The 72089-nt window shown below is 32.1% G+C and overlaps 2 protein-coding genes and 1 pseudogene across 2 annotated transcripts; 2 read left to right on the top strand and 1 right to left on the bottom strand.

Annotated features, from left to right (window-relative positions):
- Positions 1-2887: 2887 nt before the first annotated feature.
- On the top strand, positions 2888-3767 carry LOC125834586 (uncharacterized). The gene is made up of 2 exons (XM_049513726.1): positions 2888-2917; positions 2948-3767. The coding sequence occupies exon 2, from the start codon at positions 2957-2959 to the stop codon at positions 3590-3592; it is 636 nt and encodes a 211-aa protein (XP_049369683.1). The 5' UTR covers positions 2888-2917; positions 2948-2956; the 3' UTR covers positions 3593-3767.
- Positions 3768-31912: 28145 nt separating this feature from the next.
- LOC125834571 (protein DETOXIFICATION 40-like) lies at positions 31913-38907 on the top strand. Its single transcript, XM_049513712.1, has 7 exons — positions 31913-32257; positions 32990-33621; positions 34075-34131; positions 35827-36065; positions 36930-37048; positions 37190-37276; positions 38691-38907. The coding sequence occupies exons 1-7, from the start codon at positions 31949-31951 to the stop codon at positions 38757-38759; spliced, it is 1512 nt and encodes a 503-aa protein (XP_049369669.1). The 5' UTR covers positions 31913-31948; the 3' UTR covers positions 38760-38907.
- A 1880-nt stretch (positions 38908-40787) lies between these two features.
- Positions 40788-45769, bottom strand: LOC125834511 (disease resistance protein RPV1-like; annotated as a pseudogene).
- Positions 45770-72089: the final 26320 nt, after the last annotated feature.

Raw genomic sequence — 72089 nt, 5'->3', positions numbered from 1 at the left:
AAACTTTTCAATCCAATAACTACATTCTTAGATTCACAAGAAATCCAGTACATTTTTTCCTTGAAAATAAATTATGGTGTCAAACTTCTGATAGCTTTCAACTCAATAATTTTGATCGTTATATCTTCAATCTTCACTTTTGAATCTTCAATATTCCGTTTTGAAGCTCGAACCTTTTTATCCACAATATTGGAGCCTTCAAATTTAGTAGGCGTTTGGCCATGCGATATCATATCACGATATGATGTCGTGAGATGAAATCAGCGTTTGGACATGCGATTTTACACTGATTTCATCTCACGCTTTCATATCATGAGAGGTGATATCATATTCTCCAAAAACCATGATATGGAATCACCATGTGATTTCATATCATGATTTGAGATATTTTAATACAATAATTGATCCATGAGTTTATATTTTGTTAAAACAACCCCACATTTATATCTACTAACCATTTGTTTCATATGTAAATAAAATTTATAATGACATCATTACTTTTTAAAATTTATTATTCTCACCAATATAAAATTTATTATCACTTTAAATTTGGTGAATATAAATGATAAAGTAGAAATTCATTTGGTGAATATAAATGAGAACAAAGGGAGTAATACTTTTTTTATTTTTCATAATAATAAAAAACGTCTTAATCTTATGACTAAGCATAATATTGATAAAAGACAATTTTCATTGGCGGTGCCGCACTTTCTTAATCTTAGTATTTGCAAAATGTTCGTTCACATGATTGAAGGATATCAAGTCCAATTGATTGAGGACTTAGGAAAATTTGATCAATTAGTTATTAATATTTAGTCAAGTGGACTAGTTTTAATTTTTTTGATTAAATTTTATTAGAAGTGATTTTGACTCAAACTTGTGGTAACTATTTAAAATTTCGTTATTCAATAATATTTAACTATTGATTTTTCTTGTAAATAGTTAGAAGTTAGTGATGTTTGTTAATTTTTATCTTAGTGCATTTAACTTCTAAGTTAATATTTACTCACTAATGTATGTTTTTTTTCTACTTTATAGGTTATTTGTAAGAGTAGTTGAGAGATATGAACATATCAAGTACAATTTATGTTCAATTTTTTTTAATTAAATTAAAGTTAGATGAAACAATTATTTAACTGAAGAACAAATAACTTTGTAATCATTTATTATGCGATTTTATAATTTTTGTTTATTTGATAAGATTGAATAAACAATTGGGGTTATTTTAATAGTTTTACAACTTATGGGATTTTTATGTTTATGAGAAAATATACAACACAAAAATTCCATATCGCATGTCCAAACAAACCTTCAATTTCATCTCATGATTCCATATCATGATACCATATCATGATTTCATATCATGATATCATATCGCATGGCCAAACGGGCATAACATTAGAACTTTTAAGGGTTTTTTTTCCGGATACATTATCAAGCTCTTTTTTGTCTCTCTTTTTATTTCTTTAAAAATTATGCTTATAATATTATTGACAATTGAGAAAATTCTAAAGAAGTAATGCATATAGCAGAAAGAGTATTAGGCACTGAAATGGAAGGACATGTTTTAATAATAAATGTGATTGGCTATTTATTAGATGTTGAAATGAAAATCTAACTTTGACTTATAATTCCAAAGTGTTGGGAAATGAATTCAATAATCTGATTTAGTAAGGGTAAAATGGTAGAAATAGGTAAATTATCCATGAATTTCATAAAGTGGAAAAATATTATTGTTCATCTAAAATTTTAGATGGACAATAATATTTTTCCACTTTATGAAATCCATGGATAATTTACCCGTTTCTATCCATTTTACCCTTACTAAATCATATTTTTGAATTCATTTCCCAATACTTTGGAATTATAAATCAAAGTTAGGCTTTCAATATTTAATATATAGCCAAGCACATTTATTATTAAAATACGTCATTCCATTCCAATACCTAATACTCCTTCTGCTACTTGCATTACTTCTTTAAAATTCTCTCAATTGCCAATGATATTATAAACATAATTTTTTGAAGAAATAGAAAAGAGCTTGATAATGTATCAAAAAAAATCTTAAAAGTTCTAATATTGTTAAAGTTGAAGGTTCCAATATTGTGGATAAAAAAGTTCAAGCTTCAAAAATGAATATTGAAGATTCAAAAGTGAAGATTGAAGATATAAGGATCAAAGTTATTGAGTTTGAAAGCTATTAGAAGTTTGACATCATAATTTATTTTCAAGGGAAAACATACTTGATTTCTTGTGAATCTAAGAATATAGTTATTGGGTTGAAAAGTTCAAGAAGCTTTTATAGTTGACACAATTCTTTTAGTTAGATTTAATGAACTTTAATCATTTGGATGACTAATATTTAATAGGAATATTTGGTAAAATCACCCTTATCATTTACAATTTCTTAAATGGAGTGCCAAATTAATAATGAACAACTATTATTAGATAAAGAGAGTAAAATTATGTGTTAAAATGAGTTAGAGTTTAGCATTTAATTTATTTGAATTTGACAATCGCACCAAATATTATTTTAAAAAAATCATGATTTTAACATTTCTTTTTACATTGCGTGAAGCACGGCCATGTTTAGTAGTTTAAATATCTAACTAGTAATATGTTTACTAGTTTAGGATGATTTTGATTCACTACATCTACTTTAATATTTATGAAATTATGATGACGATTGCAAAATGACCTCCAAATTAAATTCACATGAAATGCAAATTAAGTTTTCCCCTCTCGCTATCACATCTTATATATACAACACCAGCCTTAGAAGCTGAGTCTACACTTTTGAGCTTTCTTTCAGAGAGCTAAAACTCATTTTTATTTATGATTTTTTTCTGGGATCGCCGGAAAATCAAGATTCTGGTAACTCAAGTAGTTAATTAAAGAAAATAAAGTATTTTCGTAATTCAATATATATATATATATATATATATAAGTTAATTAAATGGCGAAAGGTCGAAAGCTGACCATCAGTATGAGTGAAAGGTATTTAGGAAGTTACAGTTACAATCATGCAAATCAAACAGTCAACGAAACATCGGAATTTGGAGAAGATGATGTTTGGTCAACCGTTGATGATATGGTGGTCAACGGTGGCGACGATGATCATTTGATGAACGGCGCTTGTAATTCACGCGCGACCGCAGAGAGTGACGTCGGAAGTTTTAGGAGCAGCCGACGCCAAGCTGGAGGAGGAGGCGGCTTGTCATTGGCCTTTGATGATGATGCAGGTAAAGCCACGTCATCATCTCGGATCATTCATCAATTTCGTGGACAAGACAGCCTGGCAGCGCAGTCTCCACGTGGACACCACATGGCGTCCTCGGCTCCCGTGAATGTTCCTGATTGGTCAAAGATATATCGAGTTGACTCGGTTGAGTCATTTCATGACTCAGACGATGGTGTTGATGATCATGAGTTGGATATGGTTCCGCCACATGAGTATTTAGCTCGTGGATATGGTAGGTCACGAAAATCAACAACCGATTCGATGTTTGAAGGCGTGGGAAGGACATTAAAGGGTCGGGACATGAGTCGAGTTCGAGATGCAGTGTGGAGTCAGACCGGGTTCAATGGCTAAGTCGATTCATCAATAATCATATATATAGTTGTTTATCGTTAGTGTAATTTTTATTTTATTTTTTTGTTCTTTGGGCAATGATTCAAGCCGAATGAATATAGTTTCAGTGAGTCAACCAGGCTGTGATTGAGCCCAGTTATATGATTTGATGTTTTCCTTCTCTATATATTTTAATTTGTTTGATTTCCTTATTTTTAAAATTTTATTATAATAGTGTCTTTTTTTATTTTACAACTCTTTACAAAATATGTTTAGAATCACATGATTAAATGATATTTGATATGTTTCTAGTTTCAAATCACAAATTTTTTTTTTTTTTTTTTTTATCAAATAAAAATCAGACAAACAAAATAAAACAATATTTAGATAAAGAATTTATGGAGTCCATCTCTGCATCAAGTCACCAATGACTCCCACCTTCATATTGGTTTTTGGACAGTCATAGTGTTGTAGGAAAAGAAATGGAAAAGGAAATAAAGAATAGATTAAAGTACAAAAGATATATAATTGCATATTGGAAATACAGTCTGGTAATTGTAACATCATATTTATTAGGTGTGTGTAGGATTTCAATTATATCATAAAATCTTCTTTTATCTTTTTGGTTCACCCCATTAAAATTATTCGTCCTATTCCAATTTAGATGATATAATTTGATTAATTACGATTTTTACAAAAAAATAATTTTTTAAATTTATGAATTTAAAATAAGTTATAAATATTTATATAATTACAAATACTCTTATTAAGAATTAAATGTAAAATGTTAAATTTAAATCTATATTTAAAAATAACATTTTTTTAAGCTAATTCCGGAAAAAAATTGTACACCGTATAAATTGCAACAAAAGGAAATAGAAAAGGAGAAAAAAAGAAGATAGCTATCTATAAAATTGATTGATCGGCTATCACTTGTCAAATGTCAAATAATAACCCAATAGAAAAGCTAACATAAATGTATGAGTTATGACGTATGATATAGGAGTATATTGTTAAAATGTCCTAATCAAATGATTTTTATATTTATATTTATTATAGAAGATCCCAATTTCATATTGAGAAAATAACTTTAAAAAGCTTGCATTTGATGATATTTTGCTCCTTCCTATATTTTTAATTATCAAATATTAATTCCTTAATGTAAATTAGCTTAAACATGTCTTATCTTGAAATGGTTAGCTAGTATTATAATGACGTAGATTATTTTGTAATGAAGCTACTTAAATAGTTAGATGACAATTTCAAATAATTGCCACTAAAGTAAACAAGGTGTGTGGGACATGAATGCAATAATTAATACACAGAAGGTGGAGCTTAATTATTGTTAAGTAGTATGCGTTTTTTGGAAAAAGCCATTACGAATGATTTTTTTTCTTTCTAGGAAGATAATATTTTTAAAATGAGAAACATAATATTTTTATTGTAAATAAGAAAGTAAATTTCACAAGTGTCACTCTACATTAATGGTGTTCTCCACTCTCAAATGCACACCTCGTCTCTATATCCCACCACCTTAGGCTGATTTGTTTTGTCCAATGAATCACACGACCAACAAAATGTATGTGAGGCTCACCCTATTGTCACATCCTTTGTCTTTTTACTAAGTACACGTGTGACACTTGACAACTTGCTTAAGTTCTTGCACCTCTTGCTCAGATTTTGCTATGTCAAGTGTCATGTCCCGCTACTTCACAGTTCAAATTCGACACCGAAATAAGGGAGAAGAATCTAGAGTTGTGGGGAGGTTAGTAGAAGATTCTAGAACTCCCTTGAGAATTTCCAAGAAGGCTTAAGAATTCCCTAGAATATGTAGAGAATTCTAGAATGGGACCAAAGTATAATTATTAGAGGGACTTATAAAGTAAATATTATTTGCACTTTAATTCCTAGGTTGTAGTATAAATAAATGGGGCATTCATTTGTAAGGCATCCAAGCTTGAAGCAAGCAATCAAGCAAGTTGTAAGCAATCTTCCAAGCAATAAAAAATCTTCTTCCAAAAGCTCTCTAATCTTTCTAAGTCTTTCTTTCCATTCTCTTAGCGATCTAGCTTCAAAGGGCTTACTTGAGCTTACAAGATCGTGAGAGATTCGTGAGTAAGTTGTCAAGTGCCGCACGGAACATTAGTGAATCTCTAAGTCCATGACAACGTGGTATCAGAGCAAAGATTTGTCACTAAGAGAATGGCTAACGAAGGAGACGTAAACGCCGCTAGTACCACCAATAATACGTGATAGTTTAGGTATGAAACTCACACTCTCAATAGTTTATGTATGAAACTAAAAAAAAATAAAAAAAATAATTTAGGTGTGTTTTTCACAATTATCTCTTTTTAAAAATACAATTAAGTTCTTCACAACATACTAAAGTTGTCGGAGAATTTTTCTTTTTCTTTTCATTTATTTTACTCAAATACTTAACTTGAAATTCACTAATGAGGTTTTTTTTATATGCATATTTAAGGATTTAATTTAGGCAACAAAGGTACAATTTAAATTAGAATTTTTAAATAAATAAATAATTTAATTACCCTCTCCTCAATTATCCACATCATATCCTATTCTAACCCTACACCCACCCCCACCCCACTCGGCCCTCTGCTTTAGTTCTCCAACATTATGACTTCCACCCCTACCCCCAACCCCAACCCACTTCAGTTCTCCAACAGTTGTGGTTGTTTTGTTTTAATTTATTATTTATATTAGCATATGTATCCGCGCGTTGCGCAGATAATATTAAAGAAAGTAATTATGTTATACATCATGTGTTCAAATTTTTTAATGTAAATTAGTATATCAATGAGTGAAACCTATTAACGTATGAGTTATTATGAGATGATTTGCAAAGCAAGTTTTTCTGTACTTCTTGACACATCTTGAATACTTATAATTTATTAAAAAAGATCAAATATGATACAAATTTATCATAAAATTCTCAAGTTGCAAAGAATATACATCAACTTTAAAATCTAAAATTAATATTATAAAAATATTACATAAAAAAATTTAAGCATGATAGGAATTTAATTAAAAACATAGCATTTAAAAAATATTAAATTAAAAAATTTATATAATGAAAATAATAATAAAATATTAGTTGATCATTTTCTCAGCCTATTTATCACTCCACTTAAATAATCTTAGTCATGCATTTTTTTAAACAAAATTAAAACTAATAAATACGCTCAATCGATTTAGTAATTTAAAGTAAAATTTGAAATAATGAGGCACTTGACTACTCAAAATCATCAACAACTAACATTATCTCTTTTATTTTAATTTTATATTTTAATTTAATTTTTTTTAATTCAATGATAAATTATTTTTTGTGTGTAGTAAGTGATAGTTAAATTGTAGCGTTAAAACTTATTTTAAGACTAATAATTGTAATTAATTATTAGTAGGTTGAGGAAATACTCAAAATGAAAGTCAAGTAGTCTATTGATTTAGTTGCCTATAATTATTTCCTCTTAATATAATATACGCTATAAAAAGGGAGGCATGAACGTGTTTGCTATAAAGGAGGAGCAAAATTGAGCAAATATTTTGGATTAGTCTGACAATAAAATAATTTATTTCAATTAAAATTTTGGTTATATTGTGCATGCTTGACGGTATTTTGAATTATTATAAATCAGTTTTTTATGTTATTTTTTTGTTTTAGATTTTTTTCTGAAAAACATTTGATGGATAATTACTTTATATAGGAAAAATTGATTGAAATGTAGCTTTATCTAGTATAGAGTTAGTTTACAATCCAAATTTTAAAAAATCAATGGTAACTTCCCATTCAAATTCAAAATTCGAAAAATTAATTATATTTAGTAAAATTTATCGTTATCAGTAAGCTAATTTTAATAAACTTTATCTTTCAATTTTTTTTTATATTTTTATATTTAGAGAAATAAAAATATTTGATAGAAAATTAGTTTATATAGGAAAAAATAAATTGAAATTTGCTTTATCTTAGTATAGAGTTAGTTTTTGATTCAAATTTTAAAAATCAATTGTAACTTCCCATTCAAATTCAAAATTAAAAAAAGTAATTATATATAATAAAATTAATCTTTATCTGTAAACTAATTTTAATAAACTTTATCTTTCAATTTTTTGTATATATTTTTATATGTAGAGAATAAAATAAAATTTTTGATGAAAAATTAGTTTATATAGGAAAAAATAGATTGAAATTTGGCTTTATCTAGTATGGAGTTAGTTTTCGATTCAAATTTTAAAAGATTATTAGTAACTTCCCATTCAAATTCAAAATTTTAAAAATTAATCATATTTAGTAAAATTTATCTTTATTTCTACACTAATTTTAATAAACTTTATCTTTCAATTTTTTTTTAAATATTTTTATAGTTGCAATATAAAACTATACTAAAAAATAAGTATTAAAATTGGTTGACGTCCAAATTTGAAATTTTATCTTTGAATTTAAATAAATACTATATAAAGAACATAAAAATTTGCCAAATAATACTAATAATAATTTTTGGGAATTTTTCACATTTTTATTAATAAATAATAATAATAATTTTTTTATTACTAAAAATAATAAATAATTTATTATTAATTATTAATATAAATATGAAAACTCCCCCCCCCCCCCAAAAAAAAAAAAAAAAACAAAAAGAAATAACACACTCTATAACCTATCCTATTATACATATATATATATAGAGAGAGAGAGAGAAGATTTCAATTTTTTTTCGTAAAAATTATTTTTGTGGTGCTAACACATAGGCGCTATCACATTTCCTATAATATATATTATTATTATTATTATTATATTATTATTATTATTATTGTTATTATTATTATTATTTAAAAATTTATAAAGAATGATAATTAGCTGTGAAAAGTTAGTTTAAATATTTTATATAAAAAAATGATAATTACCCAAAAAATAGAGTCCGTACGTATTAAAAATGTATATAGCTTAAATATCTAATTGAGAAAATTTGCAAGATGGACAAATAAAATTTAACACCTTTATAATAAAATCTCGTTGCACAACCCACATATCTTAAATTTCATTTGAAATCAATAAAAACAATTATTAATATTGATTTTTTATAAATAAAAAATTGTGAATATTAAATTATTACTAATTATTAATTAATCTAATTATGTATTACTATTTGGATGAATGGCAAATGTTTCCATTATTTACAGTTTTCCGTTCTTTCCCTTTTAATAATTAATAATATTATGCTTTTCCTTTTTACATTTTACTGTAAAAAATAAAAGTATACTCATTATAATAACCAATTATGATTTTAAAAATAATAACTTTACGCATTATTAAAAATATTTGTATGAAAATGAAACAGTATTATTATTTTATTATATATAGAAGAGTGAGAAACAAAGACAATGAGTGCCTATACATTTACAAAATTTGAATTATTTTTTTCTATATTAATAAAATATTAGAAATGTGTTAAGAAAATGAATACCTTTACATATAGGAAAGTATATTCAAATGTATGACTTTCATCTCAACTTCGCCAAAAGTATATAAAATTTGGCCTCTCCATTCTCAAATTTTCTTCCTCAATAATTTTCTTCTTTATTGTAATTTGAATATGATTGATATTTCTTTATTCTAAGAAGTCCAACTACATGTTATTAGATTTTATTGCAACTCATCAATTATAAACAATATCAAAACAATACATGAATTAGAATCAAACTCTCTAAACTGAAACAAAGTACAATTCAAGTTATGAAATATGAATCAGTTTGTTATTCTTCCTTGAGAATTTTTTATCTGCATTTATTTTCTCCCCTTTTTTCTGTTTATCTTCTTTTCTATCATTCTTTCTTTAATTCTCTTCTATTTGTTTGTTAACTTGAAAAGAACAATTTTTTAACAAATGTTAGTAAGGATTTATATAAATAAATAAATTGCATGACGATGTAGATCAACTTTCAATTTATAATTCAAACTTTCAATTAATATTAAAATCAAATGAATAAAATTAGAATAAAGAAAATGAATTCAAGTTTGGATACAATAAGAAAAAAATATTAATCTATAATACGATCATCACTCATCTGCATATAAATTTCTCCTTCTTCAACTACATATATTCAACACCAAAATTGTTTGATCCCATCTTCATTAAACGATCTTCTTTCTTTGATTTTTTTTTTAAAAAAATCAACTGATCATCTTGATGATCTAGAGTTTTCAATATAAAGTACAGTTATTGTTAATGTAGCAACATAAAACAAAAGAAAAATAGAGGAACTATGCAAACACTTACCTTTCCATGAATGAATGATAAGGATTATTGTTGCTTTGACTCTCCTTTATTGAGATGCATTTTTTTTTTCACCAGAAAACTAAAGAAAATACTGACTGAATTATATTGTTAAGTTTACTGAATGATACAGTTGAATTTGTTGGGAATAGGAAGTTAAGCAAATGGGTGAGGAATTTTAGGGACAATTATTTGTAGTTGAAATTTTATTTTTTATTTTTAAAATATATTTTTTTAAAAATGAATAGATAATTAGATAGATTTAGAGATTGTGTAGAAGTGGGAGTGTAACTGTGTATTGAACAGTTTTTAAACCGCAAATTTAAATTTAAATATTAATTAGTAAAAATAATTTTATAAGAAAATACATCAAATTTTCTAATTGGTTACTTAAGTTTTTTGTATGTTGAATTTTTTTTTTAAAGAGTAGATGTTTATATAATAAAAATTAATTAAAGTTTTAAATTATTCCAGGAATGAAATGGTAACATAAAAATTCTTATAATTTTATGTTTGTATAATAATATATTTATTTACAATTTTGTGCATTGCATAAATATTGCTTTTAAAGTTAATAAACGGTAACTTTAAACTATTTTATATAACTGCTTTTTTTTATATAAAAAAAATGTTTTATATTTTTATTTTATTTTTTAAAATTGAATATATTATTTAAATTAACAAAAGATAATTAAGTTATTTAAATTGAATTTATTATTTAAATTAACTAAAGATAATAAAATTCAAGAAAAATTATAGTGCTAACACGTGTCATTCTTATAATTTTATGTTTGTATAATAATATATTTATTTACAATTTTGTGCATTGCATAAATATTGCTTTTAAAGTTAATAAACGGTAACTTTAAACTATTTTATATAACTGCTTTTTTTTATAAAAAAAAAAATGTTTTATATTTTTATTTTATTTTTTAAAATTGAATATATTATTTAAATTAACAAAAGATAATTAAGTTATTTAAATTGAATTTATTATTTAAATTAACTAAAGATAATAAAATTCAAGAAAAATTATAGTGCTGACACGTGTCATTTTTTCTTCTCCTATTATATATATATATATATATATATATATATATATTAACTAAACGTTTATTAAAGAAGATCATCAAACTTGGTGGGATTTTTTTTACCGTATTTAATAAATATTCATTAAACTAAATGTTCAGTTAAAATATCATCAAACTTTGTGGGAATTTTTTTTACCGTATTTAAGTTATAATTTTTTTTATAAAATAAAATTAAAAACAGTTTTCAGTTACATGGGACTAATTTTCAAAACTATTTTTAAATGATTTATATTTAATTATTTAAAAATACGATTTTTGTGGTCTTGACACGTAGGCGTTTTTTCCTCTCCTAATATAGATTTTTAAATTTTAAATTAATTAATTTTGATAATTCATAAACTATAACTTCTACTGTTATTAAATTTATTTTTTTTAAAATTAGATAGTTAGCATTTTATTAGGAACAAACATATTTAATTTATTAAAAAAAATAATCAATACAACAGTTTTAACGTAAACATTTTAAAAATGATTTCTAATTTATGTTTTTTTTAAAAAAAATTCTGGTTTTTAAATTGTTATTTATTATTTAATATTTCTACTAATTTTGTGGTACTGACACGTATGCGTTTTTTCTTCTCCTATTATATATAGATAGATCTTTTAAGTATATATTATAAAGACAAAAAAAATTAGTTAACTCTTTAAATTCTATCGGTGCCACATAAATAAGGTAGAGAAAGTAACATGTATTATTTGAAAACGGCCGTAACAAGGACTATAAATCTCGATAATTAGCAGTTTGAAATATTTTAAAACATATACAAAAATTGGTTGACTTCTGAAATTTTATTTGTACCACATAAATTGGGACAAATGAGTTATATATATATTATTTGAAAATTACATAAACATACTGTAAATTATAATAATTAACAACTTAAAATATTTAAAATACATGAAAAAAAGTTTGATTGACTCTCAAATTTCAATTAGTACAACATAAATTGAAAATGAGGAAGTAATATATATTATTGAAAATAATATAAAAGGTACTATAAATCACAATAATTAATAACCTAAAAGATAAAAAAAAATCATATAAAATACTTGGTTGACTCTTTAGTTCCCTGAGTACCGCATAAATTGGGATAGAGCAAGTAACATATATTATTTAAACATGACGTAAAAAATACTATAAATCATATTAATTAATAGCTTAAAATCTAAAAACCATATTAAACTTTAATTGACTTTTCAAATTTTATCTATATCACATAATTTAAGAAAAAAAAATAATATTCTCTCCATTTTAATTTTGTGATTCTAAATTAAAGTTACATCATATGTATCAAAATGTCAATTACCTATTTAGATTAATTGAATAGAGGCAAAATTCAGCTTGAAGCATCTTGTGCCAACGCTGTCACAGTTATTAGGATAGAGGCAAATCCAAGATTTGGAGGTTAGGGATGTCATATCATCTAAATAGGTAAATTAAAATTAAAATTATTTAGTTTTTTTTCCCTATAAAATAAATTGATTAAATATGCATATTTAGTATTTTGCTATTTTCTTTTAACTATTCTAATATTAAAAATATACACCTAATAGTTTATTTTTTGATATTCTTTTTTTTTTAGGGAATAAGAGACCTTATTCTCTGTAACTTTGAGAAAACAAGAGGTTTTTCACCTTAAAAAATCAAATTTGTATACATCATCTAATACCATATAGTTGAAAAAAATAAAAATTATAGCTTCAAGCGAGTTATCTCCACTTTAAATATTGAAAAGCCTTTAAATTCAGATGCTTTAACATAATAATATCCATCAATTTTAAAATTATTTTTTTCAAAAAATACTATTTAAACATATTTTTATTAATATCTATGTGACGTTCAAAATTTAATATTGACTCTCACGTACAAAATTAAGCCCTTTGCCTGTTGCACCATTCAACATATGGTTCACTGGTGGCAAGTATATGTTATACTTATATACACATATATATACAAAGTTTTAACCGAGGCAACCACCCATACACATAGATCCGCCCCTATTAGGATTCACGGTCTGTTTCTTTTTTTGAGCAAATGAATTTCTGAAAATTCGGATGGAGGAGTTTTGATAATGGAAAATTTGAGATATTTGCATTGAGGAGGAATTTGTAAATGAAATGGAAGATTTGTATGTAAATGAGGCCTTTGGGACTAGTATACTATAATGATCATCTGCCATGGTGTGTCCCATTCTCCCTCCAGAATACATTTTCTTTTTTTCCAGGGCCAATTTTTGCATACCTCGACTAATTCTATAGGATACCTATCATCTCAATCACTACGTCACGCCCTTGGGTGCCTTGCCTCCGGAATACATACTTTTTGTTGTACGTCTTGTATTCCTAAGATACTTAGAACAAAACTTTGAAGAACTTGTTAAGACACAATAAAGTTTAAGAACTAGTAGAGAAACTAGAATCAGAAACAAATTAGATAAAATATACGAAATATTTTTTTTCTTAAAGAAGAATTGTTGTCAATCTGTGTTTAAAGAATCTTACTGATTTCAACAAACTTTGCAGAAACACGAAGTTACCAAAGTTTAATGAACCAGTGAAGAACAGAAGAACATAAATTAATTCACAAATCTAAAATCTGTAACACATACCAGAATCTGGAAAAACAGAAAGAAGATCAAGCCCACTGAATGCACAGTGTCCCCTTAAGGAAATTATTCCCCTCTAGTATCCAAGGTTTGATTTGGAATATGTCATCCCAGGATAGAATGATCTCAATCACCAGTGTATTGATACCCAAAACGCTGGTGTCAGCGAGCCACTCAACGACAGTAAAGTACACTTAGAATACTAGATTTAGTAGTAGAAGAAGTCCAAAAAAATTATTTTAAAATGAGAGGAAATCCCTCAATTTATAGAAAACAGAGGGTAGTGTGAAAAGGTTCTTATTGTGCCTTACCGGAAAGGTCACAAACCTTTGAAAAGTCACAATCTTTCGAAAAGGTCACCACCTTTCATAAAAGTCACAACTTTTCATAAAAGTCACAACTTTTTCATAAAAGTCGCAATTTTTCATAAAAGTCACAACTCTTCGTAAAAGTCGCAACTTTTCATCAAAGTCACAACTCTTCATAAAAGTCGCAACTCTTCATTTTTCATTCACACCTTTTAAAACCCAACACTTTTAACCACTAATGTGATCTATTCCATGCATAATGTCCACATGATAATAGCAGAAAATATTGGCTTTAACATTCGTCTGCAGGGTGTTTTCCACCAACTAATGTTCATCTTGACAAGTTGATTTGAAGTATGAAGAAATTTGAAAAATTTACAGTCAAGATGCCTTTTTTAGTCTTGCTTTTGCTGGAGTTTGGTCAACGTGCGCGCAAACTATCCTTGACACCACATTTATAAATCAAAATGCACTCCCTAAGGAGAATTGTGTTTTATGTTGCAGTCTGGTGCAAAGGTAACCCGAGCTTCTCCAAAAAAAATATATCCTTCTTTTGGTTGGTTTATTCAGATTTAATTCCTTAAATGGTCACCCAAGATTTAAAAATTGCCTTCAAATATCATTTTTGTTTCATTTACGATCAAAATATCACTATTTTTTTCCAAAAATACTTGACACTTAAAAACCTCATTCTCCTTTTTTATATGATAACTGATACAATCTAGGCCTTTTATATAACTAACTAGGTGAACAATGATACTAATATTATTGGAACTATCTGTACAGATTCAATTACTTCTAACACCTTCTAAGGAGTACCAATAAACTGTTGGAGTGCTAGGTTCCAGTGCCACTTCTTCCTTGTTTGGCTTATTCTGGTATATATATATATATATATATACAAAACTCCCTCCGTATCCAACTTGCTTTTCCGAAATCTGATCTTATTTCTCTCACGCCAGATAATGTAGAAAAGCATAGCAAACACATAGTATAATCTTAGCTCTTCCTGCTTTCTTTAATTTCTGGTTAGCATACACACCTATTTCTATTCAGTTTGCCAATCCTGAATGCTCCTATTAATTCCCATCCAGTGAAACAACTTTATCCATAGAGTTGATCTATTAGTCAAAATATAGGTGATCAAATGATTCGACATTAGATCCACAATCTGGAGTAGGGCTGGCAAGGGGACGGGGACGGGGACTGGGGGACGGGAAAGGACGGGGGATGGCGCTGGTGGGATTTGGCCGGGACCGGGGTTGGGGGGACAAAAATAAGTCCCATCCGTCCCACTATATATACAGGATGGGACGGGTTTTGGGGGGATGGGGGATTTTTATTTTTTATATACTTATTTATTTGTATTGAAATTATATGTTATTGAATAACATTTTAGTTTATTTGATTTTTTTTCAATAACATTTTTAGCTAATAAATAGTGCTTAAGTTTTCAAATTTCAAAATTCAAAATTCAAATTTCAATTTCAAACTTCAAATTTCAAATTTCAAATTTCAAATTTCAAATTCAAATTTCAAATTTCAAACTTCAATTTTCAATTTTCAATTTTCAATTTTCAATTTTCAATTTTCAAATTTCAGAAGTTCAAATTTGTATTTTAAATATTTTAAAGTAATTTAAACTTGAAATTTTGATTTTTAAATTAAGTATTTTAAAGTTAGTTTAGTATATATGTAAATATATATGAATATATTAAAATTAAAATGCAAGACAATAGTTATATAAAAAAGACTTGAATAAAGCCTTCGAATTTATTCAATAAAATCTAATTGCAACTTAGAACTTAGAAGTTACAATTTACAAAGATTAGTGGAGTAACTAATCTACGCAGCCACCTTCTAGGAAGGGTTCTGTTTCAATAAGTTCTCATATGTAAAACTAATATTTGTTACAAATATTAGATGATTAACTAATTTACGCGGCCACCTTCTAGGAAGGGTTCTGTTTCAATTAGTTCTCGGATGTAATCTAATATTTGTATTGTCCTTTAAAATTCAATTCTAATTGTCGCATCATATCGACGGTGACATCCTCCGGTGTTGGCAAACTTGCTAGAAACTCTTGTGACTCTAATTCATCATCACTAGATCCAATTACCGCATTAATCCAAGCTTCTTGTTTGGAACTTAACTTTGGCAAATTAGAATTCCTCCTCTCGGCGTTGACCCAGTCTCTAAATAAAACTGATGTTTCCAAACTTTCTTCCGCCAATGAATGTCTATGATCGCCAAGTTGATATCTTGCCGCACTAAAAGCAGTCTCTGATGCAACTGATGAAGCTTGAATAGCTAGAACATCACGAACAATTTTTCTCAAAATTGGAAATGCAACGCTCCGCCTCCTCCACCATGCTAATAAGTCTTTATTGCCATCTCCGTCTTCCACTGTTTCTAAAGATTGATTAAGGTATTCTTTAAAATCATCACGGTTAGTAGAATTAAGACCAAGAAAACCTCGCATATAACTTGAAATTCGAGCTTTACTCTGAGGATTAGAAGTTTGACCAACTTCTCCTTGAGTATTTCCTGTAGTTCTATATTTTTCATACAAAACTTTTGCTTCTACTTTTATGCTAGACTTACACATTTCACAAGTTGGATTTATTTCCGGTAAAATTTCTAAAGTATCATAAAAAGTGTCAACAAGTCCCTGCACACCTCGTAATTTATAGTTAGGATGAAGTAAAGTAGTAGTTAAAAAAATTTGAGGAATAGGAAAAAAATATTTTTAAAATTTTTCAATCATAACTTCAATTGCAACTCTAAATTTTTCAATTTTTTTGTATTTAGAAAATTGAATTGAAATAGCACAAATATTTATTAATACTGATGAAATAGTAAGATAATAAATTCCAGAAAACATGGTTGTAGCATCATAAAAAAGTCTTAAAAATTCTAATAGTTCATTACTTTCTTCCCAATCTTCTTCACAAATTCTGTCTAACGGGTCAGCATTATGAGCATTAAACACCATTTGAATGGGTCCTTTATATTCGTAAGCAACTGAAAATATTTCGTAAATAGAATTCCACCTTGTTTTAATATGTCTTGGAATTTTTTTTGGTGGCAAATCACATAGTACACAACGCTCATTAAATTCCGTAATTCTAGCAAGTCTATGAGCATAAAAAATCCAGGCAACAACATATTCAATTTTTAGACAACCACATTTAAATAATGAAATACCATTTTGTACAACTAAATTTAATACATGTGCAACACATCTAACATGAAAAACATTAACATCAATTGGACATAATTTAACTTTTAACATACTAGCAACGTTTGTATTATTAGATGCATTATCTAATGCGACAGACATTACTTTATCTATAAGCATGTAATAATCTAGAACACTCAAAATATTTGAAGCTAAATATGCACCAGTTTTTTTCTCTACACATTCTTTATAACTTAAGATTCTTTTTTGCAAATTCTAGTTATTATCAATCCAATGTGCTGTAATAGTTAAATAATCACGTCCATTAACACTACGACCCATGTCCGAAGTTATAGACACTCTACAATCTAATATGCTAAATATACAACGAAGATATTGACAATGCTTACCTTGATATACAAAAACATCATATTTAACAGTATTTCTTGAAAGACCTCTATAATTAGGATTATAAGTTTGTTGAATATATTTAATAAAATCGGGATGTGAAGGAAAACTATAAGGTAAACCACAAACAGAAACCATTTTAGCTAAATTTTCGCGATCTCTTTCCTAATTATATTTACGTTGTGTTAGTGGACCACCAGGGTTAGAAGGATCTAATGTTCCTTGAACCTTGTTAGATGCCCCTACCGATTCATTAACATTAATATCAAAATCAACTGGAATTCCTTTTTTTCTATCAGCTAATGATTTAGCTTCTTTATATTGAATCGGCACACAAGATAACAAATGTCTATTTAAGCCCCCCGTCCCACCTTGACCTCCACCTTGTTTATGTTTAAAAGGTTGTTTACAGTTATTACAAATAGCAATAGAGTTTTCCTTATCTAAAGTCATAAATTGCCACACAACAGAAGTTTTAGGGTGTTGATACTTCACCTTATCCCTTGTAGGAGGTATAAGGGGTGGGCGTCCAGAATTTTGCTCCGTTGAATTTGTAGTTTCATTTGAAACTTTTGTCACTGGACTAGTAGGTGTATCTTCTAATTCATCTTCTCCCGAACTAACTTCTACTTCTTCACCTGAATTTTCATCAAGATAAGGATTAATATCACCATAAATTTGTTGTAAAAGTTCATGATCGAGTTGAGCATTTGAATCAATATCATAAGAAATATCATCAACATAAGTAGAATCATTTGTATTAAATCTAACTCTAGACATTGATTTAGAAGAAGTACCACCACATTTACTCTTATTTTTTTCCTTACTACTTTTTTTATTAAAATTAAATAATTTACTAATGCCACTTGGTTCTTTCTCTTTTCCTTTACCGGTATCTTTTTTGTTAGAACTCATATTTAATTATAGTAAAGTGTAATATAAAAAAAATAATAACACAAAAATTAATGACGAAAAATAAAATATAAATATTATGAAACGAATGTACCAAACGTCTGCGTTAATAGCAGACGTTATAACCGATTCTTGAAGCTTGTAGTTTGTTATAACTTGTAATTTGGAGCTCCAATAATTGATAGAAAATATGAGAATTATACATATTATGATATAATATGATAATTTAGAATTGAAATATATGTATTATGATATAATATGAGACTTAAATGGAATAAAAAATTGAGACTTAAGATTGAGAGGATATAAAAAATAGATGAAAGAATAGATGATTTTGTAAGAAATAATAAGGGATAGAGGGGTATTTATAATATTAAAAGTGGGTTAAAGTGTATTTATGATAACTTGAGGGTTTAAATTAAAGTATTAAAAGTAGGGATGGTAGGGGGTGTTGGGAAAGGGAACAAAAGGTGAATAAATCCGTTGGGGGGCCCCACTAGCCGTTTCCACAACGGATATATTTAAAAAAAATAAAATAATAAGGGGATCCCGTGAACTGGCCGGTTCAGCCGAGCCGGGACCGGGCCGGGTCGACCGAGCCCATAGGGTGAACCGGCCCCTAATTGGTCCCCTATCCTGAACCCCTCCCAACCCGCGAAAATGTACGGGACCGGGTCCGACGAGCCGGGGCAGGCCGACCCGGTCCCCCTACCAGGCCTAATCTGGAGGCACGTATGGATCCCATATTTTAATAACATTTCCACTGTTGCAAGTCTGTTTTGGACAGCTAACCACAATATAAATTTGAATCTAGGATGCACAAGAATGTAAAATACAACTCCTCCACTCCACCTTATAAGGATACTGAGGCAACAAGCAAGTATACATCTTTTTTGTGGAGTAAGTTTCACCCTTTTGAATTGTTCTGAAAGCTGTAAGTAGAGCACCTGGTCGATTATTCCCCTGCAATACTAGCTTCCTGATTCCAAGATCTTCCTCATAACCCAAGAAACATTCTTGGGAATATGGAATGTTTCTACAGGCCCGTTCTTTATAAAGATCTAGCTATGAATCCACAAACAATCCTTCTTTCTTGCCATATTCCACAACTGTTTCACGATAATTGTCTTATTCCACAAGCTCATATTTAGTATATTCAATCCTTCAGCAGCTTGGGGTTTGCAAATGTTATCCCAAGATACTAAAGCCTTTTTAGACATAGTAACAACTCCAATCCATAAAAATGTTCTACATATTTGCTCAATAGCTTTAATAACCTTCTTAGGAATAAGAAATATCTATGCCCAAAATGCTTGCACACCAAACGTACTGATTTAATCAACTGCACTCTTCCTGCATAAGATAGTAATTTAGCTGACTAACAAGTAACTTTTAATGTGATCTTCTCTATCAAAGGCAAATAGTAGTGTACACTCAGCTGCTTTGTATTTAAAGGCACCCCAAGATATTTGAATGGTAGTCTTCCTTCCTCAAATCCCAAATCCTCCAACATCTCTTTTTTAACATGTAGTGACACTCTAGCAATGTATAGTGCACTCTTAATAGCATTAGCATGTAGTCCAGATGCCACAAAAAATCTTTTGAAGGAAGCATATAAGAGTCTAACTAAAATAATGTCTGCTGTAACACCCCGAATTCAAGATAAAGAGCATAGCATGTTAGAACTTCAAGGTTCCATCTCACAAGGATCAACCACGACACGTGGGTGGGTCCACGCTCCGTAGGTGGCCCTGTAGATGTAGACCAAGAACACTGCCTACAACAGTAACCACGCCCCGTCGATGGGTCCACGACTCGTGGTTAGGGGTGCGTAGGTCCCCAAGAAACTCTCTGACAACCAACCACGATTGACCAGGACGGACCGTAGGTCCATCCACGACCCGTCAACGTGGTCTCATGGGTCAGCCTAGACGGTTATTTTTAGGGGAACAATGGGACTTTCTGATTTAAATTAGAATACAGTTTGTGTAGTTTTACCCTAGCCTAGACCACCTATATAAGTATGTTTAACCCCTAAATTAAGTCATTCTAGCCATTCTTTCAAACTGACCAAAAGAATTGGGTTCCTCTCCCAAATATTCTCTCTCTAGAAAGTTGAAGAAGAAGAAGAGAGTTCAAGCTAGGTCAAGTCAAGTCTCCAATCTTCAAGATTTTGTGGGCTTTGTAACCAAGGTATGATGACTTTTCATCCATGGGATCCTTTCTCCCATGAAGTCCCTTATATTCCTCAATTGTGAAGTCTAAATCCCCAATTCTAGTTAGAGTTTCTTCCAATGTTGTGGGTTATGATGAATGTTGCTCCAAATAGTTGAATTATGATTGTTTATAATTGAATTGATAGATTTACATGTTTTAGGATGAAATTACATGTACTCATGCCTATTATATGATTCTAGGGTAAAATTGATATGATTTAGGTTGATGCCATGAAGGAAAACTTTGTGGGATTGTTATGTCCTTATAGGTTGGATGATTGGTGATTTGAATTGCTTGAGATTGAAGCATATAGACATGAATGCTTAAGAGTAAAGCTTATAGACTATGAATTATTGATGGTTGATATTATGATGTGGAAGAGATACTTCCCACAATGAATTGCTAAACATGATTGTATGACAGTGAAAGACTTACTCACATGAATGATTCTAGGTTGAAATGATTTCTCACCTAAAATGAATCTAGACTAAAATGTTAAATGAATGATGAGGCTAGAGGCGACTACCCTTGACGATCCATATGTTAAGGTTATGAAGTGATTTCCCATACTCTTTGGAATTGAACAAGAGGTGATTCGCCACATTCTTATTGTGATGAATGGACATCGAGGCGAGTATTCATGATCCTTATAAAATGATGTGGAGGCGAGTACCCTTGTCATATGATATGATTTTGAAGGCGAGTACCCATGATCTTAACGTAAGTAAGGCAAGAGGCGAATACCCATTAGCCTTTATAACCTAGGCATATAGGCGAATCCCCACGTCTTTAAAAGTAAGTATGAATAATGTGATTATGTTATGAAGAATAAATAGTTTGGATTATTGCTTGAGTAGCCTTCCATAAGATGTTTGACTAGTGGTGAATCCCCATGTCTATAAAACGGTAAGCTAAAGATAAGAATGATAGATGATGAGCTTGGATGATGGCCTATTGTGGCCTACTTTGATGAGTAAGACTAGTGGGGGATATATTTTATATGTCTTGGTTAAGTATGTTGTGAGGTTACTTTATGAAGTATTCCTTTATGTTATGATGAATTATGTGCATTGCATATGCTTATGACTTATGTTGTTATCTCTTATGATTATGGTAGTTGTCTTATGTTGACTAATGTCTATGTTATACTTATGTTGATGTTTCTGTTAGTAATCATATTTAGTATGTCTTTGTACTAACGCGTACTCTTGCCTACATTTCTAATCCAAATGTAGGTTCCGGCGATATTGGCTTCCATTCTCGTGGCTAGGATCATAGTAGAGCAAGGAATGAAGATTTGGTGAGTCCTCATAACATTCGAGGATTTGACCACCAGTTTCCTTTATGTCTTTATTTTATGTTTGACCTATTGTATGGGATGTGTCCCAAGACTATTCATGTTTTAGATGGTTTGAGACAAGTGTTATAGACTTTTGCTTCGTTTTATATGGATTTTGATCGTATTGGAAAAATGTTTTAAATTTTCGCACCATTTTTCTATTATCTTATGTTATGATATGATAAATGGCTTGTATGAGGCCTCTCGGGATTTTGTACGCCATGTTACATCTAGGGTGTACCCCTGGGTCGTGACAAACTTAGTAATCAAAGCACAAGTTTTGGAATGGTTCTAGGATGTCTCAAAACCACGTCAAATAGAGTCTTGTTCATAAGTGAGAGGCGCGCCACATTTATGAATGAGAGGCTATGAGATTCTTAGGAAACTTCAATTCTTCATTTCTCTAAGTCGTGCCATATAGTTTAACTCTATAAGGTCTTTCTCTTAATCCTTACCCGATGGTCTACATGATATGACTACTACATGGGCAAATGATAGAATGAATGAGGAAGACAATATGGATCAAGAAGCTCCTCCCTAAGTTCCTCCACAAGCTCTGATTGACCCTATGGATGAGAATGTGACTAATGAGGAGTTTAGGCCCGTTTTTCAAGTATTGGCTCAAGCTGTGATGACCCAAGCCAATAGAGGGGTGGTAGCTCTCGTGAACCCAAATGTGGGTACGACGACTTCAAAAGTGAGGAATTTATGAGGATGAACCATCCGGAATTTTATGGTTCAAATCTTGAGGAAGACCCTCAAGAGTTCATAGATGAGGTCCATAAGGTGTTAGATATTATGTGAGTCATTCCGGCGGAGAAGGAGGAATTGGCCGCTTACCGACTCAAGGGGGTTACTCAAGTTTGGTTCAACTAATGGAAAGAAGCAAGACCGATAGAAATGGGTCCCATAGAGTGGGAAAGGTTCAAAACTACTTTTCTTGATAGGTTCTTCCCTCTTGAGATGAGAGAGGATTTGGTGCTTGAGTTTATTAACCTTCGGCAAGGTAATATGAGTGTTAAGGAATATGTTTTAAGGTTCACACAATTGTCGAAATATGCTCCATCTTTAGTGGCTGACTCTAGGTCAAGAATGAGAAAGTTTGTGTCGGGTGTGTCCGATTTAGTGGTGAAAGAATGTCATACGGCTATGTTTGTCCATGACATGAATATTGCTCGTCTTACGGCTCATGCCCAATAGAACGAAGATGAGAGACTAAAAAGGAGATCGAGGGAGAAAAAGAGGTCTAGAACTGATGATGGTAATTCCTCTCATGCAAGGTCCGAGGAACATGGTCATCCTAAGCATCGACAAAGTTTTTCCGAGCAATTTTCCTCCAATGCTCCTAAGTATAGTGAAGATAGGGTGTCTACCCCTAAACCCAAGGAATTAATAATGAATCCCTATGGCCTACTTGTGCTAGATGTAGAAAGAGACATGAGGGTAGGTGTTTAGCCGGCATTGAGGGTTGCTTTAGTTGTGGTGAAAATGGTCACAAAATAAGAAATTGTCCAAGGATGAAGGCTAAGGGAAGAGAGGGTAAGCAAGTTCCTCCTAGTGGTTCAAGTGCAAATATTCCAAAGCAGAATAGGTTATATGCTCTCCAAGCTAAAGGTGAACAAGAGTATCCTCTAGATGTGACTATCAGTATGTGTTTTGTGCTTTTTTAGATTTCGGTGTTGTTTTGTCTTTTGTCACTTGATAAGACTTGATATGCTAGACTTTGATGTTGTCCTTAGTATAGATTGACTGCATTATTGTTATGTTTTATTGATTGTAAAACCTGATTTGGTCATTATGAGTTTTGGGTATGTTGTTTGGTTTGACTAATTCCCCGGCGTCATGAAAAGATTTGATGAATAGGGTGTTTAGATAATACCTTGTTATGGCGAGTGAGTAGACTCCTCTAAAGGGTAGTAGTATAGTTCACCATGGTTTAGAATCATCTTGTGTGATGGATGTGAAAGCCTAGTAATGACTTGATCCAACCTTAGAATTTAAATAAACGGTGCTTAGAGAGTCTGTTTAGGCTTACTCCCACGGGGGAGATGGTGTGCTTAGATAACAAGGTCGTTGAGTGTTCCTAATGTTCATGATTTGGGTTTACTTGAAATTCTCACCCAAGAAAAGTGTAATAAGTTTATGAAGTTTAGTCCATGTCTTATAGGCCCATATGAGATATTGAGAGGTGTTGATAAGGGTGCTTATGAGCTAGAGTTTCCAAATAAGTTGACATCGGTACATCCAGTTTTCCATGTCTCTATGTTAAAGAAGTGTGTTGGAGATTCGACATTTATAGATCCCTTAGAAGGGTTGGGAGTTAATGAGAATCTCTCTTATGAATAAGTACCGGTTGAGATCTTAGACCGACAAGTTAAAAAATTGAGGAACAAGAAAGTTATTTTCGTGAAAGTGTTATGGATGGATCTTATAGTTAAGAAGTGTTAGATGAGGGTGTCACTTGGGAGGCGGAGGCCGATATGATGCCCCAATATCCTCTTCTTTGTCCTTCTACTCCTCATCTAACTTGAGATAATAAGTTCCTCATGGTTTGTTCTTTGTGTGAAGTCATGTGTGTTTTATATGTTCCCATGATTCCTTTATATTATGCATGTTCATGAAAATCTTGTGTTTTGAAAGAAAATGAGTTTATATGATTGATTTTTTCCTCATGTTGTAGTGCATTGAGTATGAGTTGCCTATAGACTTCAGGGGATGAATTGATGAACATGCCTTGGCTTAGAGTTGAGAGAATTCCTCCTTGAATGTATGTTATGAGTGTAAATTGCATATAGGCTCCATGAGATTGTGTTGAACATGCTTTTAGCTCAAAGATGATAGTTCCTCCTTGAACATGAGTTATGTTGAAAATTTCATGCATTTTGGGTTGTTAGATGCAATTCCTACCTTCCATGTGATGCATTGGGCATGTTTAGCTTGGAGTAGATGTTTCCTCCTTAGTTGTGTGCATTTAGATGTGTTGCATGCATGGTGGGTTGCTAGTCTTGAGTCGTTGCCTTTAAAAAATGCCTAGAATGCCATTTGAGGATAAATGTTCCCAAGGGGGAGATATTGTAACAACTCGAATTCGAGATAAAGGGAATATCATGTTAGAACATCAATGTGCCACCTCACAAGGACCAACCACAACTTGTGGGTGGGTCCATGCCCCATAGGTGGCCTCATATATGTACACCAAGAACACTGCCTAAGGCAGTAACCATGACAGGACCCACGCCTCGTCGATGGGTCCACGACCCGTGGTTAGGGGTGTCGTAGGTCCCTAAGAAACTCTCTGACAATCAACCACGATTGACCAGGACGGACCGTAGGTCCATTCACGGCCCGTCAACATGGTCTCATGGGTCAACTTGGACGATTATTTTTAAGGGCACAATGGGACTTTTCGGTTTTAATTAGAATAAAGTGGTATAGTTTTACCGTAGCCTAGACCACCTATTTAAGTATATTTAACCCCCTAAATTAAGTCAATCTAGTCATTCTCTCAAACTCACCAAAAGAATTGGGTTCTTCCTCTCCCAAGTATTATCTCTCTAGAAAGTTGAAAAAGTAGAAAAAGAAGATGAGAGTTCAAGCTAGGTAAAGTCAAGTCTCCAATCTTCAAGATTTTGTGGGCTTTGTAATCAAGGTATGATATCTTTTCATACATGGGATCCTTTCTCCCATGGAGTCCCTTAGATTCCCCAATTGTGAAGTCCAAATCCCCAATTCTAGTTAGGGTTTCTTCCAATGTTGCGGGTTATGATGAATGTTGATCCAAATGGTTGAATTATGATTGTTTATGATTGAATTGATAGATTTACATGTTTTTAAGATGAAATTACATGTACTTATGCCTATCCTATGATTCTAGGGTAGAATTGATATGATTTGGGTTGATGTCATGAAGGGAAACTTTGTGGGATTGTTATGTCCTTATATGATGGATGATTGGTGATTAGAATTGCTTGAGATTGAAGTATATAGACATGAATTGCTTAAGATTAAAGCTTATAGACTATGAATTGTTGATGGTTGATATTATGATGTGAAAGAGATACTTCCCACAATGAATTGCTAAGCATGATTTTATGAATGTGAAAGACGTACTCACATGAATGATTTTAGGTTGAAAGGATTTGTCACCTAAAATGAATCTAGACTAAAATGTTAAATGAATGATGAGGCTAAAGGCGACTACCCTTGACCTCCATATGTTAAGGATATGAGGTGATTTCCCATACTCCTTGGAATTGAACAAGAGGTGATTCCCCACGTTCTTATTGTAATGAATAGACATGGAGGCAAGTACCCATTATCCTTATAAAATGATGTAGAGGCGAGTACCCGTGTCATATGATGTGATTGTGGAGGTAAGTACCCATGATCTTAACGTACGTAAGGCAAGATACAAATACCTATTTGCCTTTATAACCTAGGCATATAGGCGAATCCCCATGTCTTTAAAAGTAAGTATGAATAATGTGATTATGTTATGAAGAATGAATAGTTTGGATTGTAGCTTGAGTAGCCTTCCATGAGATGTGTGACTAGAGGTGAATACCCATGTCTATAAAAAGGTAAGCTAAAGATAAGAATGATAGATGATGAGCTTGGATGATGGCCTAAGGTGGCCTACTTTGATGAGTAAGACTAGTGGATGATATATCTTGGTTAAGTATGTTGTGAGGTTACTTTATGAAGTATTCTATTATGTTATGATGACTTATGTGCATGGAATATGCTTGTGACCTATGTTGTTATCTCTTATGATTATGGTATATGTCTTATGTTGACTAATTCATATATTATGCTTATGTTAATGTTTATGTTAGTCATTATATTTAGTATATCTTTTTACTAACACATACTCTTGCCTACATTTCTAATCCAAATATAGGGTCCAGCGATATTGGCCTCCATCCTCGTGGCTAGGATCACAGTAGATCAAGGATTGGAAATTGGGTGAGTCCTCATAGTATTTGAGGATTTGACCACCAGTTTCCTTTGTCTTTCTTTTATGTTAGAACTATTGTATGGGATGTGTCCCAAGAATATTCATGTTTTAGATAGTTTGAGACAAGTGTTATAGACTTCCGCTTCGTTTTATATAGACTTTGATCGTATTGGAAAAATGTTTTAAATTTCCGCATCATTTTCTATTATCTTATGTTATGATATGCTAAGTGGCTTGTATGAGGAATATCAGGGTCTTGTACACCATGTTACATGACCCCTGTACAAGATTATATCTAAGGGCTTGACTAGAAGATTGAATACAATCATTGCTGACTTAGTGGGCCCAGCTTAATTTGCTTTTGTTTAGGAAAGAAGTATCATAGATAAAAATTTATTCAGCCATGAAATCTTTAAGTGCTACACTAGAAAGTGGGTCTCCCCAAGATGTGTTTTAAAAGTTGATCTAAGGAAGGCGTATGTCACCTTAGACTGGAGCTTTTTAAGAAAGCTACTAGTGGATATGGGATTTCCTGGTAAATGTATACATTTGATTATGACATGTGTGTCCACTGTGTCATACTCCTTGCTAATTAATGGGGGTTTGAATTCACCTTTTAAGGCTAAAAAAAGATTGAGACAAGGAGATACCATGTCTCCTTATCTCTTTGTCTTCGTAATGGAATACTTAAGAGGGGAGCTAAACATGCTTGCACATAATGGAGATTTCAACTTTCATCCCAGATGTAGTAAATTGGGTAGTGTGCACATATGCATTGCAGAACAACATGCTATAGACCTATAATCTTTGACATGGGTAGGGGTTGGCAACTTTGATATCAAAGTAATGACAATAGTGTTAATTGCATGGTGCATAACACCTATTTTGAAGAAATATTGCATACCCTCTACCACATCTTCCTTAACTATCTCCAGTTCCTAGTGAAAATTCAAAAGGAAACTCATCCACCCCTGGGATTGTTGACAGCTTTATAAATTTCTTCATAAGTTAATTATCTGATCATCTTGTGTTGTTGTTGTTGTAGGTTGAGACACTGACCTGTCTTAACCACTTCTGAGTTAACACATGGTAACTTTGTAGCACTATCCCTCATTAAGCTTGAAAACACCTTAATAAACTCTATTTCATGAATAGCTAGGGGGTCAGTTAATTTAGTATTGCACTTTGTATACACAGAAGTAATATCATTATGGCTAGATCTAATTTTCCATTATGTATGAAGGTATTTGGTATTATAATCACCACTCTTTATCCAAGTTGCTCTAGATTCTTGTCTAAACACCTGCTCCTCGATAGAGCTCCATTTCTCCACCTCGATAATTAGTTTTTTCTCCTGTTCAATCAACATGTTATAATCCAGTACTTGCCCTTTGATATTCCCTTGGACAAATTTGAAATTCTCCCTAGCTAGAGTCAGACTTTGTTTATAACAAGCCATATAATCATTTATCTTGCGCAACATGCTCTTCAATGTTTTCAATTTAGCTCATACTCTCTGCAAAGGCAACTCTATGTGAACACTTGTCTAGGCCTACTTCATGATTTGATGAAATTGAGAGTGCTTCATAACATTCATATAAAGTCTAAATGACCTAGGGTGCAAATTTAGTTAAGGACAACATCTAATGAGAATAGGTGAGTGATTTGATACTATAGGATTCAGAAAGTCAGCCTCCACATGTCCAAACTTTTGTATCCAGTTTTAGTTTCCAAGTGCCCAGTCTATCTTGTTATAAACTCTTCTCCCAAAACATTTGTTTCTTGCACCAGGTATAGTGCCAACCAATACTTTTTAAGGGGGACAATTGTATGGTATCTAACAAGCCTTTGAACTCCTTCACCTCAACAATTGTAACCATTAAGCCCACTCTATCTCATGTACTAAGACACTATTAAAGTCCCCTCTCAGTAACAAATAATAGTTCTATTGTAAGTCAATCTTAGTCAGTGCATTCCATAACCTGTCCTTATGTTGATTATCATTCATAGTATAAACAATAGTGAGATAGAGAATAGTTTGGTTTCTCGGATCCTCTACACTACAATGAATATACCGATCTTGGCAGTTAATGATAGTCATATTTATGTTGTTTCTCCACAATAACCAGATTCTATCATTTGGTGTGGCTGCATAATTAAAGTAAGATTTTCAACCCTTTGCCATGGTCTGCATAATTTTTTGAGCACGAGGTTCCTTTACTCTTGTTTCCAGACATCCAAAAATATCAATCTTCCTCCTGGCCAGAAGGAACTTAATCTTCTTCTGTTTATGGGATTAATTGAGGCCCATAATGTTCCAAGTTGCAATAATCATGGTGGGCTGAATGACATGAACTTTCTAGCACTATCATGTTCAATCATCTTTTATTTACCACTCCTTTGATTCAACACAATAAACTCTGTGTTAGCTTGTTCTCTTCTAGGTTCTAGAGTTGGCACTTCATCTACTTCTATGTTCAGTTGCTTCTTCCCAGAACCTGTGAGTTTCAGTTTCTCCACAGTTGTCTCAATGCTCATAGTATTGCTATTAGGTACTGGAATGAGTTTATTATCTTTTATTTCCCTTCATGTCTTCATTGTTGGTTTCGTGTACCTTACTGGATTTTTTCTGGCTTTAATCTCTGGTGCATTCCTTACAACTGCAACATCTGCCTTCTGCTCCTTTTGGTACCAATTCTCATCATCTGTATGCCCAAATTCGAGACATTCATAATAGTACTTTGGCCTCCAGTCATAGTCCATCGATGCTCCCATGGTCCAGAAAGAGTCTCCAACTACACCAACTCAATCAAGGGTTGAGAGAAATCAACCTCTATAAGAACTCGTGCATATGAGATTTTGTCAGCATTTGCAGTCACATTATCAGTGTGCAAAGGTATTTCTACTGCACTAGCTACTTTAGTCAAAGCCTTAGCTGGCCAATACCCAACAGGTGAGCCAGGAAACATCACCCATATTGGAATTAAGCTCAACTTCTTCTGAGCAAAGTCAAAATCAATCTCCCATTACTTAAGGATCACTGGTCTATTATTAAAGTAGTAAGGTCCATATTTGAGAACTTCCTCCTTATCCTTGTTTGTGTAGAACTTAAAAATAAAGTATCCTTCGTCATGAATTAGCCTCTTCGGAGTTTTGACAAAGCCCCATACCCTTTTAGCAATTTTTTTCATTAGTTGTTCTGTAGGGGAATCGCCCAACAAATATCCTATAAGAGTTGGATCCCAAGTTTTGGCATGTTCTCTGATACTTCTTACTCAATTTTGACGGTAGAAATGTCGTTTTTCAGATATGACGGTTTATAAGTCAGAGCCTTACCAATTCGACGATTCTCCTTTGCAGGGTTTACTAACGACGTGGGTTGATCATTTGAAGTGTCTGCATCTGAGAAGTGTAATCAACGCATCACCGGGTTTCGATTCTCCTCTTTCACTAACTGCAATTGTATCTCCTCTTCTCTGCTACTATTGTGTGATTCCTCCGATATCGAATGAAACCCTGGTGGTAAGTAGCTTCCAAAAGTTGTAGGTGGAAGTCTTCTTGGTATACCCGTCGCCGGGGGTAACATTGTTGGAAAGTAAGGCGGTTAATCGGTGCCGGCTCATGGTTAAATCCGGCCACAATCGCAACCTTGCTATAGTGCGCCGGGAGCAGTGGCGGATCTATGCAGAGGTTTGGGGGTGCCACGCCACCCCCGAACTTCTACGGAAACTCTATATATACATAGGTATATATATATATATATATATATAATATTTATATAAATATAAAGCGTGCCACCCACAGAACAAAATTGTCTTGTGGTGCCATGGTAGGAGGGCAACTTTAGAAAGCTGATGTTACGGGTTCAAATCCCATTTGTACCTATTTTTTTGAGAAATTTGATGCAGACGTTTTTTAAGAAAAAAAAAAAGGCTCCAAGCACTGGCACAATTTTTATTTTTATTTTTTTATAATTGTTATTGACTTAAATTAAATTAATTACATTATTACTCCTTTGACTTTTCTTTTATTTGATTAAATACTCAATAAAAGTGTAATATCTTATTATTTACATTTTATTGATTGATTTATGATATATATCGAAAAGACAAATAATTTAATCAAATATAAAATTAATTTAATCGATAAGTCTATTTGGCACCCACGGACTCTAAATCCGGGATCCGCCACTGGCCGGGAGAATGACGAATCCGACCTAACGTGCGCCTCCTCTTATTTGATTGGCTAAGCTTTTCTTCTACACTAATAAGACCATTTTTTTGTAGGATTAGGCATCTATATACTAGCCTCATCTCAATGATCATGTATATTATTCCATAAGTTAGTGTTGTAACTTCTTGCACATTAATATATAATCAATGATTAATGAAGGTGAAGATTAATTTTTTTTAAAAATGTATAAACACCTAATAATTCTCGTGTGTGTATATGGAGATTTAATTGAATTTAGTCCCAAAAGAAGGCTCTCAAGAGATACATGCATGTGTAATGTGTTGTTTCGACAAACAGACGGTCCAGGTGAATGTGCAAATTTATTACTTAAATTAATGTAGCTGTTATTCTCACTGCCTCTCTATGGTAAGTGCACACACACCATTAGGCCGCAAATTGACATGACATTGTTATAGTAGTTTTTTGGTAGTATCTATATGTTTGGAAGCTCCCTATTTAAATTCCCATTATAAAATATTCAACATAATAAGTAGGACATTAAAATAATTCTCCCTCCGTAAATACTTACTTTTATATGTTTTGTCTAGAAAATTAAAAGATAATTTATTATTATTATTATTATTTAAACTAATATTCAAAAAGGTAATATAATAAATCTTCATTTTATTTATTGTTTTTATTTATTATTTTTTAAAATGTTTGACAAGTCAATACTGAACAAGTAAAAATGAATCGACGGAGTAGCATCAATTCCACTCATGTGCTTACATCATGCTTTCACTTCAACTTGCTCTATAAAAATCAAAAACCAATTCTTTCTTCTTTCATAAAACCTATCTTAACATTTTTGACAAAAACTTCCTACTGAAACATGGAGCCAAATGAACCTTTGTTAGAATCAGAAGAACCACTATTGGCGGCGGCGGCGGAGCAAATTAGCTCTGAACTTGAAGAAATCCTATCAGACACAAGCTTATCACGTATTCAGCGTTTTAGAAGAGCTTCAGTAATAGAGTTGAGAAATCTGTTCCGTCTAGCAGCTCCTTCCATCATTGTTTACTTGCTTAACAATGTTACTTCCATGTCTACACAAATTTTCTGTGGCCATCTTGGAAATCTTGAACTTGCTGCTGCTTCCCTTGGTAATAGTGGCATTCAACTTTTGGCCTATGGTGTCATGGTAATTTTGTTTCACCTTTATATATTGTTTTACAACCTCAAGATTTATTAGTAATACTCCCTTTTATTCGCCCCTAATTTATCTGACATCGTTTAATTAGGCACGAAATATAAGAAAGGAAAAAACAACTTTTGAAGTTTGTGATCTGAACAAATCTTAGACATTTTTTCAGTTCACTTTTACTTGTCACTTATTTCTAAAATAGATTTTCATTTTTACTTATCACTTTTGACATATTAAGAAAAAATAATTATTTATTTCTATGTTTTACCCTTAGCATTAAATTTCTATTCTCCAAATCATTTTCCAAGACCTAATAGGGCTAGTTTGGTAAAATACTTATATCAATAATTGTTTTCTTAATGGGTGTGTCAAGTCAAACAGTGACCAAGTAAAAATAAACTACTGAGGAAGTATATAAAACAGAATTTTAAAGTTAAGTTATTTCAACTATAAGAATATGACATTCATTTTGCGATCTACTAAAAAAATGTGTCGCATACATTCAGGTGTGGAGCCAGTGTGTTGATTATAGGTTCAAATCCTGAATTTGTAGTAAGAAATTAAATGGAAAATTCAATAACTTTAGAAAATCAGAATTTCAAACTTATAAACTTCAAATTCTGACTCCGCTGCCTGCATATATTGGGATGAAAATGATTATAGTATAGATTACACCTTTATAAGTAATTGTATATATACTTACAACAAATTATATATATATTGGAGCAGCTAGGAATGGGAAGTGCAGTGGAGACATTATGTGGTCAAGCATATGGAGGTCACAAGTATGAAATGCTAGGAATATATCTCCAAAGATCAACCATACTTCTTATGTTAACAGGAATACCACTAATGGTGGCATACTTATTTTCTAAGCCAATCTTGATTTTACTAGGCCAATCCAAGAAAGTAGCATCAGCAGCAGCACTATTTGTCTATGGTTTAATTCCACAAATATTTGCTTATGCAGCCAATTTCCCTATCCAAAAATTCTTACAAGCTCAAAGTATTGTTAACCCTAGTGCATATATTGCTGCCGTTACATTAATTTTTCACCTTTCTTTAACGTGGCTAGTGCTTTACGTATTTAATTGGGGATTATTTGGTGGAGCTTTGGTTTTGAGTATTTCATGGTGGATAGTTGTGATTGCACAATTTGTGTATATTTTGTGGACTGATAGATGTAAGAAAACATGGAGTGGATTTAGCATGCAAGCATTTTATGGATTGTGGGATTTTTTCAAGTTGTCACTTGCTTCAGCTGTTATGTTATGTCTAGAGACTTGGTATTTTCAGATTTTGATTTTAATTGCTGGTTTGCTTCCAAATCCTGAAGTGGCATTGGACTCTCTTGCTGTTTGGTAAAATATGTCTACTTAGCAAATTCATTACTCTCTCTCGTCTATATTACGTGAATTGTTGAGACTGTTTTTCAGGAGACTAGTTTGAGAATAATCTAAAGGGTAATAGTGGAAACTAGTCTTAGCATTTTGAGACTGTTAATTCACCGTTCAAAATAAGTGAATTTTCAAAGTTTTAAAAAATTGTTTTTTCGATATTTACCCTTCATTTAATGAGGTCCTTTTTTTAATTAATTTACGTTTTTTAGGAGACTAGTTTGAAAATAATCAAAAAGTAATAGTGGAAACCAGTCTTTAATTTGTGTACTTAAATATTTTTTTTAAGAGGTATATGTCATACTCCGACAATTTAGTTAATATGGATTAGAGGGAGTAGTAAATTGTTTAATTATATATTTCTAATTTCTTGAACTTTTTTCTTGATATAATGATAATTATTAATTTGTGATGCAGTACGACAATTCTAGGGTGGGTGTTCATGATATCCGTTGGGTTCAATGCAGCAGCAAGGTTAGTGATTAATTAATTACTGAATATTTACTTGATATTATATATTCTTCATTTTTACCATGATATAATATAAATAAATGTGCTAGGAATTGTTTCTTGTGTTGTCAAAAGTTTGGACCACATTAGGGGTATATAATGGTATAGTTCTTAGAAAGGATATGTCATGCCAAATTGCCAATTTGTTGTTTGACTAATCTTGATAGGTTATTTTAATTAGTTATATTTTTGTTCTTACATATAATTTACTAAAACTAACAATATTCATACTAAAAAGGCCTAGTGACTGGTGTTGGTGTCTGGATTAAATGAGGAATACTAGCTTTTGAAGCATTTTTGTGTTTTTTCGAAAGTATCTCCTTATAATTATGTCATTTATTTAAAAAGGATGGGTGATAGTGACTTAAATTTCATAGTTAAATGAAGAATTGAGGAGACTTATTTTCTTTTATATGGACTTCTAAATTCTGTTGTCCTAGATTAAAGATGTTAGTATAATATGAAAGTTATAAAACATATATAGTGATATATTTTTCGAAACAAACTAAAAAAGGAACTTAAAAGCTTTAAATTGAAACAAAGGAAGTATTCAGTAGTATTATGCCCAATAACCTTAGAAATAGACGATCTTGAACTTTTGAGCCCTACTTGCTTTATGAACAAACCTTTAAGATCAAAATTCAAATTTGTTCAACTTAAATAATTAACAATTTGAAATATTTAGTAACAATATATAAAAAAATTTAAAAAGCACAATAATAAAATTGATAATTTAAAATATTTAATAAAAACATATGATAAAATCGTAGACAATGCCTTTAATCGTAGACAATGCCTTTTTATTTAAAACTCTCTAAATAATAATAGAGATTGTGTCATATACGTAAAATGGGACTAATAAGGGGGTAGATGGTTTTCTGTTAATTGCCTTTTACTTGTTTATTTGTTAAAAAAAATAACTATTAAAAGACAATTGAAAAATAAAATATCTCTTGGCAGTAGAATTGATTTGATGCATCATCCAAGAAATCGCACAATCAAAGTACAATATTTGAAAGGGATAAGACCAAAAAAAATATGATAGCAAAACCAATAATTAAAATATGAAGAAATAGGTTACATCGAAATATGTGACAAAATCACAAAAGAATAACAAATCATAAATGTTGCATCATTAGAAATAGTAAGTTATTCACGTAGGCACATATATACATTTAAAATACAATATTAAATAATGCAGGGATAATAGGGTCTGCCCAAAGTTTGAGATTATTACGGCAATTTCGATCAAAATTCGAATATATTCCGAACCCTTTTCCCTTTTAGTTATATTACACACACACATATATATATATATATATATCATATCATGTTAGTTATAATTTTTATTACGCTATTAACACACTTATAAAGATTAACTTATAATTATTTTATATAAATATTTTAATTGTTTAAATAATTTTGGACACTACTGCCAGTATACACAAGTTAAAATTATTTTAAAAAATTTTGGACTATCACAAAATAATCTTTACATGAATGCAAGTTTGGTGTTGCATGATTGCCAACCTTCTATTTGATCAACATAATTTGGGATTAGGATGAAGAATCCTAATTAATTACATTAACATATTTATAAATGTTGTAATTATTTAAACATTTCTATCGATATATGAAAGCTAAACTCGATACATGCAGTGTTCGAGTGAGCAATGAGTTGGGAGGTGGACATCCAAAATCAGCAGCATTTTCTGTTGTAGTGGTGACAATGAGTTCATTTGTGATTTCTGTTGTGTTTGCAATTTTGGTTTTATTATTCCGCCATGTCATGAGTTATGCCTTCACGGGTGGACAAGTCATTGCTGAAGCAGCCTCAGATCTTGCCCCACTCTTGGCTATATCTCTAATACTCAATGGTGTTCAACCTGTTTTATCTGGTATCATTTATATTCTCTCTCCTACTTTTATTCTTTCACTCTCTTTACATTTACTACATCTACTAGACTATAATTTTTTATTTTTTGATAATAACAGATTATTACTGAATTATCTTAGAAAATTATATATTTTTATGGAATCAACAAAAAATATGACTTTTTCTAGATATATAATACTTTCATTCCAGCTTTACTAGTCTAGTATTACCTCTTAAGGAGCAATAAATAGTTTACTATATATATCAATCTTGAATATAATACAATTTAAAGTTTTTGAGAAATATATTGGGATAAATAGTTTCCTAAACTAAACAAGTAAAAAATGAATATTTATTTTTAATATAATGAATAAGTAAAAATCAAATCGAAAAAATAAATATCAGTTAAATCCATAAGATCTTTGGAATAAAAAAAATTTCAAGTATGACTATGACCCCCTCTTAGGAGGAATCAAAGCTTTATTTAATTTCGTCTTGGGATTTCAATTTTCAACGAAATAAAGTTGGAATGTTTTTTGAATCTTTATCATGACATCAATCTCGAGATGTGCTCTGTGGACTTTATGACAAATTTTATTATTTAAGATAAGTAGACAGAGTATGTTTTACTCACTCACGCATGTGACTTTAATTTGTTCACTTAAGATATGTTTGTTAATTGTTGGACTGAACTCTTTGCATGTTTAAACTATTTATAATTATATTAGAGTTGATGAATTTATTAGATTATCATAAAGGATAGATTTGTTTTTTTTTTTTTAGCGAAGGGATATACATGACTAACCTAACAATATAGTACTATATTACTATTTGTTATCATCAATTATTGGAATAAAATAATACTAATATATGAAAATATTTGAAGGGGTTGCTGTTGGATGTGGATGGCAAGCATTTGTGGCCTACGTTAACGTTGGATGTTACTACGTTGTTGGCATTCCATTGGGTATTGTTCTTGGATTTTATTTCAACCTTGAAGCCAAGGTATATATAATATTTACTTTACCTTTTTATAATTTGTATACAGTATATATGTTTTTTTAAAAGTTATAACAAATTTAATTATTAAATTTATAGTTATAGTCAATTCTGATGTTATTAATATTGTTTTGGTTAATTGTGAAGGGAATATGGTTGGGAATGTTAGGAGGAACAGCTATGCAGACTATCATATTATTGTGGGTCACCTTTCGAACCGATTGGGAGAAAGAGGTAAGTTGTTTGAGTAATTTTGAAATTTTTTTTTGAACTTTTTCCAAGATTTTTAAACATATTTTCAAATCTTTTGAGTTCATTTAAAACTGATTTTCAAAAATTAAATATTCTAAAACCTAATTTCTCCAAAAATTTATACTAAGCTAGCGATTGGCCACAATTTTCCAAATATTTTAGGCAAGTTATTTTTGGGTGAAGTTTCATCATGCACTTGATCATAGATTTTGGGAAAAATATTTAACTTTTTAAAAAATAAATATGATTTATATCTATAAGTTCTAAAAATTATTTAAAATATCCATAAGTTTGTATTATCATTTTATAATGAAATATTTCGTGAAAAGTCATGACAACGAACATAATTTATATGAATTTGAAAAAAAAGAGAGGAAGAAAACAAAAGGAAAATACCATTATTATTACAACTGGCAATTGGAAGTGATGTCGGAGAGCAAACTCAGATAAAAATGGCATAAAATAGGTATATAACAGTATAAATTTTATACAACAAAGTAGGACTGAAATGTAATCCAAAATTATAAATGATGGATATTTTTATAGAATATAAAAATTTGGGGTAATTTTTAAAATTGCCAAAATACTAGAATTTGGCCCAATTTTTAGTTTTTTTTTCTTTCTAAAACTAGGGAACTTGAGATGTTTGCCAAATATATTTGCCAAATAATGACAAATTATATGGTCAAAAACTAATTTTTATTTTTTTCTAAAATATATTTTTGGCCAAACAACACCTAGTAGTGCTAATTTTCGATCATGGAATATCATTTGAATAAAACTTTAACACTCTATTTGGATCATTGTTATTAATTGTTTCATAATGTACTGTAATGTATTGTACTCTATTGTATTGTACTGTATGGTAGATACAATGTTTGACTAGACTGTATTGTTTGTTGTTGTTTAATAACATTTTTATTGTGTGTTTGATTGTATTGTATTGTATTGTAATTTATAAATTTACTAAAATATCCTTAATTATTCTAGGGTAGGAGGTTTGACTAGAATTAAATAATATAGGGTAAATGGTAAAATAATATTATGAAATATTATGTAAGAATATAATTGAAAAAAGAAATTAAGTAACAATGGGAACACACCAAATCGGTTGTTCCATAAAATGGGGGTTTTCATTGTTACGTAACAATGAAATTTAACAATACAATACAATACATTTTAAGTAACAATCAAAACAAACATTATAGTTATGATAACAATACAATACAATGAATAACAATGATCCAAACAGAGTGTAACCTTAATATGAATTTAAAGTATATAAATTACCAAGCCTTCTTAATTCTTGTTGTATTTTGCTTTTGGCTAAATAGTTTAGGTAAGTTTGAAAACAGACATCTTGATTGTTGACTAACATGTTCCTATAATTTCTCAGGTGGAGCAAGCAAAGAGTCGATTAAATATGTGGCAAAACAATATTAAAAAACCATTGTTCAATGATTGAGAGTTATATTAATCAATAGGGATTAATGCATATGTAATAGTTGACTTATTAGTACCTTTTGGTTCTTGTTTCATCAACTAGAGATGATAATTACATGGGCGAGCACGAGCTTAATATTTATCAATATGAATTAATATAAAGTTGTTTTGGATTATAGTTTTAAAAGTAAAAGTAAAAGTAAAAGGGACGGTACCACAATAACTATTAATCATGTTATAAAATATAAGCTCATAATATAAAGAGAAGAAGACCTTCGATTTACTCAAACAACCATAACTTTTTACTCGGAGCTTGGAATTCAGCAAATTTGGCGGTGTTGGAAAGAGGACCTTCGATTTGATACCTCATGGGCCACCTAACTCTTTATTTTGTAAAAGATATGGTGATTTGAAGTTGACCCAAAACAAAAAGGTGTTACACGACCCTAATTATTTCAGTGTGTATTATTTTCCTCAGTGGAGAAAATAGATGAGGGTTACTCTAAAAATCCTGCTAAGCCAGTTTAAGCAGGATGAAAATGGAGGATAGAAATTCTCGTGCAAGGAAGGGCAAGACTCAAGATTTTGTTTTTTGATTGCCCTGTCCGCCTTCTTTCGTCAAAGAAACTTTTAAAGAAGACTTGCAAGGGACAAACTACATTAGATTAGTCCCTTTAACTAAGCAACAAGCATATTAGTATTTTACAGAGATGGTATAATGATGCCTATGGAGAAAGACATGGAACTTTTGGAAACCTGCACTCTTTCATGGTGTCTCATATTGACAATATATAATGAATGGCAGGAAATCATGCATAGTACGTAGCCTCAATTGGTTGACTATCTAAATTTTCACCTCTTCCCCTTTGCATAAAAATAATGAATGGTACTGGATCATATCATGATTTAGAAAACCTTAGCGTTCCACACCAGCAATCCAGCATCATGGCAATCGCCATGTTTTATCATCCTCCACTCCAGATACAAGTCCATAGACATTCTCGCTGGTCATATCTGCAATGTGACGGGGAACCATTTAATTCCTCGGGAATATCTTGATCAGAATTATCACCAAAGAAGAAGTCATACCAGCCCGTTGAATTCCAGCCATAAGTGAAATAATTTTGCTGAATATCAAAGTAATGATGACAGAGGAAGTAGGAGCCTTGAACCTGATATATATGCAGAGTTATCCACCCCATTAATGAGATGGTGTGCAGGAGGAGATGATGTGTTACATCTCAAATTGTTCTTATTCTGCTTATACACAATGTGGACGCCAAATTCCTTCAATTGAACACCAGAATATAGAGTCATTGAAATGCTCATAGAGTCTCCAGGATCCAAGTAATTATCTCCTATTTCCCAATGGCATAGCCATGTGAGATCTTCATCATTATCTGGAATACCATGAATTATTGGACTGTATGTCCATCTCAGATCCTTGGTCTTATTTACCACTCTAACATGAAACTCATTCCAAAATATTTATTTCTCCTTGTACAATAAGCTATGCTGGCCTTTCCATAGATAACATATAAGTTTAAACCCTGAATGTCATGATTAGGCACATCAAAACTGATTGAGGACGACCCTTTAGCATTGTAGCTTAACCAGCTCACTTCCATGGACAGAAGTACTGAATATGCCAAATTCATAGAGGCCCTGCATATTATTCACAAATATACATCAGTTATATCTTGCTTCCCCTATTAGTGTGATAGGAGCAAGAAACTCATGTTTCTTAACCAAAAAGTTTCCTAGTTAAAAAAGGGCAGCCTGGTGCAAAACGCTTCCTAGTTGCCACATATAAATGGGGACTAGTAGGAGAGCATACCTGTATAGGACATTTCCATCTTGTAAGAGTCAGGTTGTTGTATATAGTGTCACTCAAGAACGTCAAGTTGGGTAAACCCAGAACGCTGATTAAGTCATCATCAAATAAAGAAATATATTTTAGCTGGAACATTTCCTGAACCTCAATTAGTTTGTTGCAAGAAAATTCAATGTTGTCAATATGTTTGGTAAATTTGATAACCGCTCAAGTGATCTGCATCCATGTAAACTCAAGGTTGTCACACTGGCTGGGATCTCTGGAAGATATTTAAGTTCTTCGCATTTATCTAACTCAAGTACCTGGAGACTGGTAAGCCCCTTGATGCTATCTGGTAAGCTATGAATTGGATTCTTACTTAAAAACAAGTTCTGCAGTGTGGAGAAATCACCAAGCTCCACTGGAATCAAATCACTAGATAGACCACATCCAATAAGACTTAAGGTTACTAATGCTGAGATACTGTAGTTAATAGGTTAACAATTCCAGGAGATTTTCTCGGGCTTGAGACTAAAGTGCACAGATCTAAACTCAGTAAATGCTTCTTACTTACAGAAGTGGAAACTTGATGGTTAGCAGTTCCACCGGCAGGCATCAAGCTCTAGCAATGAATGCATTTTACCCAGCTCTAATAAAGACCATACAATTTTTGAGCAACCATACAGAATAAGCTTCTCGAGGGAATGAAGATTACTAATACATCTGGGAAGCCTCCATAGACTTTGGCAGCCTCTTAGGTTCAAAATGTGGAGTCTCTTTAGTCCCCCAATCGATTTATCAATCTGAGTCAACCTAGTGCAGTACTTGAGAATTATCCTCTCAAGATTTGGGAGCTTTGAAAAGTCAGGGGTATAGGACAGACCTTCTGAATGACTCAGATTCAGAATCTTTAATGCACTGAGAAGCTGTAAGACAAAAAAAAAAACAAATCATAAGGGGCTTGTTACTCAAAAAAAATACATAAGAATGTTGAATCTTAGACGTGGAAGTGACTAAATTTATCTCCTAAAAGCAGACAAGTACATAAATGTAAACTGATTGCTAACATTCTGTAGACTAGGAAGTCACTTCAGAAACCAGATGTTCAGTCAGCTATGTTCTGCAGAACCAGTAGGCGGGATTATTAATAGAATATAACAACTTCCGCTATGGAGTTTGTGCTTAATTAATTTAATATTGTTTGCTAAATATATTTTGGTTTTAAAAAATAAAAGCTTAAGAGAGAGTGCCATATTTACCTTGTTTCCTTCAAAAAGATGATGCAACTTACTGTAGCTCATTTCCAGGGCCACCAGTTTCTCCATAGGTAAGCCATCAGGTAAACATTTATATGGAAATTTGTGCCAACACAACCACCTCAATGACTTTGGGAACTCCTTGTAATTTCCTTTAACCGTTAAATTGTCAAGTTGCAGCAGTCTTAATTTGTCCATACCAAAAAATGCATCAGTGTTAACGCTGTCCACCTTCTTTGATTTTCCATTTGATTCTATTGAGGAACCATAAAGGCTAACTTTACGAGGCTGTGGTTGCCTTGATTGATCATTTTGGCGTGACAGCCTTGTTTTCCTTATTAAGTAGGCACATTCCTGCAAGTACTCTTTTGCTGTTGGATGATATATAGAAGAATCTTGGTGGCTTATCTTTGTGTGCACAAGACCTAAGGTTCAGGCCTTGAATCATATCTGAAGCCTGATGAAAAGATTACTCATTAGTGAAAGATAGAACATAAAACTAGATTTGCGAAAGTAAATGTAACAGCAAAAATAATGGATCTTACATTTTTTTCTCTCAGAACTTTAAATGAGTCCTTGAAATGCCACAATCTACTCCGTCTTTCAGGATGCTTAGGTGATTCTTGGAGTATAATTTCTCGTCCCATATCTCTAACTAATGGATGCATCCTCAGTTTTCCATATTCATCAATTATCGACAAGAATCTATCTTGGAGATTCTGAATCCCAACCATTGAATAATATCCACATGCATCAAGTATAATGACAATATGGTCTACATTCTTTCCAAGAAAGAAGCAGGCAATGTCAAGGAATAGGCTTTTGTCATGATCATCTTGTATAAACTCAAAACTAATTTGCAGTTTCTTGGATAATTGACTAATAGGAATTACCTCTAGTTTCTTCAGTGTACTTTCCCATACATCTAAGCTTTTACAAGAGAGAGAAGAACCCAAAACTTGTAAAGCTAGAGGACATGCATCCAATACAGTATTCTATGATCCTTGTCAAGAACTTGGTGTAATTCTCAACTGGATGGTCTTGTCCGAATGCATGCCAACTAAATAGTTCAACTGATTCGCCTATATTCAGTTTCTGAACATGATCAATCAATTCAATTTTACAAGCCCTTAGTAACTCTATGTGCCGAGTTGTGATCACTATAATTTTACTACCTGAATAAAAGCAATCTCGCATTCCTATGATAGCAGTCCACTTCATCAACATCATCCAGCACAACGAGAACCCATTTACTATAAATATCACTTTTGATCTGATTGATTCCATCTTCAACACTTTGAATGTCAATTAGTCCATCGGTAGACTCGGAAAAATCTCTAACATTGTAGAGGAAGCTGCTTCTTTCAAAGTTAGAGTTAAATGCATATATATTTGGCGATTGTTGTCTTCCCTATACCACCCATACCACAAATGCCCCAAATACCAACATCGTCTGCTTTATGTTGCAACCACAAGCAAATATCGTTAACCCAAAAATTCATACCAATTAGGTAAGGAGCAACACTGAGGATTGAACGGTTTACTTTATTCTCAGTAACTTTCACAAGTTTCTCTATAAATCTCAACTCAGTCCTACAATGAAGATCAAAGTGGAACAAACAAAAACAGAAATGTTGGTTAGCTGGGTAATATCAAGTTAAAAGTCATATATATGTGTTAGGTTTGATAAACAGAGTAACTATGCCTGATAATTATGAATTTTTATACTTTCTTCTGAAACATACACAAAGATATGTGTATTGATTTGGCTACTCTACCAATGAGTATTTACTCAAGCTTTGGTTTACTATATCTGTTTTCACTGAAGTTAGTAATGTTTTCGGTTATTGGACTATTTCGTTGATGTAACTGTTTCCTTTAATTAGTTGCTATGTTTCCTTCACATACTTTTATTTGTTTTTCCTTTTCATACATACTTTTATTTGTTGTACTCGAGCCTAGGTCCTCCGGAAAAAGCCTCTCTACCTCCACGAGATAGAGATGAGTTTTGCGTACACTCTACCCTCCCCGAATCCAACCTGGGGTAATGTTGTTGTTGTTGTATGTGGGGAGTTGATCATTATAAACACTATGGGTGTGTTTGGTACGAAGGAAAATGTTTTCCATGTAAAATGTTTTCCTGGAAAACAAGTAGATTGTTGACTTATTTTCTTATCCTTTATAGGTGAGTAGAAAATATTTTTCGAAAAAGATTTTTTAGTGTTTGATTTATGAATGAAAAATATTTTTGAGAAAATATCTTTTATTTTTACTAGAGAGTAGAAAATTATTTTTGAATTGAAATTGAAAATACTTTTTAAAAGTAAACTTAAATCTTTTTTTCGGGGTGGGGCTGGCGTGCGGGGGGGGGGGGGGGTGTGAGATGGGGTAAAAAAATAAAAAATTGAAATTGAAAATATTTTTAAAAAACAAATTTAATTTTTTTTTTGGAGGGGGGTCGCGGGTAGGGGTGGGGTGAAAAAAATAAAAATTTGAAATTGGAAATATTTTTTAAAAACAAACTTAATTTTTTTATGGAGGGGGGTGGTAATGGGGCTGAGGGAGGGGGGGGTTAAAAATAAAATTTTGAAATTAAAAGTAAGGAGTGGGGTGGAGGTGAAAAATAAAATTTTAAAATTGAAAGTATTTTTTTAAAACAAACTTTAATTTTTTTATTTTTTTATGAGGGGGGGTGGGGGGGGGGGGGGGTCGAGGGGGTGAAAATAAAATTTTAAATTAGAAATATTTTTTAAAAAAAACTTAAATTTTTTTATTCAAGTTTTTGTCCCTTCCGTTCCTTGTTCAAGCGAGCATTGTGTATTAAATAGATTATTATTTGATGTTAAGCATGCCAAGGCCTAAAAATGAAAGTTCAATTGACAATCATCTATAGTTTAACAAGTGTTAGACACCCAATTTTGGACCTCCATAATATAAATTAATCATTTCGAGCTTCTTCAATTTGAAATGACTTAAAATAATTAGTTTTATAAAATTAAAAAAATTAAAAAATAAATATAGTTTTCAAGTTATTTTAAATAGTTTTGTCACTAGTTATGATTTTTAGATAATATATATGTTTTACATTATTATGTATATAATTAGTATATTTTATGAATATTCGAAAATCCTCTCAAAAGGATTTTGTTTTAATTAAATATTTGGTTAATTAGTTTAGTTATATAATAGTTTATATTCTAAATTATTTAGTTTATATTTGAGTTAATTATTTTATTTAGTTAAGATTAAGAATCTCATTAATTAGTTATATTAAATTCGTTCTACTTAATTATTAGTCGAATTTACTAATTTCATCAATTCGACTAAATTCTAAAGTTTGCTTGGCTATAAGTGAAATTCAGTTGGCCTAGTCTTAAATTCAAGTCTAGCCATTTCACTCCCCTTTATTACCTCATCCTTAAGGCCATTATTTTGGGCCTTTCTCACCAAAAGACTAATCCAGCAGCCCATTTGTTTTTCTTTAAAAATCTCAGGCTACATTTCTAACCCAAAACATGCCCATTTTACTCTTATTTCCAATTCCAAAGACCCACACAATTCCAACAATACCCGGCAACCATACAACATCAATACCAACGTGACCCGACCCCGCTTCTTCTTCCCAGCAGACGCGAAACCAGAAAATAACGAGCAACCCAGAAATCCAGCCCAGCGATCCAGCGAATCGACCCGAAGCGCATCCCTCTCCAATGTGTCGTGAGAAGAACGTTGGGAAAATCGTCCTTCATCATCCAACGTGTCGCAATCGCCTTGCCTTATCGTCCTTCTCAAGCAATCTAGAGGGTCAAATCAATTTACTGTTTGAATTTGTACTGTGCCAGCCGTCCCAATCTTATCCTTTCAAAGGGATTCGAATTTTGAATTCGAAAATCCCTTCAAAAATCCAATCCATTTTCCCCAACTTTTGGTACCTTCGTCTCCTCTATAAAAGCCACTCGTCATCTTTAGTTTTTTTTGGGAGATTTTAGTTGGAATTTGAGAGGAACACAAAGCTACTGGTCAAAGACTTGTATAAAACATTTGGAGAGAAAATTAGGAAAAAACGTTGAAAAAAGTAAGGCAAGAAAATTGAAGAAACTTTCATTCACTGGTATTAAGAGAAAAATAAATAGATATAGGATATGTAAGGAAGAACTAATCCTAGTCTAAGCTCTACTCCCCTGTTTTCGCTTGGCATAAACTTGCGAGAGGTCCCGAGATTTAGTCCATTTTTTTTTTACTATTCGCGTTTGAGTTTGTGCCTGTGCTCGTGTGGTGGAAGCCGTCTCTGTAGCTTCGTAGTTGTCCCGGTTGCTGCTCCAAAAAAGGTAACTTTGCCTCCTCTAACATTCTATTTTCAATATGGTTTGTTGTGTGTTCAATACTCGATATGAAGTTTGTTATTAAGAACATTTGGTTCCCTTGCTTTTAGACCTTTGCCTTAATACTGATTTCCTGTATTTTTTTTTTAGCAGTAGGCATGATTCAAGCATCAATGAAGTCACTTTAGTATTATTTGTTGGTCGTTATATTCATTAGCTTGGTTTTATATCTATGAAGCTAGCTAATTTGCTACTTGGTGTTGCTCGTATGTTTTAGCACTGATTTTCCTTACTTTGTTCTCATTAGTAAACCTCTTATCTTGTTAGTCTTGTTGTTCAAGCTCATAAAAATGATTAGGAGGTTATGGGATTTGCTTCAACAATTACCGAAGTAGTATCGTTATTGTTGTTATTTTTGCATATGTTTTCCAGTGAGCTTAGGACTATGTATATGTTTCACTTGATTGCTTTTCTTCCTTCACTTGTCCAATTTAAGTGAACTTGTTCTCTTCTCTGTTTTGAACATGTCCAGTTGCAGCTCTATGTTATTCATAATTTGTTATTTTTTTCTTTTCATTTTACACTAGTTAAGTCCTTATGCTGCTATTGATTCGAATTTAAGATAGATTATGTAGCCATCCTTTTGTATACGTGTTCGTCTTCTAGTACATTTACTTGCAATTTGAGCTTACTGTTGCCTACAATATTATTAAAAAGAGTATTAATTAAGATTATTATGTCCATTTGCTCCATTATCTTGTGAAATTTTATCTTCTCCATACTAATTCTTATCATACGTTGTGAATGAATGAACCTCATCGCATGAGTCCATTGGGATTCCGTCTCCTATTGCATTTCTCCTAAATTGGGCCAAACCCAAAATCCTCTCGAGTCTGCCTTGTTATGAAAGCTGAAGTGCAAGGCTGGAGACTGATGTATAGCTGCCCAGAAGTCCAAAAGGCAGGCTATATACACGTTATATACAGAGGAACATGCAAAATATATGCAGAATATACAATGATATACAAGTCGAATGCGGAAATATAAGCATAAATTCGAAATATAGGTGCTGGAAGTTGACGCAGGCTGTATACATTCGGTATACATCCCAAGATACAGGAAACGGGGCTAGTATATGAGTTGTATGCACTGATATACAACTTGTGTATACAAAAACGGGAATTGGTTTAAAGTCCAAAAAATCAGCATCTTTGGCCCAATGCTTCTGGGCAGTAATAGGCCCAAATTTGATTATTTCTTTTCCCTTTCTTATTTATTTTAGGAAAAATTACATAAGTGAAGGTTTTTTATTTAATAATTACCACTTTTAAGTATACTTTTAATTTATTACCATTTTTGTCAACTTTTAGCAATACTTAAACAATTTTGTTCTTTTAATCTTAGCAAAAGTGCTGCTATCCGCAACTTTTAGCAGTACTGTCATTCAACCAAATTGTTATATATGGTTAAAAGAATAATGTTGACAAATATCGTAAATATTTTTTAAAAAGAACACGCAAGTAATTTTCCCTTTATTTTATTGTATTTGACTAACACTTTAATTATCTTATAGTTTAATCTGATTAAATTCCCAAGGAGGGTCGTTTCATTTTTTTTTATTTTTTTTAAAATTAAAGTATATATATAATTTATTACTTTAGAAATATAATATTAGTCTTGTCAATACTTCAATTATTTCCCTTTAGAAAAATCCTCCTTTAGTTTCTTTCCCCTTAAAAAAATAATTAATAAAAATAAAAAATAAAAAATAAGGAATAAATGAGTTCTTTACTTAATTTCAAAATTAGTCAAAATCATTTTGGTCAAATCACCGGTCAACCGCGAGTTAGTGGCCATTCCAAGGGCCTAACACCTTCTCGGAATGTACATTGAACTTCGAACCCTTTTATTTTCAATTTATTTTATCTGTTTAAATCTTTTGAAAACCTTTGATTTTTCTTGATTTTTACTAAAAATTAAGTGGCGACTCTGTTCTTTTGGAAATTCAATTTCTCTTAAATCATAAGTTTAATCGATTTTTCGAAAACTCAGTCATTTTTCTTTTATATATTTTTCGAGTAAAACAGAAATGACGACTCTGCTGGGGACTTAATTAAGTTCTGACCATAAGATTTGACTTATTTGATTGATTATTATTAACTGTTGAATTGTTTATATGCGCTAAACGTGTTTAAATTTTTTATAACTGTCATTGCATTTCATGACATATTTTTTTGTATGTATAGTATATTAATGACGGTTTCTGCATAATTGTAGCAGGACTTTTTATACTCATCCCTTTTTCGAAAGGATCGGCGATTTATTGGTACGTCATGCGTCCAATGGTTGTCGTGAATTCCAGCCTAAGTTGTCCACTTGGGTTCCCGGTCTTTCAATGCCACTTTTAGTCAACTAGCATAGAGTGAAATCAAATCCCAAATTTAGCGCATTTTGAACTAAGTCGACCCAACACCCAAGGCGTGTTGGGCCCATTAGATACCCACCTTGTGTCTATTTGACCTATTTTGGTCAATAAAAGACAATCATGTTTATTTGTTTAAATTTGAAGGATATTTCCTTTTTTGAAAAATCATTGTCCTCTAGGGTAAGAGGTAGATTATAGCTTATTCTAGCCGAAGGAATAGCTTCACAAGCTACTAGTCCATCTAAAGGAGTCGACACTCGAAGATGACAAGAAGTTTAAGAACGAAGGTCCTTCCATTGAAGCATAGTTTAAGATTGTACCCCTGTGCGGGACTGATTATTTTGTATCCCATTTTTCCTACTATGTATCCCCATTCAGTTTATTTACAAAACATGTATAAATTTAAGTTTTGGGGGTAATGGAATATTTCAAATGACGTATACATCCCTCAAATCATTAGGCCTTCCCTTGACACAAAAGGGTCATATATCTGTTTAAAATACACAATAACTGTTAATGTGTTATAACTGTTTGTGTGATTATGTTGCTTTATTTGGAGATGTTCTAGCCTACTCTTTTGGAAATTTTCTAGAAATCCCTAAGCACAAATATCAAGTCACTATCAAAAGTGTGTCCAAATACTCTTCGAGTCTGTAGTTTCCCAACAAAATTCGAACTTCACTTTTCAAATGTTACTCTCTCATATCAGAAAAAGATTCACCGTCTCAAATCGAAAAGAGATTCAACGGTTGAACTACGTAGGACCTGAATTCTCCTCTGCGAGATACGTAGGCAACTTTTCAAGGTTCGGTCCCCATTTTTGAGAAATTTTATATTTTTAACTCTTACACAGAAATTAGAGTTACATCTCAGTCAAAAATCAGAAATATGACAATAAAAGATACAATCAACTTTGTCTCGACTCAAGTTGACCTTTCCGATTCACTAAGCTCAAAATCAAATAGACAAATTCATGTCTATTAAGTCTTTTCTATAGCTGTGGGCTAGTCTATCTTCAAGTGGAGCAACTCTTATGTGCTTGTGGTCATATGTGTGATATTTTGTATTATTTATCATCTACATAGACTAACACGTTTATCTTTTGAGTTATTTTTCTTTGTCAGGTACTTAGAACTGGTCAGTGTTGATAAGCTGACTGAACACCCTTATTTTACAAGATCTAAGGTTCCCAAAGATTCCTTCCCTGATCAAAGTTTGCAAAAAGAAAAGACAATAATGGGTGATAACAATGACGAGATTGGCTTGATTGATGTTGTCGTGTCTCAGCCCGTCGCCACTAATCAAAATGAATTAATTATGCAGTTGATGCAACAGATCACCGAGATAAGGGTCGAAATGCAGAGAATGCAAGATCTTCCTAATTCGGTTTTTGCTTTTAATACTCTAGGAGATAGGAGACCTTCATTCTAATTTCCTCCTTCGAACGCGGAACAGGCTCAGAACCCTCCCTCCAATCCCGATCAGAATCCCTCAACCATCGACCCAACCGCCCAAAATCCCCATCAGGACTTCGTCTCTTACCAAGCACCACCTCCTCCTCAAGGTACCAACCCCCAAACCTTTCCTTCTCATCAAAATACCAACTCACAAACTTGCCCTCTCCCTCAAAATCAAAATGTCAACAATCCGCAAGCATTCCCCCATCACCATAATCAACATACCAACCCCCAGACTTTCCCCCAAAATTACCAAGTCACTCAAAATACCCAGAGTCCCTCCATTGCTCCGCCATTACCTCAAAAGACTACTTTTCAAATCCCAATTCCAAATGAACCCTATGCCAACTGTTTCGAGCTTGTTCACTATGAGGAACAAGAGAGAGAGTGAAAGTCAAAGGAAGAGGCAGTCAAGCTAAATATGAAAGAAGAGATCAGGAAAGCCATGAAGGAGCTGCATTATATTCCTGAAGTTGATGGGTTGAGTTATGTGGATCTGTGCATCCATCCGAATTCGGACCTCCCCAAAGGGTTTAAAGTGCCAAAATTTGACACTTTCGGAGGAACAGGGAATCCCTTGGCACACCTGAGGGCCTACTGTGACCAGCTCGTGGGAGTTGGAAGGAATGAAGCTTTATTAATGCGGCATTTTAGCCGAAGTTTGAACGGAGAAACTTTAGAATGGTTTACCTCCCATGAGACAAAACAGTGGTTTAACTGGAATGCACAAGCTAAAGATTTTGTAGAACAATTCGCCTACAATGTGGAGATCGTTCCTGATCGCTATTCTTTGGAGAGAATTAAAAAGAAATCCACTGAAAGCTATCGTGAATATGTGTATAGGTGGAGGAAAGAGGCCGCTCGGGTTCGACCTCCCATGTATGAGAAGGAGATCGTTGAAGTGTTCATACGCATTCAAGAGACAGAGTATTATGACAGGATAATGTTGCTCATTGGAGCAAAATTTGTGGAGATAGTCAAGGTAGGTAAGGCTATCGAAGATGGGATTAAAACTGGAAAGATTTCTCGCATTGCCACCCCAACCAAATCTTCAGGACTGCTGAAAAAGAAGAGAGAGGATGTGTCTTCTATTTCCTACACATCTGATGGAAAAAGGACACTTCAGAAAATCCTCACCTTACAAAGGTCATCCTCGAGCTTCACAAAATTCATATCCATCTTGTTATACTCAATCAAGTTATCAAACTCCACCACCGAGTTACCAAATTTTATCTCCTAATTACCAAACTCCACCAGTAAGTTACCAAATTCCATCTCTTGTTTACCAGACTCCATCTCCACATTACCAAAATACCCATCCATATTACCAAGCTCCAATAGTTAATTGTTCAAATATCAATCAAGTTATCAAATTCCACTCCCGTACTACCAAAATATCTCTCCTAGCTACCGAGCTCCACAATACCCAAATTTCCAAACGCAAGTACCAACTCACCAAAATCCTCCAAACTACCGTCAAGTACCTTCACATCCTGGAAATAATTACAATCCTCCTTGTGAGAAGAGACCTTCTAGAGTCTTTACTCCTTTGGTTGAGAGCCGAACATAACTTTTTGGGAGATTGAAATCGGTTGGCCTGATACAAACAATTGATCCAAAAAATATCAATGTCAACTCTAAGCTTTATAGACCCGATTTTCACTGTGCTTACCATTCAGGAGGTGCTGGGCATATTACTGAGGATTGTATCAACTTGAAGCATAAAATTCAAGACTTGATAGATCAAAAGGTCGTCACTCTTCAGACTGCCACTCCTAATGTCAATAGTAACCTCATGCCGAATCATTGAGGGGTAACTATTAATATGGTTGAAGTCGAAGAAGATTTGAATGTGAATAAAGTTATAATCTCAGCCAACCTTGGAAAGCTTGAGAAAGTTGTAGCCTCTCCAACAAAAAGAGAGAAATTCAAATTTGTGATCATGTCACCTCATCAAGCTTTTGCTTTAGTGCCGAAGGAGGGTCAGAACAAGCAGAGGGTCGATCAAGCTTTTCCAAAATCATTGCCTCACTTATATCAGCCTTTTCCAATGCAAAATGGTCTAGGGGAAGGAATAAAAAATTGGCTCAAAGAGGGTGATATAGTGCTTAAAGAGATGATCGAGACACCAATCATACTAGACAGCGAGTCAAAAGAGCAAATGCTTAATTGGGCGTCCCCTTCGTTCTTGACTCCTGGCTCATCTTGGTAGACATAGACATTTTTTATGTTATTTATAAAATTGGTCCTATTCCGAATGAGGCTCAAGACCCATCATTTATTTTATTTTTGTCTCACTATGTTTTAATCTCCCTCCTTATATTTTTTTTTAAAAAAAAGCAAAATGATTTATCGTCATGGCCAAATTCTTATTTTCTTATTTTCAAATGAAAAACTTCTTTATTGCGAAAATTTTGCTTTTCTTGCTTTATATTTACTACCTAACAATATCTATCTATGATTTCAGCGAAAATATTGTCAAATCTGTTAATATCATGTCATGTCACAAGCTGAATGAACAAAATGGGGTAGATGCGAAGGAATTTGAGGACTACAATGAGAAGATCACGGTACCAAACACCTGGTTGAGGAGTTCAGATAGTTCGAAATTCATGAAGAGCCGAATTTAGAAGAGATCGAAATAGTGAATCGAGAAAATGATAAATGCATCAAAGAAATCAAAATTGGTGCCTATATGAAAAAAGCACAAGAAAGTGAACTCATCAGTTTGCTTAGAAAACACATTGATGCATTTGTTTGATGATGTTACCTGGTTGAGCATGAACATTGGATCTCACAAGTCACCAATCTACTTAAATGTTGTAAAAAGATAGAATGTTTGAAGACTCGATTTTTATCTTTTCCTTGCAATCGCTTTTATTTGCTTGTAATCGTTTATGTTTAGAATTTATCCCTTTGTAATGAATTACGTCTGACCTGAATTCTTAAGAATGAGATACGTATGCGGCCTATATCGGCCTTGGTCACCCCTTTATCCTTTTTAATGCTTCATTTTGTACTTGAACTACATTTGACCTGAATTCTCAAGAATGAGATACGTATTCGGCCTATGTCGGCCTCGGTCATTTCCTCGTTTAATTTCCTATTTCTGTTAATCCGTGAGAGGGAACTACGTTTGACCTGATTCCTGCTCCAACGGGATACGTAAGCGCCACAACGGTTCGGTCTTATATCCCATAAGATTTCTATTTTCTTTTACAATAGAAATTGGGACAGAATTTTTGAGAAAGACTCAAAAATTCTCAAGAAGAAGATCTCTATACATTGAGAGTTGCAACTGGGACAAAATTTTTGAGAGGGTCTCAAAAATTCTACGAGTCATATATCGATAGTTGGAGATACTCCAAGACATCTAACTGGACAAATTTTTAGAATGACCTCAAAAATTTCTTCAATCATCACTAGAAGTTTGTAGTCAATTTTGAATATTTGGAGCATGATTAGAAGTTTAAAACTAACTTCAAATGATCTCTGACATCGTTAAAGTTCATAGTTAACTCCAACAATCTCCTGAATCGTTGGATTTCAGAGTCAACTACAAAACTTCCCGATTATATTAGATTTCCGAAGAAATATGCCAAAAATTTCCCAAGCTTTAAAGATTTTTGAATTCTCTAGAACAAGATAGGGGACACACCAAAGTTTCGAACTAATGACGTTCATTTAAGTTTGACGTGACATGACGCTTGACAGTGATCTTTTTCAATTACAACTTTTTGAAAAAAAAAATTCTTAAAGATTTTGTCTATATGTTTGAAATATTTTTGCGTAAAATGTTTTGCCTTGTCTATCGAGAAGCAAGAGATTAGAGCGATCAACTGAAGATAGCAAGACAAGGAGCAAGCAATTGAAGAAGGTAATATAGATCAGTTTGTTTTAAAAAAATAACAATTTTTCTGTGGATGCAGGTCTATAAGATTGCCTCAAGTTCATCATATTTCTCCATTCAACGAATATAGAGAAGTTAAAAGGGCGAGGAACTCCCCAAAATTGACAACATTTCTATGAATGCAGGAAATTCATTGAAGTTTTTCCGAGGAAAGAGAAAGAGTTTAAAATACGAGCAACAACACCTCGTTTAAATTCCCAGCAAAGCTTAAGTCACAACGAAAACAAAATGTTCAAAATGGGAACAAGTGAAAACATCACTCTCGACATATAAAAGCATCTTCGATGACATGAGATTATATTTTTCAGCATTAAGAACATTTGAAGAATATGCATGAATTCTGTCGATATCAGACGCGGAAATGTGAACTACCCAGAGGGACATCGTCTTTACCACTCGGATGGACATTTCTAGAGTATTATCAAATGAGATAGTACCATCACCCAGAGGGACATCATTGTTATTTTATCAATAGAATATTATCATCCTACCGACGGATCTTCATTATCATTATCCTACCAATGGATCATCAACGTTATCCTACCAAGGGATCAACATTGTCCTACCGACGGATCTTCATCTTCATCAACATCATTATACCGATGGATCTTCATTATCATTTATCCTACTAATGGATGAGCATTATGTTACCAACGGATCATCATCATTATCCTACCAATGGATCAACATTGTCCTATCAACAGATCTTTATCATCATCATCCCCCCGACGGATCTTTATTATCATCATCCTACCAATATATATTCATCAGTATTATCCTATCAGTGGATCATGTTAATAATCATTTTATCTACGAAGCATTATCATTCTATCGATGGAGTATCATTAACATCATCATCCTATCGATGAAGCAACATCATCATCATGTCATTATAATTATCCTACCAATGGATCATTATTATTCTACCAATAGATCGTCGACTCTATCTTACCAATGGATCAACATTATCCTACCAATGGATCATCAACATCTATATTATCCTACCGACGGATCTTCATTGTCATTATCCTACCAATTGAGCATCATCATCATCCTATCGATGGAGTAGTAAAATCATCCTATCATTATTATCATCTTATCAACGAAGAATCATTATCCTACCAAGGGAGTATCAACATCATCATCCTATCGATGGAACATCATTATCATCTTATCATATGGCAGCATCATCCTACCAATTGATCAACATCATCCTACTAATGAATTATCGTCATTTTACTAATGAAAAATCATCATCAGTATTTTCATTTGCAAAAATGTCATCAAGAGAGCCATCAACATATTACATCAGTCTATTTCTTATTACTTCATATCAAAAGAAGAATGCATTGACGAATTATATTGCAAATATGAGATATAAGAATTATATGCTCAACGCCAAATTGAAGGAAAACTGACATCAATTATTTGAGGGAGCAACTAAGTGTCCACATGGTAAAAGACATTATCTCCCCATTTGAATTACATTTTTTATGCTAATGAGTTTTATCTCAGTCTTTATCGAGAGCATCCGAGAGGATGAATTCTCAAAACAAACCACAGGTGCAAACGGCATTAGAAGGGATGCAGCACAATGTGAAATTTTTATTAGCGGCGAACTGGGACATAGTCCAAAGTGGGATACCAAACTCTTAGGATGCGAGCAGAAGAGCGACTTACACCACAATCAAACCACACCCCTATCAGAAGGCATGTGGGTTCTCTTTAGGTTTATCGGTTTCATTTTCGTATCTGAAAATTTTGGTTTTCATCGGAGGCAACTTCTGATCCAAGTGACAATGCATCAAGAGCTTTGAAAACTATGTCCGTGTAAGTTCTTACTTATGGATGTGAAGAGCTTTGCATTCATGGCTAAGAGATTGCAAGCCTTTTTTCATACTCGACTTATTTGTCACTCTTCCAGAACCAAAGGTTATCTAGCATAATAGATTTCCTTTTCAATCGATTGAGTCGAACTACAAACAGCTTGATTCCTTAGGTTGGGGGATATGTAGGCGGGATCAATGTCGAAAACTTGGCTGTATTCCAACATTCACTCTCAAATCTTATTTCCAGGCATTTCGATCTCTTCATAATTCGATATCGGGATAGCTTTTAAACTCTTTCAAAATCGTGCGTCAAATCAAGCGTATCCAACTATAAGTGGCCTGAATTCTCATATAGCCTGAGATATGTAGGAAACCTACTCTCGGGGTTCGGCTACGATTCCTAAAGTCCGTACCAAAGTTCCTTTTTTGAAGGACGAATCTGTGGTCGATCAAAATTGGACTCGTCAATTTCATTTGCCTCGAATTTCTTTCATCAATCCAAGTCAAACGAGGACAATTGTTGACACCCAATTTTGGACCTCCACAATATAAATTAATCATTTCGAGCTTTTTCAATTTCAAGCGATTTTACATAATTAGTTTTATAAAAAAATAAAATAAAATATAGATTTCAAGTTATTTTAAATAGTTTTGTCACTTGTTATGATTTTTAGATAATATATATGTTTTACATTATTATGTATATAATTAGTATATTTTATAAATATACGAAAATCGTCTCAAAAGGATTTGGTTTTAATTAAATATTTGGTTAATTAGTTTAGATATATAATAGTTTATATTCTAAATTATTTAGTTTATATTTGAGTTAATTATTTTATTTAGTTAAGATTAAGAAGCTCATTAATTAGTTATATTAAATTCGTTCTACTTAATTATTAGTCGAATTTGCTAATTTCATCAATTCGACTAAATTCTTAAGTTTGATTGGCTATAAGTGAAATTCAGTTGGCCTAGTATTAAATTCAAGTCTAGCCATTTCACTCCCCTTTATTACCTCATCCTTAAGGCCATTATTTTGGGCCTTTCTCACCAAAAGACTAATCCAGCAGCCTATTTGTTTTTCTTTAAAAATCTCAGGCTACATTTCTAACCCAAAACATGCCCATTTTACTCTTATTTCCAATTCCAAAGACCCACACAATTCCAGCAATACCTGACAACCATACCACATCAATACCAACGTGACCCGACCCCGCTTCTTCTTCCCAGCAGACGCGAAACCAGAAAATAACGAGCAACCCAGAAATCCAGCCCAGCGATCCAGCGAATCGACCTGAAGTGCGTCCCTCTCCAATGTGTCGTGAGAAGAACGTTGGGAAAATCATCCTTCATCATCCAACGTGTTGCAATCGCCTTGCCTTATTGTCCTTCTCAAGAAATTTAGCGGGTCAAATCAATTTACTGTTTGAATTTATACTATGCCAGCCGTCCCAATCTTATCCTTTCAAAGGGATTTGAATTTCGAATTCGAAAATCCCTTCAAAAATCCAATTCGTTTTCCCCCTATTTTGGTACCTTCGTCTCCTTTATAAAAGCCACTCATCATCTTTAGTTTTTTTTTGGAGATTTTAGTTGGAATTTGATAGGAACACAAAGCTACTGGTCAAAGACTTGTATAAAACATTTGGAGAGAAAATTAGGAAAAAACGTTGAAAAAAGTAAGGCAAGAAAATTAAAGAAACTTTCATTCATTGGTATTAAGAGAAAAATAAATAGATATAGGATATGTAAGGAAGAACTAATCCTAGTCTAAGCTCTACTCCCCTGTTTTCGTTTGGCATAAACTTGCGAGAGGTCCCTAGATTTAGTCCATTTTTTTTTACTATTCGCGTTTGAGTTTGTGCCTGTGCTCGTGTGGTGGAAGTCGTCTCTGTAGCTTCGTAGTTGTCCCGATTGTTGCTCTTAAAAAGGTAACTTCGCCTCCTGTAACATTCTATTTTCAATATGGTGTGTTGTGTGTTCGATACTCGATATGAAGTTTGTTATTAAGAACGTTTGGTTCCCTTGCTTTTAGACCTTTGCTTTAATACTGATTTCCTGTTTTTTTTTTTTTGCAGTAGGCATGATTCAAGCATCAATGAAGTCACTTTAGTATTATTTGTTGGTCGTTATATTCATTAGCTTGGTTTTATATCTATGAAGCTAGCTAATTTGCTACTTGGTGTTGCCCGTATGTTTTAGCACTGATTTTCCTTACTGTTCTCATTAGTAAACCTCTTATCTTGTTAGTCTTGTTGTTCAAGCTCATAAAAATGATTAGGAGGTTATGGGATTTACTTCAACAATTGCCGAAGTAGTATCGTTATTGTTGTTATTTTTGCATATGTTTTCCAGTGAGCTTAGGACTATGTATATGTTTCACTTGATTGCTTTTCTTTTTTCACTTGTCCAATTTAAGTGAACTTGTTCTCTTCTCTGTTTTGAACATGTCCAGTTGCAGCTCTATGTTATTCATAATTTTTTATTTTACTTGTTCTCTTCTCTGTTTTGAACATGTCCAGTTGCAGCTCTATGTTATTCATAATTTTTTATTTTTTTCTTTTCATTTTACACTTGTTAAGTCTTTATGCTGCTATTGATTCGAATTTAAGACAGATTATGTAGCCATCCTTTTGTATACGTGTTCGTCTTCTAGTACATTTACTTGCAATTTGAGCTTACTGTTGCCTACAATATTATTAAAAAGAGTATTAATTAAGATTATTATGTCCATTTGCTCCATTATCTTGTGAAATCTTAGCTTGTCCATACTAATTCTTATCATACGTTGTGCATGAATGAACCTTATCCCATGAGTCCATTGAGATTCCGTCTCCTATTGCATTTCTCCTAAATTGGGCCAAACCCAAAATCCTCTTGAGTCTGCCTTGTTATGAAAGCTGAAGTGCAAGGCTGGAGACTGATGTATAGCTGCCCAGAAGTCCAAAAGGCAGGTTGTATACACGTTATATACAGAGGAACATGCAAAATATATGCAGAATATACAATGATATACCGGTCGAATGCGGAAATATAAGCATAAATTCAAAATATAGGTGCTGGAAGTTGACGCGGGCTATATACATTCGGTATACATCCCAAGATACAAAAGACGGGGCTGGTATACAAGTTGTATGCACTGATATACAACTTGTGTATACAAACGTGGGAATTGGTTTAAAGTCCAAAAAATCAGCATCTTTGGCCCAATGCTTTTGGGCAGTAATAGGCCCAAATTCGATTCTTTCTTTTCCCTCTCTTATTTATTTTATTGTATTTGACTAACACTTTAATTATCTTATAGTTTAATCTGATTAAATTCCCAAGGAGGGTCGTTTCATTTTTTTATTTTTTAAAAAAATTAAAGTATATATATAATTTATTACTTTAGAAATATAATATTAGTCTTGTCAATACTTCAATTATTTCCCTTTAGAAAAATCCTCCTTTAGTTTATTCTCCTTTAAAAAATAGTTAATAAAAAATAAAAAATAAATAAATAAGGAATAAATGAGGTATTTACTTAATTTCAAAATTAGTCAAAATCATTTTGGTGAAATAGCCGATCAACCGCGAGTTAGCGGGCATTCCGAGGGCCTAACACCTTCTCGGAATGTACATTGAACTTCGAACCCTTTTATTTTGAATTGATTTTATCTGTTTAAATCTTTTGAAAACCTTTGATTCTTTCTTGATTTTTACTAAAAATTAACTGGCAACTCTGTTCTTTTGGAAATTCGATTTCTCTTAAATCATAAGTTTAATCGATTTTTTGAAAACTTAGTCATTTTTCTTTTATATATTTTTCGAGTAAAACAACAAGCGATCATTATTTTGTTTAAAAGTGTTACATAATATAGTAGGTATAAATAGTATACCTTCCATATATAGCTAACTTAATTATAGGAGGATATTCTTACTTGATTTACTTTGATTCACTCCTTTCGTAGAAACATATGTATTTGTATAAATATCATGTCTTGACGAATAGAAAGGCACAAGTCATTCTCCATATTGTGTGAATTACATGGTATCAGAGCTAATGTTTGAGGTGGGATTGTGGCTTCGCTGAAAGTCACTGTCACTTCGCCGGAAGCTATTGTGGCTTCGGGGAAGTAGTTGAGAGTCCTATCTTTCTGTTTCACTTTTGAATATGCACACCATTTCTATGATTGAGAAATTAATTGTCTTAGTGTATGGAATCCATTTTATGGTACCTAGGTCTGTATTGAAATTCTGAAATCTGAAGCTTGATTATCTGTCATTCTTGAGTAAAGCTGGTGCTTCAAAATTCTGGAAATTCAAGAGGGTGCTAAGATTTTTTGTTGGAGTTCTGTTTGTGAACTCAAATCTGAAATTTGAGTAATTCTGGAGTTTGATAAGGTTATTTTGTCAGAACTCGAAACTTTCAAACGGAGTATCAAAAAAGACGACCTATCCATCCTTCAATTTTTGGGCTGCTTTCCAAAAAATATATTGGCTTCTCTAACATTGATGTCTTTTCCGGTCAACATCCCCTTCATAGTGGTCTCGGAGACTTTCGATTAGATTTGGTTAGTCATTTTATTTTGATGATTGTATTGTCTGTTTTTTTTTTTTTGGAATTATAGTTTATTTGGGACTTGTTTGTTTCTCTATCAGTTCATTTTGATACAATGAGTGTTTTGTTGGGAATATGACTAATTGTAATCAGGGAACTCAAAGGTCTAATAAAATGATTTTGATTTTCGTAATAGAGTTTGTTGAATTTTCTTGATATAAAAAATTATTGAAGGAATCCGCTTCAATTAATGCCTTTGAATCATATAAAAACATGTCTTATCACCTCTTCAAATAAATGAGTGATTGATTCAGGTGCCTTAAATTACATGATCGATAATCCTAACATTTTTACTAGCTTTCGGTCACATAAAACGCCTTCTCTGGTTACGTAGCTGATGGATAGACTTGTAAAATGCTAGATATGAGACTATTAAACCAACATCCACTATTACCTTGTCATCTGTATTAAGTCTACCAAAGTTGGCCTTCAATTTGATTTCTGATAGCAAAGTTACTAGAGACCTTAATTATTATATTTCATTATTTTTGAATCATTGTTTGTTTCCTATGGTCATTTATCCTCTACATCTAGATATTTGATTGTTTCTCTAGACTCGGCCGTTGTTCCCAAGATAGTTAAGGAAGTCTTGAGTCACACTAGATGGTATGATGCAATGCTTGAGAAGATACATGCACTAGAATAGAATCACACTTGGGACTTGGTGGGTTTACCAAAAGGAAAGAAGACAGTGGGATGCAAATGGGTCTTTGAGGTCAAAGTTAATCCAGATGGCTATATGGATAGACTGAAGGTTCGACTAGTGACTAAAGGGTATGCTCAGACTTATGAGGTGGATTATTCAGACACAATTTCTCTGGTGGCTAAACTCACTTTCGTTCGCTTATTTATTTCCTTAGATGCGTCTAAGAATTGGTCATTGCACCTACTAGATATCAAGAATGTATTTTTTTATGGTGATCTCCAAGAAAAAAATATGTATGGAGTAACCACTTGGATTTGTTGCTCAGGGGCAGTATGAAAAATTTTGTCACCTAAAGAAATCTTTGTATGGTCTGAAACAAAGCCCTGTACTTGATTTGGAAAATTTAGTGCAGTAATTCAGAAATTTGGGTTGAAAAAGAGCATGTGTGACCACTCAGTCTTTTATAAACAATCAACAATTGGCATTATTCGTCTTATAGCATATGTTGATGACATTGTCATTGGAGGAAGTGGTTATTCGAGGATCTCTTCACTCAAGTCATTGTTGCATACTAAATTCCACACAAGAGACTTAAGACAACTAAAATATTTTTTGGGAGTATAAGTAACTAGAAGGAAGAATGGAATCTTTCTATCTTAGAGAAAGTATATCCTTGACCTACTCGCGGAAACTAAAAAATCAGCAGCCAAACTTTGTAGTACTTCAATGGTCCCTAATGTGCATTTGACCCGAGATGATGACATCCCCTTTGATGATCTAGAGAGATATATGAGGTTAGTAGGGAAATTAAACTATTTCACACTGTAACTCGTTCAAATATTGCTTTTGCAGTGAGCATTGTTAAACGATTCATATATGCACCTACAATCAAACATTGGGAAGCCTTGGATCAAATCCTATGCTACTTGGAAAAATCCCTATGACTTGGCATTTTATATGGTAATCACAAACATAATCACATTGAGTGCTTTGTTGATGCTGATTGGGTTGGATGTAAAACCAATAGATGATTTACTACTGGTTATTGTGTCTCTGTTGGTGGTAATTTGGTGTCATGGAGAAGTAAGAAATAAGGTATTGTATCCCGATTCAGTACAAAATCTGAGTATAGAGCTATGATGCAATCCACATGTGAGATCATGCGTATACATCACATATTGACAGAAATTGGAATGAGACATTTTACACTAGCTAAACTCTAGTGTGATAATCAAGTTGTTCTTCATATTGCCTCAAACCCCGTGTATCACGAAAGAAAAAAGCATATCGAGGTAGACTATCACTTTATTTATGAGAAGATCCAAGATAACTTAATTTCCACCTGCTATGTAAAGACAAAAGAGTAACTAGTTGATTTGTTCACAAAGGCGTTAAATGGAGCTCTGGTTAGTTATCTTTGTAATAATGATCATGCCCAGTTTGAGAGGGAGTGTTACATAATATAATAGGTGCAAATATTATATCTTCCATATAGAGCTAAATTATAGGAGTAGATTCTTAGTTGATTTCTTTGATTTACTTAGATTAGTTTCCTTTCATAGACACATATATATTTGTATAATATCTTGTCTTGATGACTAGAAAGACACAAGTCATTCTCCATATTGTGTGAATTACAAAAAGCAAAAGTCCAAGTTTCACTCCCTGTAAGCTTCCTACTTTTTATTTGTTTCGTCCAGAAGATGTATCCATACTTTTTGGGTATGTTTGGTTGGCCTTAAATGTTTGGAAAATGTTTTCAAAATCAATTCATTTTCCTCAAATTTAAGGAAAGTGACTTTCCTTTCAAAATTAAGGAAAACATTTTCCAAAATTCTACTTCATCCTTTGATTTTTTTTCTTTCCCTACCCATACACCGTACCCAACCCTCCCCATTCAAAAAAAAGTTTTTTTTGTTTAAATTTTCTTATTTTTAAATTTCAAATATATTTTTATCTCTACTACCAAACTAGCCCCCCTCCCCCAAACAAAAAAATGAAAAATTTAAATACTATTTTTGAATTTTTTCAAATTTTAAGATTTTTTTACCTCACCCAATCCCTACCACCCCTACTCCCCCCCCCCCCCCCCCACCAAAAAAAAAAAATTGCATTTGAAAAATATTTCAATTTTTTTAATTTTTTACGTCACTCCCCCTACCACCCCCACCCTGCAAACCCCCTCCCCTGTCACCCCCGTCAATTTTTTTAAAAATATTACAATTTTTTTAAAAAAAAAAATTACACCACCCCCACCCTATCCCCCCCTCCCCCGCCACCCCGCACCCAAGCCATTCCCATCAAAACTTTTCTTTTTAAAAAAATTGCTTTTGAAAAATATTTCAAATTTTTTAAAAAATCATTTTTTTATGCCACCTCGACCCCTACTCCCCCCCCCCCCCCCACACCCCGTGGCCCCAGGTCATCCCCGTCAATTTGTTTTTTTAAGGAAAATATTGTTTTTGGAAAATATTTCAAATTTAAAAGTTTTTCATTTTTATGACACCCCTCTCCTGCCACCTCCACCCAGGCTATTCCCGTCAAAAATATTTTAAGAAAAAATTGTTTTGAAAAATATTTCAAATTTAAAATAATTTCATTTTTTATGTCAACCCACCCCTACCCCCGGCCACCCCACCCAGGCCATTCTCGTAAAAAAAGTTAAGAAAAAATTGCTTTTGAAAAATTTTTCAATTTTTTTCATTTTTTATGCCACCTCCACCCCCACCCCCACCCCCATCTAGGCCACCTCAATCAAAATAAAATTAAAAATTATTTTTGAAAAATATTTCAAATTTTAAAAAATTTCATTTTCTACACCACCCCTACCCCCCCCCCCCCCCCCAAAGCTCCCCATTTGCTTTCCAACATCGAGTGGTTCCACATAGTAGAAAACTGGCAATATAGCATGTCCTCCTGTTTTCAAGAATCATGACAAGCTCATCAAGGCACCAACTAGATGTTGCATAATTTTTTGATAAGATGATAATTGAACTCTTTGAGCTATGAATTGCTTTATCCAATTCAGATTTAATATCTTCCCCTCTTTCAATTTCATTGTCATCTCTAAATGTTCGATAACCCTCATCCACCAAAGCTTTGTAAAGCTGATCAGTGAAAGTCTTACGAGTATACTCACCTCTAAAACTCATGAACACATCGTACATACAACGGGACCTGACATTTGAGGTTTCCTCAACTCTCGAAGCTTCCATTGCAGGAAGAGTAGTACGATGTTGAGATCACTAGTGCTCAAAAAGATAAGTCTCTTCTAGAAACTTTATCTTCAATGTTCCGCTACTCTGGATATATGGAGGTTATTGTTTTACTTTTAATATTATTGAGCACTAGTCCAAAAGACCACTTGGCCTACCCAACTTATTGGAATGGAACATATACAGGGAAGTTTAGCAATTGACTTGGAAGTCTCCATTTTATGATTTAGCGGTTATAAAAGTTATTCATATATACCTCTATTTTTATATAAATAAATCAGATATCTTTTTTATCTAACCAAAGTGAATAAATTATTTTATTTTAAAATTATTTAAAAGAATCCATTATCTATGTAGGTGTATATTTAATCCTTCTCACATGTGAATTGTTTTGACTTTTTTTATTCTAATTTAAATTTATTATTTTGATGGTCAAATTTAATTTTTTATTTATTTTCTTATAAAATTTATCATAAATGTTCAATTTTTTTAGCAGATATAAAAATATTACAATATAGCTGCAAGAAAATTAATTTTAAATATTTTTCTTACTTTCTTCTATTTTCATTCATACTTCTTTCTTTTTACTTCTCACACTTTACACTAAATAATGAAAGAAAAAAAATTAAATAAGAATAAGAAACTCAAATAATGATAAGCAAATAGATCTAGAAGGAAAATATTTAAAATTCAAATTAGTCGTTCAATCAAAGAAGTAAAAAAAAAAAACAAAATTAATATATGTGAGATGGATCAAATATACCCTGAACTTGTGAAAAAGGTAATATATACCCCTATATGGATTATTTTTATAAAAAAACTAAAATTTATTTAAAACTTCAACACTCAAGAACTCTCAAGAAACACCAAGTTCCTCCTTCGATATTCCTCATTAAGTTTTGTCATTAAGGTATGTAGGACTTCAATGAGAATTTTTTTTTATCATCATGTCCAAAACTCCTAACTTTTCGTGAATTAAATTCCATAGTTAGGATTATAAATCCACTTTCAAATTCACCATTTTTATGATCCAATTGCATGATTTCTTATATCAATTACTGATATTTATAGATTATTGACTATTGTATTTCCTTTTTATGCTTAGCAATATTTTTCATTGTCATCCTTATTAGTTCTTAACATGATTTTGTTAATGATTTTTGAAGCTTATATTTTAAAGCATGATTTGAGAGACTTTATGTTATAATGAAAGTTATTTTGAGAATCTACAAGTTAAGTATGTTCTAGAAAATTTTCTCATAATTTGAAAGATATGTTTTAGAATGAAACTTCAGCATATGATTTTAGAAAGAAAGATTTATGCTTAGTCTCACAAATATGAGCATAGTCTCATAGCATGGTATGTTTTAGAAAGAAGTTTTTGGACAAGACTCGTGATAAGTTTCTAGATAAGCTTAAATAGATATTTTATGAGCTATATATGTAGATAGTATATTTTGAGAGTAGTATATCTAGCACAGAGCAAATGAAGGTTCTAGATAGCCCAAGTTCTAGAACTGAATGCATTCCACTGTAGAATTATGTTTCACCGCAATGTCGATTGATTATTTGGACCTGAGAGGCTCAGATTAGTGAAACTGCATATAGATAGATAGATTTTATACCCTGACAAGGTATATGGAACCCTTCCAACTAGGGCGTTTGTTTGTGCATCATGCGCTCACATGGTGTATATCAGTTAAGAGAAACTCCCACCTAAAGTATTTAACTTCATTTTTATATTTTACTTGATATAATTATGTTAAGAGAAACTCTGACCTAAAATATTTAACTTCATTTTTATATTTTACTTGATATAATTATTATAAGATTTCAGATAACATGATTTCAGATAACACAATTTCGGATGATATGATTTTCAGATATGCATCCTTTCAGATAGCATGATTTTCAAATATGCATCCTTTCAAATATGATTTCAAAAATTATGATCTCATTTACTCATTTTTTTGAAAAATATTTATTTATGGTCTTTTACTACATTCTTCCTTAGTTGATATTTACATATAATTGAAAGAGTCATCATGATCCCTTTCAAAACTTATGATATAGATATGAATTCAACTATTTAGTTTTGATCCTACATTCTCAGTACCTTCCCTCTATTGATTGCGTTCCTCTTATGTGCTACATTTTTTCATGTGATGTAGATGCGAGTGATTGTTCTCATGTTAGTGGACAGAGAGTAGCACTTCATAGTTCAGCAGTTGGTAAGTCCTCCTTATTAAGGGACATGACTTGTTTTTTGGCTAGTTGTGAACCTTGTCCCGGCAAATTGCTTTATTCAATTTAGAGGTTTTCAAACATTAATATTTAATTGTAATATAATAGACTTAGAGCCCATTTGGATTGACTTAAAAAAAGTAACTTTTAAAAAGTAACTTTTTAAAGTGCTGAAAGTTATTTTAAAATAAGTAGTTATGTGTTTGGATAAAAGTGTTACAGTTGAAAAAAAGTTGTTGATGTGTTTGGCAAATAAGTATTGTTAAACACATTTTTTTTTTATCAAAATGTCTGAAATATCCTTAAAACTGTTAACATAGTAAAAAGTTGATTAATCTAAGATTTTTATTTCTAAGAAAAATTAAAACAAAATTAATTTAAATTTTAATTCAATTTCAATAACTTAATATTTAAGTTAATTTTAAATGTGCAACTTATTTTAAATTTCAAAAATATATAATTTGAATAGGTCACATGAAAGAATTTGGGAATTGTTTAAAAGAATTAAAGGTAAAAAAGTAATATACTTGGTAAAAGTAGAATAACTTTTAAGTTAAAAAAAATAGGGGTCACCCTACTTTTAACTTTTGACTTATTTTAAGTTGTTCTTATAATTGCCACACTCTCACAAGTAAAAAACTGACTTTTAAGTCAATTTGACCAACTTAAAAGTCCATCCAAACGGACACTTATTTTTGAGATCTATTTCAGTTATGATTTTTGTGTACAACTTTCACTTCAGTTTCATATGATATGCTTAGATACTATACCAAGGGTTAGCTTGGGATTACTTGTAATTTCAAGCACTATGCCTCAACTAGGGTGTAGATTCGAATCGTGACATGTTTTGAGTTTTTAATAGTTGTCTGAGAACGAACAAAGGTTAAAGTGTCGTGATATTGATCGTATTTACACATTTTTAGCCAATTTGTTTCCGAGGATAATTTAGCTATATACTCCTAATTTTTACACATTTTCATGTTTTAGAACTAATGTAGTGTCTTTTGTTCATTGTAGGTGAAAAGATCAAGATTTTGACCAAGTATGGAAAGTCTGAGCACTGTCTCGCTGAGCCAAGCTCAAGGCAAAGGCAAATGGGGTCGTGGGGTGAAGTGAAAAGCGAAGAGGGGGGGGGGGTACTTATGACCCTTCCCCCCTAATGTTTTATTATTTGCACAAAGCAATCCAAGGCCAAGGCGAGGCACATCAGACTTGGCCAAATTAGGCCTTTTCCTAGTCTGTAGTCTGACTTGGTAGGCCTTCTTAGGTGTTTGTACATAATACTAGATATAATATGCCTGTGCTAAGCACGGGCCCAACGAATTTAGCTTCCTTGTATTAGCTTAGCATTTATTCTTACACTTGATAAATATAGAGTAAATGACATTTTATAAATTTAAACTGGCAAAATAATAGAAATATTGTGACAACACATAACAAACATTACTTAATAAGAAAAATAAACTTTTTGCTTAACTCAATTTTAAAAAATATCTCATAAGGAGATAATTATTCATGATCATAACAAAATCAAGTCCCTCATCCACAACCAACCGGGGAAACGTCATATGACACGAGATACTTCTTTGTTATACTATAAAATAAGATTACAATATTAAATTGTGATCATCCATACAGCCCAACTGTTTTCTAAAAAACTTGAAATTTGACATCTCCAGTAGTTAATCAAACCTAATTAACTATGCACTGCTCTGTCACCAAATACCTATTGAGCACATGTTCGATGGCTTATCTCAGTTCTCTTCTAATAGAACAAGAAGTGTAAAGTTCGTAGGTTGTTGTTCTCGTGCTCTTCCAATCTCATGAGATGTAGAAATCCATTACGTTTAATCAGCATATCTTATGTTCAATGTATAGAAATGTATAGAGGGTTCATATATTGTTCTCTTTCTTCTTCCTTGGGTCCTTGTGATGTCATGTCATACATATCTGCAAAAATTAAATACAATGCATTATCTGGGTGATAAAAAAGCGTGAGAAGAATAGAATTGTATCTTACAGTAATTTGTAATATCATTTAGATGTGAGAAACTATAAAACATCATTTAGTACTTAAACTATTTACATATCAAAATTCAAATGTATTGGAAAAAAATTTAACCAACAAGTTCACAATTCATGCCAAACTGCAAAAAAGCCTCTCCATTCAAGAACTTAAAAGTTCAGATTTCACCATGCTTTACAAATAGATTAAAAGCACTTATTTTCAATTCTAAGACTTTATTAAGTAAATAAATTCAAACAGGAATAAAGACTATGCATTCTCTCAATTCTAAGTTGCAATACTGCTTCAAATTAGAAAGCAGATGCAGCTGAATTTCTAAAGAAATTTTTTTAAGTGGATTAGGAAGATTGGAGTATCTATATCCATAGACAATCTACATCGACACAACAAAATTCGGGATAAATAAATAACACCAATGAAAAACCAAAGGATAACAAAATAGAAAAGGAGCGAAGCATAAACATAAAATAAAGTACTCAGTATGAAATTTGAATACTTAGGACTCCACTTACTCCAAATCGTGTTTGTACATATCCCATCTCATAGTTGAATTTTCAAAGAAAGCATTCATCATTTACTATTATAATTCCTAAGACACTACATATATAATCTTACGAAAATAAGGGTCAAGCTTGTAAGTGAATTTCCATCTCAAAAACAAGTACACAAGAAACAAAGAACATAGTATAAATATCACTTAGATGACACACTTTTTTCATTCTCACAGTTCTTATAAAAGTAACACAATATCAGGCATACCACGATTGAAGTAAGGAATAAATGTGAGTCTCTATTTCACATTAAATTCTTATAAATATTATTCCTCAACTACTCCAAAGTTATTTTTAGGAGAGATTTTGTAATCATAGATACCAATTTCTCAAATATTGAAAAGAAGATGACAGGGGCGGCTCAAACCCGTTGGTGGCCTAAGGCCAAAATCAAACTAGAGGCCTTAAAAAAAAAATTATAAATATTTTTATTTTAAATCTATTTTTCTAGCTTTTTGAGATGCAAAGTTGTTAATAATTTTTAATGTCATCATCTGTGTGAATACCTAAATATGACAAATATAATGAACCCCTAAACAAGGATAATGAGACAAAAGTATAATAAAAAGAAGGAACCAGGAATAGAAGGACGGGCGGTTGGTAAGGCTTAAAAAAAAGTCTTTTGCCTTAGGCCCCCAATTTTAGGGGCCCCCATTTTTTAGTTAATTAAGTAGGATTAAATTAAAAAATAATAATATTAGAACTAAGACAATAAATGCAAAGGCCCCATTTTTTAGTTAATTAGGAAGGATTAAATTTAAAAAAAAATTGTTAGAACCAAGACAATAAATGCAAAATGGCTCAATGAAGTGATAGTATGATAGATATGACTATGACTTTTTGACTTTTCAATAAAAAGTTGTGTACTTTTTTTTAATGTACAAGTTATCTATTTTTTTTACCTTATATTTTTTCTAATTTTATTTTTATATATTCTACGGAAAAGGGTCAAAATTGCCCCCGAACTATATGAAACAGACCATTTATACCCTTCGTTACATTTTGGGATAAAAAATGCCCCTGCTGTTATCCTAAGAGACCACAAATACCCTTAAGAGTTAACACCCCAATTTTTTGTTGACGTGGCAAACCACGTGGGACTAATCCTTCCACCTAAGTGTTGCCAACTAGGATTCACTACAAAAGAACTAGACCTTTAGCGGCAACAACAGTCGCCACAAAAGCCCAGAAAATCGTCACTAAAAGTTTTTAACATTAAATTCTAATTTTGTGTTTTTTTCTTCATTGTTTTTAAAAAACCAAATATGATATCGATTAAGTAGGAGTTTGAAGACACTATATGTTTTATTTTTATGTCATATGTAAATGTATAAAATGTACAATGATGCATTATATATATATAGTAGAAGATTTGAATCGAGAAGTAATTTTGATTATTTTTCGTAATAATATTGGATGTTTTTACTATGGATATTGCAAGTTATTTATTTTAGAAAATTAGGTTGCAATCGAAAATTAATTATCATATTTTTTTGTTGAAAAAATAGGTTTTACTAGCGAATGGTTGTTGGAGCCTTAGTCGCCACTAAAAATCACTCATAACCTTTAGTGGCAATATTTTGGGATTTTGTGGCGACTTTGTCGCCACTAAAAATCAAGTTCTTTTGTAGTGAATCTTAGTTGGCAATGCTTAGGTGGAGGGATTAGTCCCATGTGGCTTGCCACGTCACTAAAAAAATTGGGGTGTTAACTCTTGAGGGTATTTGTGGTCTCCTGGGATAACTGCGGGGGTATTTTTTATCCCAAAATGTAATGAAGGGTATAAGTGGTCTATTTCGCATAGTTCAGGGGCAATTTTGACCCTTTTCCGTATATTCTATCCTCCTCCCTTCTATTTCTTCTCACTTTCTTTTTTCTAATCTTACATCTCTCTCTTATTCAAAGCTTAAAAATTTACTCGTTCTATTGATAGTTTATATTTTAAATTTGGAGAAAACTATATTGCAGCAGCCCGATTCATTTTTGGAAATCAATCAAGTCTTCATAGCTTTTGAATTCGGTAATATCATTCTAATTTCTAATATTATTTTTGTTTTGTGTCTTATGTTTATTATATTTTTTATTTGATATTGTAAATAGTGTTTTAAAATATTTGTTAGATTTTGATGTCGCTATAGATCAATTAAGAGGTTTAGTTTCTTTTTTTAAAACATATAGAGAAGAAGGATTTACAAGTACCATGATTTCGGCTAAGGAAATTCCATTAGAGATGAATATAGAACCTATATTTCGTAAGAAACGTGTAATTTATAGAAAAAAATAATTTGATGAGAATGTTGATAATGAAATCACAAGATCTCTTGAAGAATCATTTAGAGTTGATTACTTCTTATACATAGTAGACCAAGCCATCTTTTCACTTCAATATAGATTTGAACAATTTGAAGTATATGAAAATATTTTTGGTTTTCTATTTAGTGGGAAAAAATCGAGATCATTAGATGATGAGAATTTGAAAAACTATTGTCTTAAACTTGAATGTTCCTTAAAACATAATACTCACTCTGATATTGACGGTTTAGACTTATTTTCTGAATTAAAAATGTTAAGGGAAATCATAAAAGTAGAAGACAATACTCTAATTGAGATACTCAATCAAATAAAAAGACTTGATTCTTTTCCAAATGCTTACATTGCTTATAGAATAATGTTAACAATTCCCGTAACAGTCGCCTCAGCCGAAAGAAGTTTTTCAAAATTAAAAATAATAAATTATTATTTAAGATCAATAATGTCTCAAGAAAGATTAAGTGGTTTGGCTATATTATCGATTGAAAAAGAATTATTAGAAGAGATTGACTACACAAAAATTATTAACAACTTTGCATCTCAAAAAGCTAGAAAAATAGATTTAAAATAAAAATATTTATAAATTTTTTTTAAGGCCTCTAGTTTGATTTTGGCCTTAGGCCACCAACGGGTTTGAGCCGTCCCCGAATAGAAGTACATTATTACTGCTTTTAGACTAAAGAGTTCTTAGATAATAAGCAACAAAAGAGCTATAGTGACACCAAAACTTCCAAAAAATTATAGG

The sequence above is a fragment of the Solanum verrucosum genome, unplaced genomic scaffold (assembly GCF_900185275.1).
Source record: "Solanum verrucosum unplaced genomic scaffold, falcon-dt-bn FXZP01000287.1, whole genome shotgun sequence".
NCBI lineage: Eukaryota > Viridiplantae > Streptophyta > Magnoliopsida > Solanales > Solanaceae > Solanum > Solanum verrucosum.
This window is presented reverse-complemented; position numbering and strand designations above follow the sequence as displayed.

Excerpts from the sequence above, each read along its gene's own strand:
- LOC125834586 (XM_049513726.1), top strand. The coding sequence starts at position 2,957 with ATGGCGAAAGGTCGAAAGCTGACCATCAGTATGAGTGAAAGGTATTTA.
- LOC125834571 (XM_049513712.1), top strand. The coding sequence starts at position 31,949 with ATGGAGCCAAATGAACCTTTGTTAGAATCAGAAGAACCACTATTGGCG. Across the intron at positions 32,258-32,989 it reads TTTTGGCCTATGGTGTCATG|CTAGGAATGGGAAGTGCAGT; the intron begins GTAATTTTGTTT and ends ATATTGGAGCAG. Across the intron at positions 33,622-34,074 it reads TTGGACTCTCTTGCTGTTTG|TACGACAATTCTAGGGTGGG; the intron begins GTAAAATATGTC and ends TTTGTGATGCAG.